Below are 72,089 nucleotides of genomic sequence, written 5' to 3'. Positions count from 1 at the left end.
TCGTCTTCAAGTTACTCGGCAGTTATCTCTAAAACTCTGACTTCATCTACAAGTCGCTCGGCGGCTACTTCTAAAAGCATCAGTATGATGCCCGAGTTATTCACCTACTGTCTCAAAGGAATCAACTTCACGAAAAAGCCGGGAAGAGGAATGATTCAAGAACTTCGAGTTATGAACGTCAAAGAGTAATCATTACAGAGAAACCAACATCAGTTCATTCATTAAAGGGAAGATAACATACTTACAAATCAACTCTTCGCGAGTTGATACTTCCCTACTCATACTACTCTACATTACTACTACATTATTCTAACTATACTACACTATACTAATATCTAAGAAGACCAGTGGCGTCTAGCCACTGGCCCTGCCCCTGCTGCCGCCACCGCCGCCCTTGGTGCTGCCCTTGCTGCTGCCGCCCTTGGTGCTGCCCCTGCTGCTGTCGCCGTCACCGTCCCTGCCGCTGTCGCCGCTGCCCCTGCCGCTGCCGCTGCCGTCGCCGTCGCCACCGTCGTCGTCGTCGTCGTCGTCCTTGTCCTCGCCGCCGCCGTCCGAGTCCTCCTCATCCGAGGAGTACTCCGACTCATCCGAGCCCTCGAGCCCGGAGCGCTCGACGGCCCGGATGTATGTCCAGACTTCCGCGGCTATCCCCTGGGAGTCGTCCGAGTCATCGGACGACGCCGGGGGAGAGACGGGAGCCGGAGATCCCTCGGACTCGGAGGAGAACTCCTCCTCCGAGTATTCCGAGTCACCGAAATCCTCCGATGGAGGAGTCGGTTCGCGCTTGCGCTTGTTACTCTTGCCCATTGCAGAAGCAGACAGGGAGAGAAGAGAAGGGAGCAGTAAAGAGCAGCGAGGAGATGTGAAAAAACCAGAGAGGCAACGACGTTATTTATAGAGGGAGATGGCAACCGCTCACCTTCAACCGCGGTCACTGAACAGTCGCAAAGCATTCAATAAGCACTTCCACCCGTCTGAAGACACGTCAGGCGGGTGACGCCGTTTCATGCAACTCTACACCCATTGGGACTCCAGTCAACAGCGCGGAGGATATGATTACACTCGCCGTCCCATTACATTACTACTCAGAAGCAGCCGGCTAAAACACTCAGCGTACCAAACCGTTCCTTGCCCACACCCATTGGGGGGGATGCCCAGGAATTATCAGTATACTTTTCAAAACGGTCACATCTGTACAGGGCACGCAGTGAATACCTCAAGACAAAAATGAGATATCAGTAAGGATCAGAGGAAAGCCAAATATAGCCAGCAAAGTACAAGATATGGCCGACAGAAGCGACATGAAGACTAGACAGAGAACGTCCATCAAACGTCCAATCAGTCGCAGAAGCAAATAAATGGCACTACCTAACAAGATATGGATGGATTGCAAACTCGGCTGCTAAAGACAAAATATACGCTGACCTCTGCAGCAAAATATTGATGACATAATGCTGACCTCTAAAGCATAATAGCTTCATGCCGATTTCTACAAGCGAAAGGGATAATTTTCAGCAAAGAGGCACAAAAGGAAGACCTTCGAATGGATTATCCTTAAAAATCCATTTGAAGGTCGGGGGCTACACCCATTGGGTGCACCTTCGGTGCACCCCATGGATTATCATTCCAAGCTGAGATAGTGCCGACTTCTAGGGTGTGGGGCAAGATTAAAAGGCCAGCCCTCAACTAAAATGCAGGAGCACAAATGGAGATAATTTCTAGGAAAGACCTTCGAGTGGATTATTTTCTAAAAAATCTACTCGAAGCTCGGGGGCTACACCCATTGGGTGCACCTTCGGTGCACCCAATGAAGTTCAGAATCCTACAAATTGGAATGCCGACCTCTAAGGCACAAGCACGAAACTAGGCTTTGGGTCAACGAGTGATCGGAGCAGGATAAGTCAACAGGAAGCCATCTTTTTTCAAATCACCTGCAAGTTGGACCTGGGATCTTCGGGTTGATTACCTCTAAATTAACCCAAAGATCGGGGGCTTGTGGGGGATAGATATCCCCCGGGTCCACTAAAAGAGTAAAAGACCTCACGAAAGGCCCAAGGGCCCAATAAATCGTAAGGTCATTCTTTCGTGGGCCTGGGGAGAAACAGCCAGCAAAGCAGAGTGACATGAGGCCGGATTGGTGCAAACCCGGACGGCCCACAGCGCCGAGCGAGTGATCGTAACAGAGATCCGACTATCCCGCGCTGGAGCCTCCATGCAACGAAGCCATGCGAGGATAAGTCGGCGAGGGTTACGTAGGGATAATCTTAAGAGGTTCACTATCTTTTAGCTACTTGTTGTTATCTTATCTACATGTACTGCCCCACGGTCGAGTATATAAGGCCTAGGGGGCACCCCTTCAGGGGGATCGACCTATCTTACTTAGCCACCCACATTAACTCTCTGTGTCCTCAATCCAGAGAGTCCTCTTGTAACCACGCTCACCAAGCATACTCACCAGGACGTAGGGTGTTACGCATCTCTAAGCGGCCCGAACCTGTAAATCTTGTCCACTGTCCCCCGTGCGATCGGCACGAACCATTTTGCTACAGTCGTCGACACCGTCCTACTCCTAAAAACACCTTGAGGGGCAACCCCGGGTGTGCGGTCGGACCCAAAACACCGACAGGTACCCCTAATTATGGTCCCCGACAGTAGCCCCCGAGCCTCGAAGGGAGTGTTAGCACTCGCTTGGAGGCTTTCGTCGCACTTTTTTGCAAGGGGACCAGCCTTTCTCGATTGCGTTTTGTTCCGGGGGGTGCGCACGTGCGCACCCGCCGGGTGTAGCCCCCGAGGCCTCGGAGGAGTGGTTTGACTCCTCCGAGGTCTTAATGCCTCGCACAATGCTTCAGCTGGTCTGGTCGTTCCCTCATGCGAGCTGGCCGTAGCCCGAGTGTATGGTCGGGTCCCAAGTTCTCGGGCTGGTATGTTGACGCTGTCAACGGTTTGGCCGGAGCCGGGTTTGCGAGAGCAGCTCCCGAGCCTCTGCACAGGGCGAGAGGGCGATCAGGGACAGACTCGACTTTTTTACATACGCCCCTGCGTCGCCTTTCCGCAAGGAGGAGGGGGGAGAGCGCCATGTTGCCCTCAGTGGGCGCCAAACATGGTGTCTCCGGTGAGCTGCAGGCGGGTGATCCGAGCGGACGTCCGTGCCCCATTCGTTAGGGGTCGGCTAGGGGCCCAGAGGCGCGCTCAAAAGTACCTGCGGGTGATCTGCCGGACCCGGTCCCCTGGCGACGGGGTCCGAGGGCTCGATGCCTCCCTCTGATGGGATTCCGTTACAAGATCGTTCCCGCTGGTCTCGGAAATGTCCTAGGGTACCTCGGGAGCGCAGCCCGAGCCTTGGTTATGTATCGAACGTACCCATGGTCATCCCTCGCTCTGTGTCTGAGGCGGCTGTGAACCCTTCTGGGGCCAGCCTTCGAACCCCTGATCAGTAGTGGGCGCAGAGCCCGAGTAGCCTGAGGCGGCCGTTGAACCCTTCCGAGGGGCCGGCCTTCGAACCTCTGACCAGTAGTGGGTGTGTGAGCCCACATGCTCTGAGGCGGCTGTTGAACCCTTCCGAGGGGCGAGCCTTCGAACCTCTGATCAGTAGGGAGGCTCGGAGCCTGGTTCCTTCATGGGGAAGGATCCTTTTCGGGGTATCCTCCTTTCTCGGTCCCTGTTGCAAGAGAGAGAAAGAGGAAAAAAGGAAAAGGATACGAAATCGAACGACGCGGCGTACCTTTTTTTTTGACGCGGTCATTATGGCGAAGGCGAAGCGTCGCTCGCTTCTCCTGCCAGAGGCGCCGCCTGTCCCGCCGCGGAGTTAATGCGACGGAGCGAGTGGTTCGCGGGGCGGCCGTTGCGCGTGCGCGAGCCGTTCGAGGAACGACTGTTTCGCTTCGTGTTTTTGAATCCCGTGGCCGGTCCGGGCGGAACGTTGAACCGGTCTCGCCTTGGCCTTTATATACTCGGGGGAGGGTCTGGCGATGGTTCTTTGCTCCGCTTCCTGCCTCCCTCTTAGCCTGAGAGACTTAGCCCGAGAAAAGGAAACCGCCCACCCTGTCCTTTGCGCCGCCACCCCTTCTGCTCGGTGATGGCCGACCGGGTGACCATCATCTCGCCGCGCGACCCATGGCCTTTCTCCACAGTGACGGCGGGTGATCTGGAGGATCTTGTTGCTGAGGGTTTACTTCGCCCTCTCTCTGATGAGAGGCGGCCGGAATGGATTCCCTCCGTGAGCGGAGCCGCTCCGTCCCCACCGCCGGGGTACATCGTGAGCTTCGTCTCCTTCCACGAGCGGGGATTTGGTGTGCCGGCGAGCCGCTTTATGCGGGCGATCCTGCACCACTACGGGGTGGAGTTGCACAACCTCAGCCCCAACTCCATCTCGCAGGCCACCATCTTCGTAGCGGTGTGCGAGGGGTACTTGGGGATTGCCCCCCACTGGGACTTGTGGGCTCATCTCTTTTTCACGGAGCTTTTCGCTTCGCCGACGGGGGAGAGAAAGGTCCGCGCGGCAGTGCGGGCCGGCGGCTTCATCCTTCAGCTGAGGCAGTCGCGGGCGTCGCTATATATTCCTGCCATCCTTGCGTCCTCGAACAAAGGGTGGCAGCGCCGGTGGTTCTACCTCCAGAATGACGGCGTGTTGCTCCCACCATTTTCCCAGCGAGTAGTCACCGTCGTCGCCGATGTTTGGCGCCACGGGACCCCGCACGAAAGACAGAAAAACCTCGAACCCCTTCTCAAGGCTTTGGAGGCGTTGCGGAAAGGGGGACTCACCACCGCGGGAGTGATTGCCGCCATCCACCGCCGGAGGGTGCTTCCCTTGGCGGAGCGACGGTTGCCGCTCTGGGAGATGACACCGGAGGCTGACTTGGAGGGCTCGCGGATGTCCTCGGATCCTCTTCCCTTCGATGTTCTCCACGGGCGGGTGGCCGTCGCGTTGGGGAAACCGGACCCCAGCGCCTTCTCCCAGCCTTTGATGCGCCCTGATCAAGGGTGCGTGACTCAGGTGAGTGTCCGCTCCTTCCTCCCTCTTGCATCGGGTTGCCCCTGGTTCTTACGGTCGGGATTTCCATCCGTCTTCAGGAGGTGGGGTGGCACAAGCCTTCCCCGCCACGGGTCCCGCAGGATGCGGTGGACCGAGCAGCGCGGCGGGTTGCCGCGGAGGAGAAGAAGAAAAAGAAGGACGCGGAGAAGACCCAGGCCCGCGAGCGGATGCGGGCTCAGGACGCCTTGGAAAAGCTCTGTCGTCGGCAGGAGAGGGAGGGGCTCCCGAGGGAGCCGTCGCCGGAAACACCTGATGACGACGACGATGATGAAGATGATGACGAGGAAGACGACATGGCTGCCCGCCTCGGCTTCAGCCCTGGCTTGAGGTTAGGCCAGGAGCCGTCAAGCCAGCCCCCGAGTGGGCTGATGCTGTCAGTCCCCGGAGTCAGGACGCCGAGGTCCCGGCCCGAAGAGGGGGGGCAGACCGAGAGGGTACCTGACCCCTCGGCTGGGGGAGTTGAGGCGACCCCGGGGAGCCAGGCCGAGGCGTCTGTTCCCCGAGAGCCGTCGCCCATGCCGGCAGCGCAGGAGAGCGACCCTCAGGTCGCCATGGCGGTGCCTGGGCAGTCCGCCTCCCGGGCGTCCAAAGCGCCCAAAGCAAGGGTGGTGCCGAAGCTGCCGGCGAAGCGGACCTCGGCGGCGGCTTCGGGGGTCGAGATCCGAGAGACCTCCCCTCAGGCACGGTTGATCATGGCCCGGAGCGGGTAAGTATCTTGGAACGTCTTCGTCCTGGCTTTTCATTCGTATGTCCCGACCGTGATTTTTCTTTCCTCCTTAGCAAGCGAAGCCATGGCCTGACCGATCTGCCTCCTCGAAAGGCCCTTAAGACGGCGTCGGCTTCCACAGCCGGCGCCACTCCGGGGCTTGCCGTTCAGCTGACCTTCTCGCAAGGCGCTCCACAGCAGGGGGCTCAGGCGGCACCAGTCACCGTGGAGCGAGTTCCCGAGGCCGGCTCTTCTGCCGAGGCGGCCATCGTGCTAGGGGAGGCGGCTAACGTGGACGTGGCCCCGGCCCCACCGGACGTGCCGACGGTGCTGGCACCTGTTGCTACTGAAGCCGCTGCCGTCCCAGTCGGGGAGCGACCTGTCGCTGCCGACGCTGAGACGGCCGAGGCGTCGGCGCTTGGTGCCTCGGAGGAGGGGGGCGTGGAGACGCGATCCGTCCCACCGAGCGGCAGCCTTGTCACTGTGCGGCGGAGCCCCGAGGGTCGGCGTCAGTTGCTCCGGTTCCGGACCCGCGGGGCCTCGGATCCCTTCTTCGTTCTCGACGATGAGCGGGAGGAGCAGTCCTGGGACGAGCTCCGTGAGTGTGCCGAAGCAACGGTGGGGTCGCTCCGGTCGTCGCTGGAGGTTTTCTGCAGGGACGTCCCCAAAATCCTCCAGGTAATGGTTTCAGGCATACCTTTTCTTTTTTGTGGCCAAGGCGTCTTTCGTGACGCCCCGCTTCCTTTCCTCAGGATCTGACGGATCTGAGTGCCGCCAAGTCGTCGTTCATCCGCCACAAGGTCGACGTCTGGGGCTCGCTGTGATCCCTGAGGACCTCGCTCGCTGGGGCTACTGCACGCCTCTCTCAGCAGGGCGCCGAGGCGGCGGACCTTCGGTTGCTCTGCACTGATCTGAGAGCCGAGGCGGCACGCGCGGAGGCGGCAACGGCGCGCGCAGAAGTGCAACGACAGCAGTCGGAGTTCGACCGGATCGTCGATGAGCGGGACCAATCTCGGGGCCGGGCTGCCGAGGCCGAAAGTCGGGTTGGAGCCCTTGCAGCCGACCTAGCCGTAGCCCAGGTCGCAGCCTCGGAGCTGCGTGCCCGAGCCGGTGGTACGCCTTGGCCATTTTCGGTTTTCGTTTCAGCTTGTTTCCTCTGCTTGTGTTTGAGATCTTTCGTTCTGGCTGTTCGCAGAGCTCGAGTCTGCCCTTGATGAGTCCGCCAAGGCACTTGCCGAGGCGCTTGCCGGGGCGGCCGAGCAGAGGGACGCCGACCACGCGGCCATGTCTGAGGCCGTCTCGGACTTCTGCCGGGTCCTTGGCTCTGGCGACGTCCCCTCAGAAAGCTCCCCTCAAAGTCGCCTGCAGGCCTTGGGCGATCATGTGCGCGGCAGACTCCGCGAGGCGCTTCACCACGGCTTCAGGCGGGCCTTCGCCGTGCTCGCTTCCCACTACGTCGTGGACCTGGAGCGGGTCAGCGAGGGGTATTGCCTTCCTGACGAAGATGAAGCCGCCCTGGCAGAAGTCCAGAAGCTCGATGCGGCCGCCGCGGGTCCGAGTGCAGTGCTGGCGACCACCTTCGAGGCAGAGATCCTCCCGCCTACACTGTCGTCCGAAGCCGGGATGGACTTTGCCGAGGCCAGGGTCGAAGCCGAAGGCGCGGCTCCTTCCCGTGGCGACGCCTAACTCTGTCAGAGCAGTTTCTGTAGGATGCACGTGTGTCTTTCTGCGGCCGCTGAGGCCTGAACACTTTATTACCGTTGCATAAAGTCGTGCTCCATTCCCTTTTCATTTTGCGTGTCCGGCCCCGCCTGTCCGTAGCAGGGTGGCTTCCCCAAGTAGGGGTCACTTTTTGTGGCGGGTGACGAGTGAGGTGTCCATAACCCAGAGGCGTAGGAGTCCCTCGGCTCAGTCGGCCTTGCCACTTACATGCACCCGTGTTCACTCCTTGGGGTCCTGCTTCCAACATAGCCGGGGGAACGCAAAAGCCTTTTCGATTGAAAATTTTGACGCAGAGGGTTCCCCCCTTTTTAGCCCCCGAGGGAGGGTCGGGCTCTGCCGAGGCAAGGCTGACCCTTCCTTGATGACTAAAACTTGCGTGGGGGCAAGGTAAGCGAACAACTTGAAAGCATCTTAAGGGTAGAGGTGACATAGCTGTTAGACGTTCGAAGTGTCGGTGCAGACCTCGCCTTGACTGTCGGCCAGTTCGTTTGTTCCGGGCTTCAGAACTTTGGCGATGAGAAGCGGCCCTTCCCAGGGGAGCGTGTAGCCCCCGGGTGTCTCCAACAAGGGCTCGGGGTGCGGTGGTGGAGCTCCTTCCCATCCCCCAGCAAGACGAACGACTTGGCGCGCCGCGCCAACCGCCGAGCTTTGGCTCGGTCGAGGGGTAGCTCTCCTCGGTGGAGATATTGCAGGTACGGGGTCTGCCAGCTTCGATTAGGCGTGACCCCGCTTCGCTCCTCCTCGACGCGCAATGCCTCGCCCTCGGGTGCCGAGGGTGCCTCGGGCCGAGCTGAGGGTGCCTCTGGCCGTGCCGATGATGCCTCGGACTGGGCCGAGGGTGCCTCGGGCTCGGGCGTGTCGTCGATTTTGACGGAGGGTTGATGCAGGTCTCGGGAGCAAGCTTCCGGGGGAAACGTTATTCTCCCTGAGGCGGTACAGAGGCAGGTCCCTTTTGCCGAGGTGCGGGATGAAAAGGCTGAGGGCCGCAAGACATCCCATGACTCTCTGTACGCCTTTCAAGTCCGTGATGGGCCCCATGCTGGTGATGGCTGCGATCTTCTCCGGGTTGGCTTCGATGCCCCGCTTGGAGACGATGAACCCCAAGAGCATGCCTCGGGGCACCCCGAAGACACACTTTTCGAGATTGAGCTTGACGCCTTTCGCCTTGAGACATCGGAATGTCACTTCAAGGTCGGAAAGGAGGTCGGAGGCTTTCCTTGTCTTGACTACGATGTCATCGACGTAGGCCTCGACCGTGCGGCCAATGTGTTCGCCGAACACATGGTTCATGCACCGCTGGTACGTCGCGCCCGCATTCCTCAAGCCGAACGGCATGGTGACATAGCAGTACATGTCGAAGGGTGTGATGAAAGAAGTCGCGAGCTGGTCGGACTCTTTCATCCTGATTTGGTGATACCCTGAGTAGGCATCGAGGAAAGACAAGGCTTCGCACCCAGCAGTGGAATCCACGATTTGATCGATGCGAGGCAGAGGGTAGGGAACCTTCGGACATGCTTTGTCCAGACCAGTGTAGTCTACACACATCCGCCATTTCCCCCCTTTCTTTCTCACAAGCACAGGGTTGGCAAGCCATTCGGGATGGAATACCTCTTTGATGAACCCTGCCGCCACTAGCTTGTGGATCTCCTCGCCTATAGCTCTGCGCTTTTCTTCGTCGAATCGGCGCAGAGGCTGCTTGACGGGTCGGGCTCCGGCTCGGATGTCCAGCGAGTGCTTGGCGACATCCCTCGGTATGCCGGGCATGTCCGAGGGACTCCACGCGAAGACGTCGGCGTTCGCGTGGAGAAAGTCGACGAGTACTGCTTCCTATTTGGGATCGAGCCCGGAGCCAATTCGAACTTGCTTGCAGGCGTCGCTGCTGGGGTCGAGGGGGACGGACTTGACCTTCTCCGCTGGCTCGAAGTTGCCGGCATGACGCTTCACGTCTGGCACCTCCTTAGAGAGGCTCTCCAGGTCGGCGATGAGGGCCTCGGACTCGGCGAGGGCCTCGGCGTACTCCACGCACTCCACGTCGCATTTGAACGCGTGTTTGTACGTGGGGCCGACGGTGGTGACCCCGTTGGGGCCCGGCATCTTGAGCTTGAGGTAGGTGTAGTTGGGGACGGCCATGAACTTCGCGTAGCATGGCCTCCCCAGTACCGCGTGGTAGGTTCCTCTGAACCCGACCACCTCGAACGTCAGGGTCTCCCTTCGGAAGTTGGAAGGTGTTCCGAAGCAGACGGGAAGATCGAGTTGTCCGAGGGGCTGGACGTGCTTCCCAGGAATGATCCCATGGAAAGGCGCAGCGCCCGCCCGGACCGAGGGCAGATCGATACGCAGAAGCCCGAGGGTCTCGGCGTAGATGATGTTGAGGCTGCTGCCTCCGTCCAATAGGACCTTGGTGAGCCTGACGTCGCCGATGACGGGGTCGACGACGAGCGGGTATTTCCCCGGGCTCGGCACGTGGTCGGGGTGGTCGGCTTGGTCGAAGGTGATGGGCTTGTCGGACCAGTCTAGGTAGACTGGCGCCGCCACCTTCACCGAACAGACCTCCCGACGCTCTTGCTTGCGGTGCCGAGCCGAGGCGTTCGCCGCTTGCCCACCGTAGATCATGAAGCAGTCGCGGACCTCGGGGAACTCTCCTGCCTGGTGATCTTCCTTCTTGTCGTCGTCGCGGGCCCTGCCACCCTCCGCGGGTGGCCCGGCCTTGTGGAAGTGGCGTCGAAGCATGACGCACTCCTCAAGGGTGTGCTTGATGGGCCCCTGGTGGTAGGGGCATGGCTCCTTGAGCATCTTGTCGAAGAGGTTGGCACCTCCGGGGGGTTTCCGAGGGTTCTTGTACTCGGCGGCGGCGACAAGGTCCGCGTCGGCGGCGTCGTGTTTCGCTTGCGACTTCTTCTTGCCCTTCTTCTTGGCGCCGCGCTGAGTTGACGCCTCGGGGGCATCTTCCGATGGGCGGCCCTAGGGCTGCTTGTCCTTCCGGTAGATATCCTCGACCGCCTCCTGGCCGGAGGCGAACTTGGTGGCGATGTCCATCAGCTCGCTCGCCCTGGTGGGGGTCTTGCGACCCAGCTTGCTCACCAGGTCGCGGCAGGTGGTGCCGGCGAGGAACGCGCCGATGACATCCGAGTCGGTGATGTTGGGCAGCTCGGTGCGCTGCTTCGAGAATCGTCGGATGTAGTCCCGAAGAGACTCTCCCGGCTGCTGTCGGCAGCTTCGGAGGTCCCAGGAATTCCCGGGGCGCACGTACGTGCCCTGGAAATTGTCGGCGAAAGCTTGGACCAGGTCATCCCAATCGGAGATCTGCCCCGGAGGTAGGTGCTCCAACCAGGCGCGAGCGGTGTCGGAGAGGAACAGGGGGAGGTTGCGGATGATGAGGTTGTCATCGTCCATTCCACCCAGTTGGCAGGCCAGACAGTAGTCCGCGAGCCACAGTTCCGGTCTCGTCTCCCCCGAGTACTTTGTGATAGTAGTCGGGGGTCGGAACCGGGTCGGGAACGGCGCCCGTCGTATGGCCCGGCTGAAGGCCTGCGGACCCGGTGGTTTGGGCGAGGGACTCCGATCCTCCCCGCTGTCGTAGCGTCCCCCACGCCTGGGGTGGTAGCCTCGGCGCACCCTCTCGTCGGGGTGGGCCCGACGGTCGCGGTGATGGTGCTCGTTGCCGAGGCATCCCGGGGCCACAAGCGCTGTGTTGCACGTGCGCCCGGTGTAGACCGAGGCTTCCCGCATGAATCAGGAAGTCGCGGCATGATGTTCCGAGGGGTGCCCCTGCCTTCGGGAGGCGGAGCTCTCGGCCCGCCGGACCGCGGCGCCTTCCAGGAGATTCTTGAGCTCTCCCTGGATTCGCCGCCCCTTGGTGGTTGATGGCTCTAGCATCGCACGAAGAAGCATTGCTGCTGCAGCCAGGTTCTGGCCGACCCCACTGGATGCGGGTGGCGGCCTGACCCTGACATCATCGGCGATGCGGTGCTGGAAGCCCTAGGGTAGATGACGTATTTCTCTGGCCGGAGGTTGGCCCGCCCATGCCTCCCCGACGTCTCGGCGGATTGGCTCAAGCGCTCCTGCTCCCTCGTCGAGCCTGGCCTACACCCCGCGGATTTGCTCGAGCTGTGGGTCGTGACCCCCCGCCGGAACGGGGACCACAGCTAGCTCCCGTGGGATGTCAACGCGAGGCACCGGCCTAGGGAGATGACCGTCCTCCGGCATGCCGAGATGGTTGCCTTCGGAGGGACCCCCTAGATCGACGTGGAAACATTTGCGGCTTGGGTCGTAGTCCTCGTCGCCGAGGCTGCGGCTACCGTCGGAACAGTCAGAAAGGTAGTAGTCGCATGCGGTCATAAAGTCCCGCATGGCACTGGGGTTGCCAAGTCCAGAGAAATCCCAGCAGAAGTCGGGCGCGTCGTCTTCCTCGGACCTAGAGGGCCCGTAGGTCGAGACGTCCGTCAGCCGGTCCCAGGGTGACCGCACACGATACCCTAGAGGGTTTGGACTCGCCTCTACGAGAGCGTCCGCCAAAGCGAGGTCGCTTGGCGGTTCGAGGCTGAATCTGAAAGGAGTGAGATCGGAATCGGTTGGTACCTCTTGGTCGACGGGCAGAGATGAAGTCACGTCGGGGACTGACCGCACCGTCGTCTCAGGTACGAGGGTGACGTCCAGCAAGCCTTTCGTGAGCGCGCTGGCGTCGTCCGTTTGCCCAGAATCGGCGCGTTGTGGGGAGACGGCGCTCGTCGTCGTCTCAAACGCGAGGTCGATGCCCGACGCGCCCCCCGTTAGGGCGCTGGCGCCGTCGACTCGCTCGACAGCCGACGAGGCGCTGCCTCCTGCTTGGCCTTGGTTGCCCCGCCTCCTCCTCCGTCGGCGGGGGAGAGGACGGGGTGAGCTCGAATGTTGTTCTTCCACCACGCGGGGAAGACGTCGTCGATTCCGCCGCCGGCGGGCGGGCTGTCGGCCGCCATTGTCGCTGTCGCACGGCGGTGGAAGGAGTATCATGTCGTAGCTGCCGTCGAGGGACACGAACTCAAGACTCCCGAAACGGAGCACCGTCCCGGGTTGGAGAGGTTGCTGGAGACTGCCCATCTGGAGCTTGACGGGAAGCTGTTCGTCAACACGCAGTAGGCCCCTACCTGGCGCGCCAACTGTCGGCGTTTCGAGACCGGGGGGTCCCTAAGCCGACGAGTGAAATGTCGTCGCGTGCCCCAGCCCAGATGGGTCGGCGCGAGGCCAAGCGCGAAGGGGGGAAGTGAGGTGGCCGGAGATGGGCGAGAGAGAGGTAGAAATCCCGCGGCCTTCGTGTTCGTCCCGCGCCTAGGTCGGGTGCGCTTGCAGTAGGGGGTTACAAGCGTCCACACGGGAGAGGGAGCGAGCGGCCTTGCGCGAGCGCCTGTCTCGTCCTCGTCCCCGTGCGGCCAACCTTCTCTAAGAGGGCCCTGGTCCTTCCTTTTATAGGCGTAAGGAGAGGATCCAGGTGTACAATGGGGGTGTAGCAGAGTGCTACGTGTCTAGCGGGGGAGAGCTAGCACCCTAAGTACACGCCATCGTGGTGGCCGGAGAGATTTTGGTGCCCAGTTTGTGTGATGTCGTGGCCGTCGGAGGAGCGCTGGAGCCTGGCGGAGGGACAGCTGTCGGGGCTGTCGAGTCCTTGCTGACGTCCTCTTGCTTTTGTAAGGGGGCCGAGAGCCGCCATCGTCAGGGAGCGTGCGGGGCGCCATCGTTGCCCATCTGGCGGAGCGAGCCAGATGGGACGCCGGTCTTGTTCCCCGTAGCCTGAGTCAGCTTGGGGTAGGGTAATGATGGCGCCTCCCATTGACGTGGCCGGCCCGCGCCCTAGGTTGGGCGATGCGAAGGCTCCTCCGAGGTCGAGGTCGAGTCCGTCTTCCGTGGCCGAGGTTGAGTCCGAGCCCCTAGGTCGGGTGAGGCAGAGGCCGTTGGCTGAGGCTAGGGCGGAGTACGAGTCCTGGGGTCGGGCGAAGCGGAGTTCGTCGTCTTCTGGGGCTGAGCCCAAGTCCGAGCCCTGGGTCGGGCGGAGCGGAATTCATCGTCTTCTGGGGCTGAGCCCAAGTCCGAGCCCTGGGTCGGGCGGAACGGAGTTCACCGTCTTCCGGGGCTTAGCCCGAGTCCGAGCCCTGGGTCGGGCGGAGCGGAGTTCGCCGTCTTCCGGGACCTAGCCCGAGTCCGAGCCCTGGGTCGGGCAGAGCGGAGTTCGCCGTCTTCCGGGGCCTAGCCCGAGTCCGAGCCCTGGGTCGGGCGGAGCGGAGTTCGCCGTCTTCCGGGGCTTAGCCCGAGTCAGAGCCCTGGATCGGGCGAAGCGGAGCTTCCTATGGTGCCTGCGGCCGGGCCTGACTGCCTGTCAGCCTCACTCTGTCAAGTGGCACCACAGTCGGAGCGGCGCAGGCGGCGCTGTCTTTCTGTCAGACCGGTTAGTGGAGCGGCGAAGTGACGGCGGTTACTTCGGCTCTGTCGGCTGAGGGGCGCTCGTCAGGATAAAGGTGTCAGGCCACCTTTGCATTAAATGCTCCTGCGATTTGGTCGGTCGGTGCGGCGATTTGGTCAGGGTTGCTTCTTGGCGAAGACAGGGCCTCGGGCGAGCCGAAAATATGTTCGCCGCTGGAGGGGGGCCTCAGGCGAGGCGGAGATCCTCCGGGGTCGGCTGTCCTTGTCCGAGGCTAGGCTCAGGCGAGGCGTGATCGAGTCCCTCGAATGGACTGATCCCTGACTTAATCGCACCCATCAGGCCTTTGCAGCTTTATGCTGATGGGGGTTACCAGCTGAGAATTAGGAGCCTCGAATGGACTGATCCCCGACACATCTCTAAGATTGGAAATTGAATCATCACCATTTGAATCAACCTTAGGAATTAATCTAGCATTCTCATTTTTAAGGTTGGCAATAATATCATGGCAAGTGCTTAGCTCACTAGATAATTTTTCACATTTTTCTACTTCTAGAGCATAAGCATTTTTAACCTTAACATGCTTCTTGTTTTCCTTAATTAGGAAGTCCTCTTAGGAATCCAAGAGTTCATCCTTCTCATGAATAGCACTAATTAATTCATTTAATTTTTCCTTTTGTTGCATGTTTAGTTTGGCAAAAAGGGTGCGCAAATTATCCTCCTCATCACTAGAATTATCTTCATCACTAGAGGATGCATATTTAGTGGAGGATCTTGATTTTACCTTCTTCCTTTTGCCGTCCTTAGCCATGAGGCACTTGTGGCCGACGTTGGGGAAGAGGAGTCCCTTGGTGACGGCGATGTTGGCGGCATCCTCGTCAGAGGAGGAGTCGGTGGAGCTCTCGTCGGAGTCCCATTCGCGGCAAACATGGGCATCGCCGCCCTTCTTCTTGTAGTATCTCTTCTTTTCTCTCCTCTTTCCCTTCTTGTCGTCGCCCCTGTCACTATCACTAGATAATGGACATTTAGCAATGAAATAACCGGGCTTACCACACTTGTAGCACACCTTCTTGGAACGGGGCTTGTAATCTTTCCCTTTCCTTTGTTTGAGGATTTGACGGAAGCTCTTGATCATAAGCGCCATCTCCTCATTGTCGAGCTTGGAGGCGTCGATGGGGATTCTACTTGGAGTAGAATCTTCCTTCTTCTCCTCCGTTGCTTTGAATGCAACGGGTTGTGCTTCAGGCGTGGAGGAGTCACCTTGCTCGATGATCTTTTTGGAGCCTTTGATCATTATCTCAAAGCTCACAAATTTACCTATGACCTCCTCGGGAGACATTAGCGTGTATCTAGGATTACCTCGAATTAATTGAACTTGCGTAGGGTTAAGGAAAACGAGAGGTCTTAGAATAACCTTGACCATCTCATGGTCATCCCATTTGGTGCTCCCGAGGTTGCGCACTTGGTTCACCAAGGTCTTCAAGCGGTTGTACATGGCTTGTGGGTCCTCGCCTTGGTTGAGTCGGAACCGACCGAGCTCCCCCTTGATCATCTCCCGCTTGGTGATTTTAGTCACCTCATCTCCTTCGTGCGCGGTCTTGAGCACGTCCCAAATCTCCTTTGCACTTTTTAATCCTTGCACCTTGTTATACTCCTCTCGACTTAAAGAGGCGAGGAGTATAGTGGTGGCTTGAGAGTTGAAGTGTCGGATTTGGGCAACCTCGTCCGAATCATAGTCTTCATCCCCCGGTGATGGTACCTGCACTCCAATCTCAACAACATCCCAAATGCTAGTGTGGAGTGAGGTTAGATGATGCCTCATTTTATCACTCCACATATTATAATCTTCACCATCAAACATAGGTGGTTTGCCTAATGGGACAGAAAGTAATGGAGTACGGTTGGAAATGCGAGGGTAGAGTAGGGGGATCTTACTAAACTTCTTGCGCTCATGGCGCTTAGAAGTTACGGACGGTGTGTCGGAGTCGGAGGTGGATGGCGACGAAGAGTCAGTCTCGTAGTAGACCACCTTCTTCATCATCTTCTTCTTGTCACCGCTCTGACGTGACTTGTCGTGTGAAGGGGATCCCTTCACCTTATTGGCAGACTCCCCGGATGGAGCCTTCCCATGGCTTGTGGCGGGCTTCTCGCCGGTCCCGATCTCCCTCTTGGCGGATGCTCCCGACATCACTTCGAGCGGTTAGGATCTAATGAAGCACCGGGCTTTGATACCAATTGAAAGTCACCTAGAGGGGGTGAATAGGGCGAATCTGAAATTTATAAACTTAAGCACAACTATAAGCCGGGTTAGCGTTAGAAATATGAACGAGTCCGAGAGAGAGGGTGAAAAACAAATCGCAAGCAAATAAAAAGTGAGACACAAGGATTTATTTTACCGAGGTTTGGTTCTTGCAAACCTACTCCCCGTTGAGGTGGTCACAAAGACCGAGTCTCTTTCAACCCTTTCCCTCTCTCAAACGGTCACTTAGACCGAGTGAGCTTCTCTTCTCAATCAAACGGGACTCAAAGTCCCCGCAAGGACCACCACACAATTGGTGTCTCTTGCCTCGGTTACAATTGAGTTGATCACGAGAAAGAATGAGAAAAAGAAGCAATCCAAGCGCAAGAGCTCAAATGAACACAAGTCACTCTCTCACAAGTCACTATTTGATTTGGAATGAACTAAGGACTTGGGAGAGGATTTGATCGTTTTGGTGTGTCTTGTATTGAATGCTATAGCTCTTGTAAGGTGTAGGAAGTTGGAAAACTTGGATGCAATGAATGGTGGATGGTTGGGGGGTATTTATAGCCCCAACCACCAAAAGTGGCCGTTGGGAGGCTGTCTATCGCATGGCGCACCAGACAGTCCGGTGCGCCACCGGACACTGTCCGGTGCGCCAGCCACGTCAGCTGGCCGTTGGGTTCTGACCGTTGGAGCTCTGACTGGTGGGGCTTCTGGGCTGTCCGGTGGTGCACCGGACAGGTCCTGTAGACTGTCTGGTGCCCCTTCTGCGCGTGCTCTGACTCTGGCACGCACTGTAGCGCATTTAATGTGGTTGCAGACGACCGTTGGCGCGAAGTAGCTGTTGCTCCGCTGGCACACCGGACAGTCCGGTGAATTATAGTGGAGTGGCCTCCCATTTTCCCGAAGGTAGCGAGTTCAGCGACGAGTTCCCTGGTGCACCGGACACTGTCCGGTGGCACACCGGACAGTCTGGTGCGCCAGACCAGGGTGCCTTTGGGATGTCTTTAGCTCTCTTTATTTGAACCCATCTTTGGTCTTTTTATTGGCTTGTTGTGAACCTTTGGCACCTGTAAAACTTATAGACTAGAGAAAACTAGTTAGTCCAATTATTTGTGTTGGACAATTCAACCACCAATATCAATTTAGGAAAAGGTGTAAGCCTATTTCCCTTTCAATAATTAGTTAAAAGGGACATGGATGTAATTTTGTCCGGGCTGCGTCCCGCGCCTATAAATAGATGAACAGTACCCCCGTACTGTTCACGTTGAATTGTAATCACTCTTGCATCACTCTCGCATTTCACCTTCTGCCAAAACGAAGGTATTATTCATTCATACTTATAAAATGAGAATATAAACAATCTAATAATTCATAGTGATTATTTGTATGCTTTTGTGTTTCGTGTATATTTATTTATATTTGTTCACTGAGACGATGAAGGTACACCCTTCAAAGACCTTCATCCGAAGATCATTATATCCCAAAGGGAGGTAATGCTTCGAAGGACGAAGGTCTTTAATCGTTAACAGTTGTGTTGCCTTGTTCTTGATTTGTAGCATTTGAGAACAAGTGACCAATAGACAGTGAAGTTGGCTAGAGTTGATCAAAAACTATGAATAAAGATACATTATCACCTAGGCAAAGCAAACGTGGTTGCAGATGCTCTGAGTAGCAAGAGTCAAGTCAATATATTGGCCGCTCACCCGATGCCATACGAGCTAGCAAAGGAATTCGATAGGCTGAGTCTCGGATTTCTGAACAACACTCAAGGAGTGACAGTCGATTTGGAATCCACTCTAGAGCAAGAGATCAGGAAGGGCCAGAAAGACGATGAGAAGATCAATGAGATCCGGCAGGTAATCATAGATGGGAAAAGCCCAGATTTCTATGAAGACACAGAAGGAGTGGTGTGGTTTAAGGATAGGCTGTGTGTTCCCGACATCAAATTGATCCGTGAACTGATTTTCAAGGAAGCTCATGAGACAGCGTATACACCCTGGTAGCGAGAAGATGTACCAAGACCTGAAGAAAAGATTCTAGTGGTACAGTATGAAAAGGGAGATAACAGAGTATGTTGCTAGATGCGACAGTTGTCAGAGAATCAAGGCAGAACATTAGAGGCCCGCAGGTTTGTTGCAGCCATTGCAGATTCCATAGTGGGAATGGGATGAGATTGGGATGGATTTTATAGTTGGTTTGCCTCGCACTCGTGCTGGTTATGACTCTATCTGGGTAGTAGTGGACCGTTTAACAAAGGTGGCTCATTTCATACCAGTCAAGACTACCTATAACAGTGCAGTGTTGGCAGAACTATATATGTCTCGAATTGTATGCTTGCATGGCGTTCCAAAGAAGATAGTATCAAACAGAGGTACCTAGTTCACTTCTCATTTTTGGCAGCAGTTACATGAAGCTTTGGGCACCCATTTGAATTTCAGTTCAGCTTATCACCCGCAGACAAATGGTCAGACAGAGAGAACCAACCAGATTCTTGAGGATATGATGAGAGCCTATGCATTGCAAGACAAGTTAGGTTGGGACAAGAGGCTACCGTATGTAGAATTCTCCTACAACAACAGCTATCAGGCCAGTCTGAAGATTTCACCATTCTTGATGTCGGGAAAACGGGCGGCAAAAGCGCCATCTCCATGTCAACACAGACAAGTTTTAATTTATATATAATAGAGCATATAATAGAGGTATTGCAGGCTCATACTTCCATAATTCTTATATTTGCATAAAAATTATGTTAATTACATCTTCATGGAGAAAACCCCTGATTAAGAGTTCCAACATGAGTACATAAAAGAAAGATTACATCATATGGCTAGCCCATTACAAACTACAAAAGAAAACAAAAGTCTTTGCCTCATGTAGTCGTAGAGAGTTGCATGTGTTTGTATAAATTTGGCAAGTTTGATGTGACTTCATTGTTTACGAGCTAACAAATACCTCTTGCATGGTTATTTGCTAGCTTGGTCAGCTCCTTGCCGAATCATAATATGCATGTATTTTAATTCACGCATATATTTTTATGAGTATCTTGTCATTTGTTGAAGCTATGACATAGCGCTGAATTTCAATAACTTAGCATGCAACCTTTTTTCTAATTATTTGAGTATATATGGCTTTTGGGACACTACATATACTTTAACATGGACAAACTAGAGAGAATTCATCTCTTAATATTTGCATCTTTAGCTGATAGTGCATTGTATTACCTATGCACATGATTTATTTTGAAGACTGGATTTAATAGTCTTTATTGAATAATGCAGGACCATAAATCGATATATTTTACAATTTATGAATACTTAGTGTGTGATGTAGCATTTTATTTGGATTGAGATGTTTGTCTTATTATAACACCATACTAAATTGTGGCATGCGCTATTAATTTATTTTCTATCCATGAGCATCAACTCAACGAACAAAACTTGGTTTCATCATTTTTCTTGCGCTTTAGTATTTATGCATAACGTAAATGAATGCATTGTATGTATGCTGGCTTGCTTTAGTCTAGTCGAAGTGCAAATGTTTAATAATTCCTGGATTTCTTATTGCCTTATTTTTTATTTAGGATGGAACATAGTACATGTGAGTGCTTGGAATCTCTGCATGATTTCCTGATATTTATTTGTTTGTAACTCTTTACTATTAGCGACATGCGAATGGATATATGTTATAGTAAGAGCAAGAGGTATTTTATTTCACATGTTTATTTCTATGGTATGGCAAACTATGCTACAATATCGAACTTCATTATGGTGTATGAAATCGAGCATTGTCGTGTAAACTAGTCACTATCTATTTTATTTTGCAATCAGGCATACGTGGATACTTGCATGCTTGTGCATACATGTTTGTTTTTATATGCATGGGACCAAGTAATATTTTTTATGTGACTAAATCCATACTTAATTCTAAAGTATTTGAATAAGCATAGGATTTAGAGTCTAGGCTTACCTTTGTTTAATTATACAAAGCTTTAGACACACACTAATTAATTTGGAATGAGGTCCATGCAAATAGCACCGTAGATTAGGCATGAACAATACAAGTCATTGCAATCTCTACTACCTCCCCCACGACGTCGATGGCGCGCGCGTTGAGGGCGTGGGGGAGGAGGTATTGCAACAACACCATCAACGCTCTCCTACCCCTCTGCTTCGCGATCCCCACCATTGTTGCCGCTCACCTTCCATCGACGATGCTGCATCACCTCGGCAACCTCTGCCCACCTACAAGAACAAATGGGGAGGAGACCAGTTGAGTTGCAGATACAACCACTGATCCCTCTGCCGACATTTGCTGCTCTCAACCACTGATCCCCTACATCTCTCCCCCCTTAAGGTGCGTTTTGTATTTTTAAGTCTCTTCAATTATATGTTTGATGATCCGATGACGGTCGTATGGTTTGGTTTTACTAAGATACCAGTTTTGGTATGTTGATGCAAGGTTGGGTAGCAATTTTGCCATCTTCAGTCTTTTTCCTCCCATTGGATCATCGTCTTCAGTCTTTTTGTTTAGGCACTTTGTAGTCTTACACGCCTGTACACTAGAAATACATGATGCTGATACTACACATATATAATGAACTAGAGTCTACATTATTGTTAACTGCAAATTATTTTTTAACTGAGGTAATGGAAACCTATTTGTTTTAGGGGAAGTTGTTCACATATTCATGCCACTTGTATATGTACTTCTGATTAGATAGTTTTGAATCAAATCATGGACCCCATGAATGTATCATAGATCAGGGAAAGTACATCAGCTCAGTTCTGTTGAGAAGGATAAGACAAGTTGACTTTAGTTGTCTTACTACTCAAATACTTAAATTTTTTCCTTGGTTATATGAACTTTATTCTGGTAGTGTATTGAAGTTCTTTTATGTTAGGATGCTTGAAGTCTCACATGCTACTGGTAGTGTATTGAAGTTCTTTTATGTAACATTGGGCAGCATTGACATGTCAGTCAACGTATTAGTGCTTGCGTTTCTCTTCTTCTAGGCATGATTTTCTCTGTTAGCTTCAATCCTTTTGGGAGTACTATCTGTTTAAGAAGGCTTTTCTTACATTTAACTATGCAGATTTAAACCATTCTCTGCTGATATGAATCTGTTGTGATTGCCTTGGCTTTGAAAATGGCATATGGTAGTCTGATTTGGAATGGCATATGGTAGTCTGATTTAAAATGTATACTCTGATTTGGAATTCGGAAAATGAACAAAAACTTTGTTCAGTCACAATGTGGTTGCTTCATCTAATACATTGTTATTTATATAATAGCTCTTTTTGTATTTAATAATTGTTCTTGTTCTTTTCATGTAGTACAACAGATCAAATTAAAGTTACACTCCAAGCCAAAAACCCATCCACAATCATCCTCGGCGCCTCGTGCCGTGTTCGCTGCTTGTGACGATCAAGAACAATTCAATCGCTTAGCTGACGGTGAGTTGGAGAAACTGTTATGTAATCCAAACTAGTTCTGTATTGGTTAATCATGCTTTCAAGTAGTGTCTTGCAACATATACTCGGTTCAAATTCTTTATGAAAACTTAAAACATATAGATGTAACCAAACTGAACTGTTAAACATTGAATTAGTGTTTGGAAACATATACTCTGTTGAAGTGTAAGGTATTCATCTATTTTAGTTCTTCGAACCAGAGTGCTTTATAAACCTTAAAACATACATCTGTAACCAAACTGAAACTATTAAATAAGGGGACTAATTCAGCAGCCATTCCAAATCTTACCTTTGCAACTTTTGGCTCACCAAATGCTTACCTTTGGAAGACCACTAGTGTAACACCCCCGGTGTTACTGTCACTAAAACTTGAGCATAACATCATGAGAATTAGCATATCATGTGTTTGTCACACCTAGAGTGCATTCACTAGGTAAAAATTTCAAATATGTTGTACTGATGTGACTTGATGTGTAGTTAACGCTAGTGTAGGGTACTTAACCCTAAATCTGGGCTTATGGATATAAGGGGAGCCCAAGCATGGGAAAACATCAAAAGCTATGAGAAATGATCCCAAGATACCCTCTTGGAAGGACTTGAGTGGCATCAAAACCCTAGAGTACTAAAAACCCCGAAAAGATCCCTGGAAAACCCTAAACTGAAATCCTAGGAGGTTAAGTGCAAACTTTGTACACTTTTGGGCTAAAGTGCAAAAACAAAGGTAATATAACACCACAAACTATGTGCTTCTCACATTTAAGGATTTGCAAGTTAAAAAGTGGGATTTGGACCTAATTGCAAAAAGTACCTTTTGAACCCCATATGCTCAAGTCAGAATTCAGTGCAATTGGAGCAACTTTGGAGCTTTATATCTTCTAATCCATGAAGATTCTGTTCTGGCTTAATACATCAAGATTATAGAGCTATTATAGGAGTACAACTTTGCTTAAGTGAATAAGCCTTGGTGTTGTACAAAATTAGGAGCTAAATAGGTTTGAAGTCTGGCTGTCAGACCACCCTGAAACTTAATCGGGACTGACAGTGAGTTCTGGCGAACTTTGGACTTGATTCTAGCTCAAGGGAAGAAGCAAATGAGCAAGATCTTTACAGCAGAATTGTAGCTGGTTTTAGGGCTACAATTTTGTTACAGAGAGATTAACACATTCTCACACAAAAATCTGAGATTAGGGCGCTGCAAACCGTGTTGTCAGGTGCTCTGAATGACTCCCTGATGGTACAATAACAGAAATATCCCTGGGTTCAGTCACCCTCGCCGCCGGTGATCCGCGCGCCCGGATTCGCGCCGGTTGCCGTGATTCGTGCCTGGCACGCAGTGGATATCCACGGGGAGGTAAAAGATCTTGCAGGGGAGCAGATGTGGTCGCGGGGGAGGCTTATCACCACGCTTGTAGCTGTTGCGACGTGGCAGGACCACCGATATTGCCGTGGAAACTCCGGTGACCTCGGTTGTGCCACGTCGTGGCTAGTTACTGTGCGGTAGTAACCGTAGCACACTTAAGAGTACAACCTTTGAACCATTGCGCTGGTGAACGCCACGAATCCTTTGCGCCAGTGCACTTCTCCCTCTCCGGCTGCCGTGCGTCTCCTCCAAATTAGCCGCCACCGCTCATGAATCCTATAAATTGAGTGTGCCATCAGCTCCGCTAGGTAGTTGTGCATCCAGTGTGTGAGCTCTTATCATTCCCTACAGCTCCCCAATTTGAGACTTCCCCCAAATCGGTCGAGAACACCGCGTGTGTGAGCTCGTCATGGTCAGCGCTCCACAGGTCCGATCATGTTCTCCTCGCTCTTGTTCTAGCATTCCTGTGTGCTCTTGAAGCTCATCGGCCCAACCAATTGCACTGAATCGGAGTAGATCGACGGGAACACTTTGAATTGTCCCCGGATTGCACGGTCACCGTGGACAGCGTAATTAGGCGTTAGAGTCTTGCAATTGAGTGAGGGGAAATGGTCGTCATGGGTTGAATTTGGTGTCAAGAAAAGGGAAGGGCTGGTCGTTGTCTATTCCGGCCAGTACGAGCTCGCCGGAGCTCGGCCTGTCACCGTCCACCGTCGGGGATCTCGAGTTGTAAAGAATAGAAAGGGGAGGGGTCTTACTCGAGATGTCAGTGAGACAAAGATACAGTAGGGAGGAGCCTTTACGAGTTGTTCGAACAACCAGGGATTTCTGTGCAAAAACGCCAGCGCGGGCGCGCGCGGACGCGTTTTGCTTATCGTGGGCTGGATCGGGCTGAATTGAGCCCAGTATTGTTGATGCTTTCACTTTTTCTTTTTCTGCCAGACTTAGGAAATCCATAGAAAATTCTAGGAAAATACTAAAAATATGAGACCAATTTTGTTGGACTACTAAATTTCTATAGTATTTAATAAAAATAATTCTAGGATTTTTAGTCCAAACCAGGAATTATTCAGTATGTAAAAGGGCTAAAACCTATACTCCTGGAATTTTAGAAATTAATTAATAACTCCAAAAAGCACCAAACGTTTTGGATAAGCTTAAAATGATATTTAGAAACCTTGGGTGAAATTTGGCTTGATTTGGGCATTGTTTGATCCCTAAACCTAAAACCCTAGTCTTCTAGGTAATGTCTGCCCTCTGAAATGAAGAACTGACTCCAAAAACCCTAGATTCCTGGAGTACCATGAAGGAAAGTTGTATTCAAGATACAACTTAATAAAATTTTTCTATTATTGCATTTTCATAAGCATTACATGAACATCCTTGAGGACCTTTTAACTAGTCACATGCTTCATCATGGGTAAGCTTTGCCTCGGGCAGACTAATACCAGAATAGAACAACACGCAATGGGAGTGGAGAGATGGCGAGAGTAGCGTGTACCCTCCGTGGCAAGAGGCTGGATGATGGTGTATGTGTGCTCTCGGTTGGCGTGAACCCGATCTGGTCTTAAGAACCCCGGTGGCGAGTTGACATATGCAAGGGTTAAGTGCTACATATGTCATGTGATTGGAGATCCCCAGCTAGGTATTAATCAATTCGGATCGCCGTTACTTGTCGGACATGAAGACTTGGTCACTGACCTACACGTAGTATTCCAGTGAACTTAAAGGAATGATAAAATATGGCTAGTATAGGCCAAGTGCTTGAACTAGGGTAGAAAGAACTCTAGTGACAGGTAATGACTTAACTTGCTAATAAAACTGGATTTTTAAGGATCCACTATTAGTAAGCATTTTTGCAAACAGAGTCTTGATTCTTGATTAAGCCTTACCTTGATTCCCTCAAGCCAGCATATCCGTGAGAGTCTTTTATTTTGACGGGTAAGACTTGCGAAAGTACACTTCGTACTCAGGGTTTTCGAACCCTTGTTGTTGTAGGTGAGGAAGCAGCAAACTTTTGTTGCTTTTGCTCTAAGGTGGTGCCAAAAGAAGAATCTCAAGAGTGAAGCCTTAGGAGGATGTTGTCCTCCTTTTGAAAAACATTATACTTCTATGCGGGAGAGGTTTTTGCCTCCCGAGTTTGTAATAATAATACTTATGCACTCATATACCGTTGGTCTGTAATAATAACACTCTTTCTATATTTTAATGTAAATTAAGTTACTGTAATTGCTTCTGCTTATTCGTTCCTTCGATGTGTTGTAATATCTGCGTGACAGGTGAAACGCTCTTGGGAAAGATAAAGGATACATATACCGAACTTGTCGAGTGATTATGTACATCTACAGGATTGTCTGAGGTCCATTGGACAAGTACAACTGTAGGTGGGCCTAATAACTTTGGAGGTTCCGTCACAACCAGTTCCTAGAGCCATATCCAAATCCAAAGACCCAGTAGACACAACTGGTACATCTCTATGGCCTTGTGAACGCCGAAGCCACATTATTGCCCCTTCCCAAATGCATACGTAATCTGATCAGTAGCCTGGTGTAAAGCCAAGTCTTTCTTTGACATGTTCTCCTCCCCAGAGTCTGTTTCACTTGACATCTTTTTTGCTTCATAGGCAAGAGAAGAATCAGTAACTGATCCAGTAGGCAGTGACAAAAGAGTATAACAGAAGCAAAGGAGGTAACTGATCTAGTAGCCTAATTTGTCTATGACCTTTTGATGCAAACTCTCGGCAATGAAATGTGGAGCCACAGATCCCTTGCTCATAGCTCTGCATAAATACTGAAGTATCAGAAAAATAGGACTCACATTTAAAAAAATTACAACTATCATATTCCATCGAGTACCATTACTATTTTTATTTATCTCTTTAAGGAGAACAATTATTTGGCATGCATCTGTGGGTGGCATTTGAAAGAGGCTTACCTTTCTACCGTTCTGCATTTGCATTATGCTAACGAATTATTTTCTTATCATTGATGCTCCTACATATTTCAAAGTGTTGGCTTTTACAACTGCTCAATATCTTCTTTTTGGTGCATATTTTACTTAAATGAGTTCCCTACTTGCAATCATAGACATTAGCTTTGGTTTACCAAAATCCTCTTTATGAATATGTTCTCATGTGTGCTCTGTGTTAGCTCCAGCTTGGTGGTAGTTCTGTCTTCTGTGAGGTGTGAATTAACCAAATATTTGTTCACTTCCCAATTTGCTATTTTTTTGTTACCATGTCATGAGTGGTATTTTTAGGGCACTCTTGGTGCTATACCTATACAGCATTGCCTTTATTAGATCTATGTTGTGTGTTTTTCATCTGTTTGCAGGCTGCAACATTTCTATTCACGGTTTTTGTTCTACTATTCTATAATCCAATAAGGATTTGCGGGCAAATATTTAGTCTTTCTTGTCTTGTCTATTAATTTAGAGCCTTATGAAAAAAGCATTAGTTTTTGGTTTGTCCCACCATCCCACCTAATGAAGTGATAGGATTCTTTTCAATAAAATCCAATGTAGTCATAGGTTTTTTCATTCCCATAGCTTCTTCTTTAGAGGTTAGATTTGATGGGTGTTGTTGAAATCTTGCTACTGGTATGGCATCTGCACTGCAGTACATTAGGGTATCATACTACACTGATAAACATGTTCTCAGGTGTGCTTTGTTGGACTATGCAGAGCCAACTTTGTGGTAGTTCTGTGAAGTGTGAATTAGCAAAATATTTGTTGTTAACTTTAAAACTTTGTGTTTATTAGTTACAACGTCATGATTGATACTTTTTGGGGCATTCTTGGTGCTATAGAACCATGCCTTTGTTAGGTTTTTGTTGTGTGTTTTCCCTCTGGTTGCAGGCTTGCAGCCTTTCTCTTCATTGTTTTTGTTCCACTATTATTAATCGTTTCTGTTAAAATCTTGCTATCAGTGTAGCATCTGTACATTACATTAGGGTATCATTTTACATGGACAGAAATCTCATGTGTAGACCATGTAGTGTTTTGCCCTCTTGGTTAAGTCTGTTTAGAAAGATGCATAGCTGTGTGTTTTCTAATCTGGTAGTCAATTGCTATGTCATCTGTTGAGTGAAATGCTCCCTAGGGATATATCTAGACTATTTATTTCTTTTTGTTCTATTGATTCTTTATATAGAGTATATATATAAATGTTGTCTTTTATCATTTTGTTTACCCATGAATCTCATTTGGTTTATTCATTATATTTGTGATATGCTATTTAATCCTTTTCATATGTGTGTATCTTTATAATGATGCTTCTGATCGAAATATAAGATCAATGGCACCATCAACACTTAACCAAAATAGGACGGTTGCAGTCAAATCGTGGAGCCCTTTAGAGTCTCCGTTAGTACACATTTGAGAAGTCACACCTATATACGTGGATAATCTAATCTAAAGTTTGTGTTTCATGTACTTTCGTGTTATTTAATGACGTTGAAGTAACTGGCTTACCAAGACTAAAGAGTGTCGTAGCGAGAATAGTTGTTAAGTTCCGTAGACATCATGACAGCCAACACTACATTTTACAAGACATCACCGTGAGTGACTTCATCAACATTAAAATAAAATCAACATATAACCATGTAATTCTTTGACTCCTATGATCTGCATTCTGAAATGTCTAGGGATAAAAAATTGAAGCAATTTCATACTACGATAATGTCCAACGCTTTGACGCCTTACTATAGCAAGGATCTACATATACATTGTATGGAGTGGCGTTCTGTGTAAACTGGGGGCGTATCAATTTCGGAATATTGCACATATTCTAGAATTGACATTGGCAACACATACTGTTGTCGAACCATTCAACCTATCAATTCAGTTCCCTCCATACCCAAAACATCATATGCCATTTTCTGAGGTGGTCGAACAACGTCATAAGATGTTTGTAGGTAACGATCCGTCTTTATTTATGAATTATACCGATTTAACCCTATAAAATATTCATATTTTACCTAATTAATCACATGAGAATGGCCCAGATGTTATTGGAATAGTTATTCATTTGGAGCCATTACAGCACATCGGTGGAAGGCCGTACAGAGAGGTCGTACTAATGGATTCCAGGTCACTGATTCATATCCCCACGACGATTATATCCCACCAATCAATAAACTCATGAGTTAACCCTAAAACCTAACAAATGTTCAATGTTTTAAAACAAGAGAATGGAGCTAACACAAAAAGTTGACATCAACTTTTTCCTGTAACAGTATATATATCATAGGTTTTGTGTTTGAGACAACTTGTGCCTTGGCGTTAAAACAAGAGAGTGGTATTGATCATCATCATTGATGTTTATATAGCATAGGTTCTATGTTTGAGACAACTTATGCTTGGCCCTCATCTGAGGAGGCGGAGTTACTAGCTCGTCGATCCGAGGTGACTGTTGGGGGTCTTCTTCCCCGCCGAAGGTCCTCAAGGCAAAAACACCTTCAGCAGGATAATACAAAGGCATACACGACATGATGAAACAGATGGAAGCCGAAGCTATGACTGAAGACGCTTCGACTTAGTATTATGATGAAGCCAAAGGTCGTCACCGACTCAAGGGAAAAAGACTGTTTAGTCCTTGATCACTCGCATTATGATTGCTTGTAAATATCGAGGACATAAATGTAATTGTGTCCGGGCTGTGTCCCGCGCATATAAATAGATGAATAGTACCCCCGTACTGTTCACGCTGATTGTAATCTCTCTCTCGCGTCATCTTTGCATTCCCACCTTTTGACGAACCGAAGGTACCATTGTTTTATAAATATCACTAATGTTAATTCTTACATGTGGATATGAATATAAATAAAATGTGAGGATCTGATCATTATCTTCCATTCTTTAATGTTCTTTCACGTTCTTGTTTATATTTATATTCATATCCATACTTACACACTGAGATGATGAAGGTACGTCCTTCATGACCTTTGTCTGAATATCGTTATATCCGAAAGGAAATAATGCTTCGAAGGACGAAGGTCTTTAGCCCATTAACAATTGTGTTGCCTTGTTCTTGATCTATAGCATTTGAGAATAAGTGACCAACATTGGTGCCCACCGCCGGTGAACTCACTTCCATAACTGTGACGATGGCTCTGCAAAGCAACCAACCTTCGGTTACGAAGCTAGTGCTCCCGATCACAGGTGGCTCAACTTCTGAACCAGATAACGAGAGGTAGAAGAAAGAAGCACAGAGAAGGGTACATCATGTTGGGCTACAAGGACCCTTCATCAAGTCCAAATGGTCTCACATTCCAATCACTTTCTCTTAGGAAGACCTTCAGCTTAAGGATTATCCTCACAACGATGCAATGGTCATATCGTGTGTTATCAAGGAATTTTTGGTTCACAATGTCTTGGTGGACACAGGTAGTGCAGCGGATATCATCTTTGCAAAGGCTTTTAGGCAAATGCAAGAGCCAGATGACAAGATACATGATGCAACGCACCCTCTCTGTGGTTTCGGAGGAAAACAGATTGTGGCACTTGGCAAGATAACAATGCCGGTCACCTTCGGCTACGTTCACAACACAAGGACATAGCATGTTGTATTTGATATTGTTGATATGGAGTATCCATACAATGCAATTATTGGCCGAGGGACGCTCAATGCCTTTGAAGTTATACTCCACTGTTGGGGACTTGTTCTCAAATGCTATGTGTTAAGAACAAGGCAACACAAATGTTAATGGTCAAAGACCTTCGTCCTTCGAAGCATTATTTCATTTAGGATATAATGATCTTCAGACAAAGGTTATGAAGGGCATACCCTCATAAACACAACATGTAATAATAAGGGCAGGGACATATGAAACATGGAGAAGAACATGAATAATAATATTAAATCATTAGACTATTCATATTCTCATTATATAACCATGAACAAACATTAATGATATTGAATTACATTTGTACCTTCGGCTTGGCAGAAGGTAAAAATCCAGGAGTGATGTACAAGTGAGTACAAGTCAACGTGAACAATACGGTATCATCTATTTATAGGCACAGGACGCAGCCTGGGTAAAATTACTTCCATGTCCTTGACACTTACTACTGACTAAGGAGTAATCTGTCGAGGACTGGACCGTATATTCCCCTTTAGGTCGGTTCCATTCTCCATCGCTGCCCTTGCGCTAAGCCAAAGCTTCTTCATTCGTAGCTTCGGAACTGGTTCATCCTTCTCCTAGACCGCGCCTTTCATATCATGTACACCTTCATCTCAAGGCCGAAGGTTCCTGTGACAATATATTATACTTGGAAAGCATGTTAATCGTGTTTTTGAGGAGCTTCGGAACACGAAGGCCCCCAACAGTAGCTCCTCGCAGTATTAGTTTGTTCTTGTAACAACGAATTGAGACTGCGATGTGAACGAAGGCCTTAAGCCGAAGGTCCAAAAAACACCTTCCCTTCGCTAGAATAGCCAAAGTCAATGACAAATGGGGCCCACCAAGTTGCAATGCACTAGGCGTATAAATAGAAACCCACAACAACGGCATTTGCTACGCCATTTCTGTTGCTTGCACTGTTTTTGTCAAATTTTAATTCTCTTGCTGTCAGCTCTTGCTTGATTTTCGAGCTTCATGAAATACTGAAGTTTTGAAGAAATGTCTGAGGAGAAGAAGGTGTCTGAGGTGACAAAGGTGGCCGAGGAGAAGAAGGTTGTGGACCCTTTTATTGCTGGGTTTTATGAATCTATGTCAAAAACAAATACAGAGAAGACCACAAAGGAGATAATGGCGGATTTATCTGAAGATTCTGATGACAGTGATGACTTTGATGTGGAAAGTGGAGATGAAGATTCCGAAGATCGGCCTTGGCGACCAAGCCATACCATCTTCAGAAAGTCGACTATTAAGCAAAATCATGTTGACGCCATGAAGGGAAGATACTTTCGTGACATGTCTATTGTGAGGGTTGGAGGAGACAGCACCGCCCTTGCTCCTGAGGAAAATGAGGTGGTTGTTTACAAAAGCTTTTTGAAGGCGGGTCTTCGGTTCCCATTAAGCAGATTTTTGGTTGAAGTGCTAAAGATATTTTAGATCTTTCTTCATCAACTTACTCCCAAAGCTATAATTAGAATGGGCTTGTTTGTTTGGGCTATGAGAAGCCAAGGGCTAGAACTGAGCACGAAGTGTTTTTGCAGTATGCATGAACTGTTGTACGAGACGAAGGCCACTGTCAAAGAGCAGTATCACAACAACTTTGGTTGTTATGAATTCATTGCTCGCTCTAATGCAAGCTACCCGGTTCCAACATTTCGGAAAAGGTGGCCCGAGGCCTGGATGGAGGAATGGTTTTATGTTAAGAATAATCTGATTGAGAGGGAGGACATTAAAGAAATTATCTAGCGCCCCATCTGGTCTCGCTTCGGCCTTCGAAGGCCGAGGGTGGCGATTGAAAGTGATGCCGAAATGTGTCGAAAGGCTTTCAGCAATGTCTGTGCATACATTGGCACGAGAGACATAATCCAAGAGCACATAGCCTATAGAGTGTGGCCACTTGTGGATAACTAGGAGATGCCGAAGGAGACTGCTGCCGGGTCCATCGAAGGTGGATTAGTTCGATTGAAATATACCTTCAGATTCAGGGACCGGTTTGACGAGCCAAATGACGATTGGCTGAAAAGTATTGAGGCTATTAGCGACGAGTTACTTGGGGCATATACCAGAGCCGAAGATGATGCTTTATCCTTAGCATTCGGGGGTCGGGGCAAGAAAAGATTGAACAGGGTTTTTGATGCAATTGGCTTCATATACCCTGATTACTGCTACCCCTTGCAAAGGCAAGGAAAAAAGAGAAAAACTGCCGCTTCGGCCACCACTGTTGTGCCGAAGGGCAAGAAAATAAAGGTTTTGACCCATCGGCCACGATATATTGAAACGGCCGTAGTGCCTGAATTTGGTGAAGGGACCTCCTCCGCTGCCAAAGTGAAACAAGCTGCTCCCGCCACTCGGAGCGCTGAAGGATCTATTGTAGTGCCGAAGGTGCCTATAGTAGGGTCAGCCGAAGCCAAAGATGATGCGGCCAGAGAGCCAAAGTTGGAAAAAACAGTGATGCTGCCAAAAATTCTAAGTCCTCCGGCAGAGGCAGAATTGCCGAAGGTGACAAAGGCTCCCGCCACAACTCCCTAGAGGAGGAGAATGGCCAGCGTGCTAGACGCTGTCGTGGAGACAACAAGAGCACTGACTCCTGCTCCTGTGAAGAAAGTTGTCGAAGCTGTTATAGCTCATACAGAAACCGAAGCTGGGCCCTTAGTGCCTTCTGAGACGAAGCTTGCTGCAACTGAGTATACGGTCGAAGAAGAATCTCCAGATATTAGCGTAGCTCTGGAGAAAAATGTGGCCGAAGAAGCCAAATCCCCTGCTCCCGAAGCACAGTCCGAAAATCTTGATTATATTATTCGACATGCTAGGGGAAAAAGATTATCCGAAGAAGTTTTTGAAGCCAAACACTATGCCCAGGAACTGAAGTACCCGAAGTGGGCCTTAGTGTTTAACGGTACGGATGAAGATGATTTCCTGTACTGCCTCCCGGACAACAAAGAGTTATCCGTCTGCCGGGAGATGGCTAGAAGTATGGGTTTTTCGAAGCTCGTAGCTGGCCTCTACGCCATGACGAAGGCTAACCTCGCGGACAGCCTCACATACAATAGTCTGAAGGTACAAAAGTGAATTTTGAGGCTTATGGACTTGGGAATGAAGTCTTTTATTCTCGTGCTAATCCTTTATTCTTTCTTGCAGGGCTTAATCCTTAGCAACGCCCTAAGGGCGCAAAAGAATGCCGAAGACGAGAGCTGCACTATAGCTCTCAGCAACCTTCGATCAGAGGTCATTAGGCTGAGAAACAAGGCCACGAAGAAAGACAAAATTCTACTTTCATTGGCGGATAAAGCAAAAGAAGATGAAGCAAAATTTAATACTCAATCCGATGCTTATAAAGCCAAAATTGAAGATCTTCGTAAAAAACTTGTCGAAGCCAATGAAAATTGTGCTCTCGCAAAAGCTAGCCAAGAAATTAGTGAGTGGTGGAAGACCAAGATAGAGAAAAATGTTGAGGAGCTTCGCGAATCCAAGTAAAGATGTTTTGAAAAATCCTTGGATTGTGTGAAGAAATTGAAAACTAGCTTTTCCAAAGTGGGTGTGTTGGGGGTCTACTTCGTCGCCAAAGGTCTCTTAAGAAGAAACACCTTCGGAAGATTGATACAAAGCCGAAGCTATCAATCAGAGAGCTTCGTAGCGTACTTCCAGATGCACCAACTTAAAGATGAAATGACCAATCGGCCCATGATAACTTGTATTGTGATTGTAATCATTTGTAAAGGGCATGAATGTAATTTCTCACAGGCTGCGTCCTGTGCCTATAAATAGATGAACAGTACCCCTATACTGTTCACGCTATCTGGTATTCGCTCGAACGCCACGTTTGGATTTTTTGCCTTCTGTCAAGCCGAAGGTACAAATGTAATTAAATATTATCTTTATCTATTCAAGATTATATAATGAAGGCATGCGAAATATGTTATATGATTATTCATATTATCTTTCATGTTTCATATGCTCTATCTTCCATTAACGTATATCGTGATGATGAAGGTATGTCTTTCATGACCTTCGTCCGAAGATCGTTATATCCTAAGGGAAATAATGCTTCGAAGGACGAAGGACATTAACATTTAATATTTTGTGTTGCCTTGTTCTTAACTCATAGCATTTGAGAACAAGTCCCCAACAGGGTGGTTATTCTTCTGAGGAGAATTTTATCCGAGGCGACCCCGAGGGCGTTATTGAGTGGATAAGCTGGGAAGCCAAAGCTTTCAAAGAAATCCTGAGCGATCGTGGGGGTATTTGTGCTTTCTATGACGCTCGGGGAATTGTGGCTATTCTGGAGAAGGCTGGATGCGATCATGTTAAAGCTACAACCCAGACCGAAGCCACCTTCTCTATAAACGACACAAAAGACCCTTCAGCCGAAGCTACTTTGGTGGGCGGAAAATTTTATTCTGATGTCTGGGTGAATGGTGGCCGAGAATTGGCCAACGAAATTATAAAGAAGAATGAAAAAGACACCCATGAAGCCCGAGAAGAAGCTAGGCGAGCTGAAGAAGCTGCTGAACGCGAGAGGAGCATAGGTATTGGTTTTGAATTTTAGCTTCGATACTTACTTTGTGGCGTCGAACTAATAGTTTACCTACTACAGCTGAACTGTCACCGCTGCCAGAGCCATACAACCCCCTAGCTGATCCGGACATAAAGGAAGCACTAGATGTAATAAGCGTTGCTAACTCTATTGTCGACGAAGTCGTCGACAAGCTATTGAACGAAGCCGCGGAAACAATTCTTAGGGAAGATTAGACTTTATTGTAATAATACTTTGTAATATTTGATGTATGGAACAATTAATTAGACATGTAAATTACTGTAATATATTTCTTTACGATGCATGAAATTTACGCACGTACCATTTTTGAGCCTTCGGCGAAAAAACGCCTTCCCTTCTTTTCATGCTTCGTAAAGAAAGAAACCCCTCCTTTGGTAAGTCCGATAAAAACGTATTTCATGAAGTTCGCTTCGTTTCTCAGCACATTTTCTTTTACCAAAGTATTGCCAAAGATTTGCTTCGTATTCAATCTTTTTTGCTGTTGATGCGATATGATGTATGATGTAATGTTATGCAGAATGATATGATGATATGATGCTAAATGATGGTGATGCCGAAGACACACACACACGCACCCACACTGGAATACACAAGACTCTACATCCCCTTAGGAACGTCTTTTGAGTCTTTAAGCTCTGCATCCCCTTAGGAACGACTTTTGAGCTTCTTCACCTTCTATTTCAGTGGCATTTAAGCTCTGCATCCCCTTAGGAATGACTTTTGAGCTTCTTCACCTTATATTTCAATGGTATTTGGCTCTGCGTTCCTTTAGGAACGACTTTTGAGAAGCAAACTTACGCTGTGCTCCCTTAGGAACGACTTTTGAGCTTCAGAACCTTATATTTCGGTGGTATTTGGCTCTGCATTCCTTTAGGAATGACTTTTGAGCAGAAAACTTACGTTGCGCTCCTTTAGGAACGACTTTTGAGCTTCAGAATTTACTCTGCTTTCTTAGAAACGTCTTTCGAGCTTCGGAAGTCTGTGAGGAAGATATATTTTACTCATTGATGTAGGCGCAATTATTACAAGAAATCGAAATTAAGTCCTTCATTACATGTTTCTCATACAAAAAATAAAATGGCATAAAAGACAAAGGTACATCAAAAGTAGGATATTCCTCAGTATATATGCTTCGATTTTGGCACAGTGCTGTTGACTGTACGAGCTTCAGACTCCTCCCGGAAGTCGCACTGCTGTTGGGCGTGCTGGTGCCCTTCTGGCTGCTGGCTTCGGGTGTGAGTAGGCGGCAATGGTGGTGGTAATGGGAGCTGGGCCCAGGAAGCTTGTGAATGACTTGCCGAAGCGACAGAAGCCACAGGTTGATTACCTACGTATTCTGGTACAAAGGGAGAGTAGAATGAAGCAGAATGTAAGACCTGCTTCGGCTGATTCTGCCGCGCCTCTGCTTTGGCAATCTCCTTTTGCTTCTGAATGGTGACCTGACATGTTCTTGTAGTGTGGCCCTTGTCTTCACCATAGAATAAGCAATAGAGCATTCTGGGCTGATCCCCATACCTTCCTCCGAAGCCCCTGCCGCCTCTGCCCCTTGGGGCTGGTGGCCTGAAAGAGCTTTGTTGTTGTCCTGAGGATTGGGAGCTGTGTTGTGGCCTTTGAAGCTGGCTTCCTCTGTCATCACTCTGGCTGGAGGTATGGATTGATCTGACATGCCTAGGGTGGATTCTTCCTCCGAAGCCCCTAGTCATTTTAGAAAACCTGTAGGCTTCTTCCCTTCTTTGGCGGAAATCATTATCAGCCCGGATGTATTCATCCATCTTCTGAAGAAGCTTCTCCAGGGTCTGAGGGGGTTTCCTGGCAAAGTATTGAGCCGTAGGTCCTGGCCGAAGCCCTTTTATCATGGCCTCAATGACAATTTCATTGGGCAGTGTGGGCACTTGTGCTCTTAGACGCAAGAACCTTCGGACATACGCTTGAAGGTATTCCTCGTGGTCTTGCGTGCATTGGAACGAAGCCTGAGCAGTGACCGGCTTCGTCTGAAATCCTTGGAAACTGGTGATCAGCATATCCTTCAACTTCTGCCATGATGTGATTGTTCCTGGCCGAAGAGAAGAGTACAAAGTTTGTGCGACATTTTTGACTGCCATGACGAAGGATTTCGCCATGACTATAGTGTTGCCTCGATATGAAGATAAGGTTGCTTCGTAGCTCATTAGAAACTGCTTCGGGTCTGAGTGCCTATCATACATAGGGAGCTGGGGTGGCTTGTATGATGGGGGCGATGGGGTAGCCTGTAGTTCTGCTGAAGGAGGAGAAGCATCATCAAAAGCAAAATTTCCATGATGGAAATCATCATACCATTCATCATCATTGTAGGAATTGTCTTGATGAAGCTTTATGTGTTGAGGTCTTCGGTCTTGGTGAGATGACGAATTTCCTCAACGGCCTCATCAATCTTCTTCTGAAGATCGGCAAGACGAAGCATCTTCTCCTTCTTCCTCTGGACATGTTGATGAATGGCTTTGAGGTCCCTGATTTCTTGGTCCAACTCCTCCTCCTGAGGTGTTGGACTTGCATCCTTCCTTTTTTGGCTTCTAGCTTCGCGTAGTGTTTCTTGGTTGACGTCCAGTGGCTGCAATGCATCCCCCAGCGCTGAAGATTTCTTCAGCGGCATGACGAAGGTCACAACTTGTCGAAGGTGGTCAAATGAGTTCGAGCCCCACGGTGGGCGCCAATGTTGGGGACTTGTTCTCGAATGCTGAGTTAAGAACAAGGCAACACAAATGTTAATGGTTAAAGACCTTCGTCCTTCGAAGCATGATTTCCTTTAGGATATAATGATCTTCAGACGAAGGTTATGAAGGGCATACCCTCATAAACACAACATGTAATAATAAGGGCAGGGACATAAGAAACATGGAGAAGAACATGAATAATAATATTAAATCATTAGACTATTCATATTCTCATTATATAACCATGAACAAACATTAATGATATTGAATTACATTTGTACCTTCGGCTTGGCAGAAGGTAAAAATCTAGGAGTGATGTACAAGTGAGTACAAGTCGGCGTGAATAGTACGATATTACTATTCATCTATTTATAGGCATAGGACGCAGCCTGGGTAAAATTACATCCATGTCCTTGACACTTACTACTGACTAAGGAGTAATCTGTCGAGGACTAGACAATATATTCCCCTTTAGGTTGGTTCCATTTTCCATCGCTGCCCTTGCGCTAAGCCGAAGCTTCTTCATTCGTAGCTTCGGAACTGGTTCATCCTTCTCCCAGACTGCGCCTTTCATATCATGTACACCTTCATCTCAAGGCTGAAAGTTCCTGTGACAATATATTATACTTGGAAAGAATGTTAATCGTGTTTTTGTGGACCTTCGGAAGACGAAGGCCCCCAACATCCACCCAGCATACCTTTGCATGAAGATACCATCGGAGCAAGGACCCATTGCTGTGCATGGGAGTCAAGAAGCTTCTAGGAGAGCCGAAGGAAGTTGGACAGATTCGAAGGCTATTCATAACATAGATGAAACCGAAGCTTATCAGCAGTAGAAGCATAAAAGATAAAAAGATGCTTCGGCAGATCAGCCAAAGCCTATGCTTTTGTGTGAAGACATAGCAGAGCAAAAATTGGTGTTGGGGTCTTAGTTATCTGATGAGCAGGAAAAAACTTTGCTAAGGTTATTGTTTAACAACAAAGATGTTTTTGCTTGGATAGCCAATGATCTCTATGGTGTTAATAGGGACATCATCGAGCACTCACTCAATGTAGACTCTTCCTTCAGACCAAGGAAGCAGAGACTTCAGAAAATGTCTGATGACAAGGCCGAAGGTGCATGAAATTAAGTGAAAATACTTCTAAGTGCTGGTGTTATTAGAGAAGTAACATACCCAGAGTGGCTGGCCAATACAGTTATGGTAAAGAAAGCAAGCAGAAAATGGAGGATGTGTATTGAGTTTATAGATCTCAACAAGGCATGTCCGAAGGATGAATTTCCATTGCCAAGAATAGATTCCCTTGTATATGCAGCAGCTACTTCGAAACTCATGATCTTATTGGATTACTACTCGGGCTATCACCAAATCTGGATGAAAAAGGAGGATGAGCCGAAGACAAGCTTCATAACTCACCTATTGCTACCTTCGGATGCCTGAGGGGCTCAAGAATGTTGGAGGAAGCTTCAACAGAATGACTGCCAAAGTTCTCCATTCTCAAATTGGCATAAATGTGCCGACATATGTTGATGAAATTATAGTAAAAAGCACATAGCAAGCAAATCATGTCACTGATTTGCAAAAAAACGTTTGCCAATTTTAGACAAGCTGGTGAAAGTCGCCTAGAGGGGGGTGAATAGGGCGAATCTGAAATTTACAAACTTAATCACAACTACAAGCCGGGTTAGCGTTAGAAATATAATCGAGTCCGCGAGAGAGGGTGCAAAACAAATCGCAAGCAAATAAAGAGTGTGACACGTGGATTTGTTTTACCGAGGTTCGGTTCTTGCAAACCTACTCCCCGTTGAGGTGGTCGCAAAGACCGGGTCTCTTTCAACCCTTTCCCTCTCTCAAACGGTCCCTCGGACCGAGTGAACTTCTCTTCTCAATCACTTGGAACACAAAGTTCCCACAAGGATCACCACACGATTGGTGTCTCTTGCCTCAATTACAAGTGAGTTTAATCTCAAGAAAGAATGAGAAAGAAAGCAATCCAAGCGCAAGAGCTCAAAAGAACACAACAAATCTCTCTCACTTAACACTAAAGCTTTTGTGGAATTGGGAGAGGATTTGATCACTTGGGTGTGTCTTGTATTGAATGCCTAGCTCTTGTAAGTGGTTGAAAGGTGGAAAACTTGGATGACTTGAATGTGGGGTGGTTGGGGGTATTTATAGCCCCAACCACCAAACTAGCCGTTTGGTGGAGGCTGTTGTCGCATGGCGCACCGGACAGTCCGGTGCGCCACCGGACACTGTCCGGTGCGCCAGCCACGTCACCAGGCCGTTGGGTTCCGACCGTTGGAGCTCTGACGTGTTGGCCCGCCTGGCTGTCAGGTGGTGCACCGGACAAGTCCTGTAGACTGTCCGATGTGCCACCCGCGCGTGCTCTGCTCCTCTGCGCGCGCTGGCGCGCATTTAATGTTGCAGCAGGTAACCGTTGGCGCGGAATAGCCGTTGCTCCGCTAGCTCACCGGACATGTCCGGTGAATTATAGCGGAGCGAATTCCCGAAGCTGGCGAGTTCAGAGTCGCTCTCCTCTGGAGCACCGGACAGTCCGGTGAATTATAGCGAAGCGCCTCTGAAAATTCCCGAAGGAGCGAAGTTTGGCTTGGAGTCCCCTGGTGCACCGGACACTGTCCGGTGGTGCACCGGGCAGTCCGGTGCGCCAGACCAGGGCAGCCTTCGGTTGTCCCTTGCTCTTTTGGTTGAACCCATTTCTTGGTCTTTTTATTGGCTAAGTATGAACCTTTGGCACCTGTATAACTTATAGACTAGAGCAAACTAGTTAGTCCAATTATTTGTGTTGGGCAATTCAACCACCAAAATCACTTAGGAAATAGGTGTAAGCCTAATTCCCTTTCAATCTCCCCCTTTTTGGTGATTGATGCCAACACAAACCAAAGCAAGTATAGAAGTGCATAATTGAACTAGTTTGCATAATGTAAGTGCAAAGGTTACTTGGAATTGAGCTAATATGAATACTTATAAGATATGCATGGATTGTTTCTTTGATTTTTGACATTTTGGACCACGCTTGCACCACATGTTTTGTTTTTTGCAAATTCTTTTGTAAATCCTTTTCAAAGTTCTTTTGCAAATAGTCAAAGGTATATGAATAAGATTTTGCGAAGCATTTTCAAGATTTGAAATTTTCTCCCCCTGTTTCAAATGCTTTTCCCTTTGACTAAACAAAACTCCCCCTCAATAAATTTCTCCTCTTAGTGTTCAAGAGGGTTTTAAGATACTGATTTTGAAAATACTACTCTCTCCTCCTTTTGAACACAATGGGATACCAATTTGAAAAATCATACCAATTGAAAAACTCTTTTTAAAATTAGGTGGTGGTGTGGTCCTTTTGCTTTGGGCTCATGCTCTCTCCCCCTTTGGCATAAATCACCAAAAACGGAATCATTAGAGCCCTTTTATAACTACTTTCTCCCCTTTGGAAAATAGAACATATGATTGAAGATTATACCAAAGCCGGAGAGTTGCTTGGAGCGACGGGGAAGGATGAGTTACGGAGTGGAAGCCTTTGTCTTTGCCGAAGATTCCATTCCCTTTCAATATACCTATGACTTGGTTTGAAATGTACTTGAAAACACATTAGTCATAGCATATATAAAAGAGATATGATCAAAGGTATATTTAAGAGCTATGCATGCAAGACATCAAAAGAAATTCCTAGAATCAACAATATTTTGCTCATGCCTAAGTTTGTTAAAAGTTTGTTCATCAAGTGGCTTGGTAAAGATATCGGCTAATTGATCTTTAGTGTTAATATATGCAATCTCGATATCTCTCTTTTGTTGGTGATCCCTTAGAAAGTGATACCGAATGGCTATGTGTTTAGTGCGGCTATGTTCAACGGGATTATCCGCCATGCGGATTGCACTCTCATTATCACATAGAAGAGAAACTTTGGTTAATTTGTAACCATAGTCCCTAAGAGTTTGCCTCATCCAAAGTACTTGCGCGCAACAATGGCCTGCGGCAATGTACTCGGCTTTGGCGGTAGAAAGAGCTACGAAATTTTGCTTCTTTGAAGCCCAAGACACCAAGGATCTTGTCAAGAACTGGCAAGTCCCCGATGTGCTCTTTCTATTAATCTTACACCCCGCCCAATCGGCATCCGAATAACCAATTAAATCAAATGTGGATCCCCGAGGGTACCAAAGCCCAAACTTAGGAGTATAAACTAAATATCTCAAGATTCGTTTTACGGCCGCAAGGTGAGCTTCCTTAGGGTCGGCTTGGAATCTTGCACACATGCATACGGAAAGCATAATATCCGGTCGAGATGCACATAAATAGAGTAAAGAACCTATCATCGACCGGTATACCTTTTGATCGACGGATTTACCTTCCGTGTCGAGGTCGAGTTGCCCATTGGTTCCCATGGGTGTCTTGATGTGTTTGGCATCCTTCATCCCAAACTTGCTTAGAATATCTCGAGTACACTTCGTTTGGCTTAGGAAGGTGCCCTCTTGGAGTTGCTTCACTTGAAATCCTAAGAAGTAGTTCAACTCCCCCATCATAGACATCTCGAATTTTTGTGTCATGATCCTACTAAACTCTTCACATGTAGATTCGTTAGTAGACCCAAATATAATATCATCAACATAAATTTGGCATACAAACAAATCATTTTCAAGTGTTTTGGTAAAGAGTGTATGATCGACTTTTCCGACCTTGAAGCCATTAGTGATAAGGAAATCTCTAAGGCATTCATACCATGCTATTGGGGCTTGCTTGAGCCCATAAAGCGCCTTAGAGAGTTTATAAACATGGTTAGGGTACTCACTATCTTCAAAGCCGGGAGGTTGCTCAACATAGACCTCTTCCTTGATTGGTCCGTTGAGGAAGGCACTCTTCACGTACATTTGATAAAGCTTGAAGCCATGGTAAGTAGCATAGGCTAATAATATACGAATTGACTCAAGCCTAGCTACGGGTGCATAGGTTTCACCGAAATCCAAACCTTCGACTTGGGAGTATCCCTTGGCCACAAGTCGGGCTTTGTTCCTTGTCACCACACCATGCTCGTCTTGCTTGTTGCGGAACACCCATTTGGTTCCTACAACATTTTGATTAGGACGTGGAACCAAATGCCATACCTCATTCCTAGTGAAGTTGTTGAGCTCCTCTTGCATCGCCACCACCCAATCCGAATCTTGAAGTGCTTCCTCTACCCTGTGTGGCTCAATAGAGGAAACAAAAGAGTAATGCTCACAAAAATGTGCAACACGAGATCTAGTGGTTACCCCCTTATGGATGTCGCCGAGGATGGTGTCGACTGAGTGATCTCGTTGGATTGCTTGGTGGACTCTTGGGTGTGGCGGCCTTGGTTCTTCATCCTCCTTGTCTTGATCATTTGCATCACCCCCTTGATCATTGCCATCATCTTGAGGTGGCTCATTTGATTGATCTTCTCCTTCATCAACTTGAGCCTCAACCTCATTTTGAGTTGGTGGAGATGCTTGCGTGGAGGAGGATGGTTGATCTTGTGCATTTGGAGGCTCTTCGGATTCCTTAGGACACACATCCCCAACGGACATGTTCCTTAGCGTGACGCACGGAGCCTCTTCATCATCTAGCTCATCAAGATCAACTTGCTCTACTTGAGAGCCGTTAGTCTCATCAAACACAATGTCACAAGAAACTTCAACTAGTCCAGAGGACTTGTTAAAGACTCTATATGCCCTTGTGTTTGAGTCATATCCTAGTAAAAATCCTTCTACAGCCTTAGGAGCAAATTTAGATTTTCTACCTCTTTTAACAAGAATAAAGCATTTGCTACTAAAGACTCTAAAATATGAAACATTGGGCTTTTTACCGGTTAGGAGTTCGTATGATGTCTTCTTGAGGATTCGGTGTAGATATAACCGGTTGATGGCGTAGCAGGTGGTGTTGACAGCCTCGGCCCAAAACCGATCTAAAGTCTTGTACTCATCAAGCATGGTTCTTGCCATGTCCAATAGAGTTCTATTTTTGCTCTCCACTACACCATTTTGTTGTGGCATGTAGGGAGAAGAGAACTCATGCTTGATGCCCTCCTCCTCAAGGAAGCCTTCGATTTGTGAGTTCTTGAACTCCGTCCCATTGTCGCTTCTAATTTTCTTGATCCTTAAGCCGAACTCATTTTGAGCCCTTCTCAAGAATCCCTTTAATGTCTCTTGGGTATGGGATTTTTCCTGCAAAAAGAATACCCAAGTGAAGCGAGAATAATCATCCACAATAACTAGACAGTACTTACTCTCGCCGATGCTTATGTAAGCTATCGGGCCGAATAGGTCCATGTGTAGGAGCTCCAGTGGCCTGTCAGTCGTCATGATGTTCTTATGTGGATGATGAGCACCAACTTGCTTCCCTGCTTGGCATGCGCTACAAACCCTGTCTTTCTCAAAATGAACATTTGTTAATCCTAAAATGTGCTCTCCCTTTAGAAGCTTATGAAGATTCTTCATCCCAACATGGGCTAGTCAGCGGTGCCAGAGCCATCCCATGTTAGTCTTAGCAATTAAGCAAGTGTCGAGTTCAGCTCTATCAAAATCTACCAAGTATAGCTGACCCTCTAACACTCCCTTAAATGCTATTGAATCATCACTTCTTCTAAAGACAGTGACACCTATATCAGTAAAAAGACAGTTGTAGCCCATTTGACATAATTGAGAAACGAAAAGCAAATTGTAATCTAAAGAATCTACAAGAAAAACATTGGAAATGGAATGGTCAGGTGATATAGCAATTTTACCCAATCCTTTGACCAAACCTTGGTTTCCATCCCCGAATGTGATCGCTCATTGGGGATCTTGGTTTTTCTCATAGGAGGAGAACATCTTCTTCTCCCGTGTCATGTGGTTTGTGCACCCGCTATCGATGATCCAACTTGAGCCCCCGGATGCATAAACCTACAAAACATGTTTAGTTCTTGACTTTAGGTACCCAAATGGTTTTGGGTCCTTTGGCATTAGATACAAGAACTTTGGGTACCCAAACACAAGCCTTTGACCCCTTGTGCTTGCCCCCAACATATTTGGCAACTACCTTGCCGGATTTGTTAGTTAACACATATGAAGCATCAAAAGTTTTAAATGAAATGCTATGGTCATTTGATGCACTAGGAGTTTTCTTCTTAGGCAACTTAGCATGGGTTGGTTGCCTAGAGCTAGATGTCTCACCCTTATAAATAAAAGCATGGTTAGGGCCAGAGTGAGACTTCCTAGAGTGAATTCTCCTAATTTTGCTCTCAAGGTAACCGGCAGGGTACAAAATGTAACCCTCGTTATCCTGAGGCACGGGAGCCTTGCCCTTTACAAAATTAGACAATCTTTTAGGAGGGGCATTAAGTTTGACATTGTCTCCCTTTTGGAAGCCAATGCCATCCTTGATGCCAGGGCGTCTCCCACTATAAAGCATACTACGAGCAAATTTAAAATTTTCATTTTCGAGTTCATGCTCGGCAATTTTAGCATCTAGTTTAGCTATATGATCATTTTGTTGTTTAATTAAAGCCATGTGATCATGTATAGCATTAATATCAATATCTCTACATCTAGTGCAAATAGAAGTATGTTCAATGGTAGATGTAGGGGGTTTGCAAGATTTTAATTCTACAACCTTAGCATGCAATATATCATTTTTACTTCTAAGGTCGGAAATGGTAGCATTGCAAACATCAAAATCTTTAGCCTTAGCAAGCAATTTTTCATTTTGATCTCTAAGGCTAGCAAGAGAAATGTTCAATTCTTCAATCTTAGCAAACAAATCATCATTATCATTTCTAGGATTGGGAATATTACATACATTTGAATCAACCTTAGCTAACAAATTAGCATTTTCATTTCTAAGGTTGTCAATAGTCTCATGGCAAGTGCTTAGCTCACTAGATAATTTTTCACACTTTTCTACTTCTAGAGCATAAGCATTTTTTACCTTAACATGTTTTTTGTTTTCTTTAATAAGGAAGTCCTCTTGGGAGTCCAAGAGATCATCCTTCTCATGTATAGCGCTAATCAATTCATTTAATTTTTCCTTTTGTTGCATGTTTAGGTTGGCAAAAAGTGTACGCAAATTATCTTCCTCATCACTAGCATTATCATCGCTAGAAGACTCGTATCTAGTGGAGGATTTGGATTTAACCTTCTTCTTTTTGCTGTCCTTTGCCATGAGGCACTTGTGGCCGACGTTGGGGAAGAGAAGACCCTTGTTGATGGCGATGTTGGCGGCGTCCTCGTCGGAGGAGGAGTCGGAGGAGCTCTCGTCCGAGTCCCACTCGCGTCATACATGGACGTCGCCACCCTTCTTCTTGTAGTATTTCTTCTTCTCCTTTCTTCTTCCCTTCTTGTCGTCGCCCCTGTCACTGTCACTAGAAATAGGACATTTTGCTATAAAGTGACCGGGCTTACCACACTTGTAGCAAACCTTCTTGGAGCAGGGCTTGTAATCTTTCCCCTTCCTTTGCTTGAGGATTTGGCGGAAGCTCTTGATGACGAGCGCCATTTCCTTGTTGTCGAGCTTTGAGGCGTCGATTGGTTGTCTACTTGGTGTAGACTCCTCCTTCTTCTCCTCCGTCGCCTTAAATGCGACCGGTTGTGCTTCGGATGTGGAGGGATCATCTAGCTCATTGATTTTCTTTGAGCCCTTGATCATATACTCAAAGCTCACAAAATTCCCGATTACTTCCTCGGGAGTCATTAGTGTATATCTAGGATTACCACAAATTAATTGAACTTGAGTAGGGTTAAGGAAAATAAGTGATATAAGAATAACCTTAACCATCTCGTGGTCATCCCACTTTTTGCTCCCAAGGTTGCGCACTTGGTTCACCAAGGTTTTGAGCCGGTTGTACATGTCTTGTGGCTCTTCTCCTTTGTGAAGCCGGAAGCGACCGAGCTCCCCCTCGATCGTCTCCCGCTTGGTGATCTTGGTTAGTTCATCTCCCTCGTGCACGGTTTTGAGCACGTCCCAAACTTCCTTGGCGCTCTTTAATCCTTGCACCTTGTTATACTCCTCTCGACTTAGAGAGGCGAGGAGTATAGTTGTGGCTTGGGAGTTGAAGTGCTCAATTTGGGCCACCTCGTCCTCATCATAATCCTCATCCTCTACGGATGGTACCTGTGCTCCAAACTCAACAACATTCCATATACTCTTGTGGAGTGAGGTTAGGTGAAATTTCATCAAATCACTCCACCTAGCATAATCTTCACCGTCAAAGGTTGGCGGTTTGCCTAATGGAACGGAAAGTAATGGAGTATGTTTAGGATTGCGAGGGTAGCGTAGGGGGATCTTACTAAACTTCTTGCGCTCATAGCGCTTAGAAGTTACGGAGGGCGCGTCGGAGCCGGAGGTGGAAGGTGATGACGTATCGGTCTCGTAGTAGACCACCTTCCTCATCTTCTTTTTCTTGTCGCCACTCCGATGCGACTTGTGGGAAGAGGCTTTCTTCTCCTTCCCCTTCCCCTTTTTGCGAGACTCTTCCGATGAAGCTTTCCCGTGGCTTGTAGTGGGCTTGTCGCCGGTCTCCATCTCCTTCTTGGCGTGATCTCCAAACATCACTTCGAGCGGTTAAGCTCTAATGAAGAACCTGCTTTGATACCAATTGAAAGTCGTCTAGAGGGGGGGTGAATAGGGCGAAACTGAAATTCACAAAATTAATCACAACTACAAGTCGGGTTAGCGTTAGAAATGGAAACGAGTCTGAGAGAGAGGGCGTAAAACAAATCGCAAGCGAATAAAGAGTGTGACACGCAGATTTGTTTTACCGAGGTTCGGTTCTTGCAAACCTACTCCCCGTTGAGGTGGTCACAAAGACCAGGTCTCTTTCAATGTAGCCTTCCCGTGGCTTGTAGTGGGCTTGTCGCCGGTCTCCATCTCCTTCTTGGCGTGATCTCCCGACATCACTTCGAGCGGTTAGGCTCTAATGAAGCACCGGGCTTTGATACCAATTGAAAGTCGCCTAGAGGGGGGGTGAATAGGGCGAATCTGAAATTTACAAACTTAATCACAACTACAAGCCGGGTTAGCGTTAGAAATATAATCGAGTCCACGAGAGAGGGTGCAAAACAAATCGCAAGCAAATAAAGAGTGTGACACGCGGATTTGTTTTACCGAGGTTCGGTTCTTGCAAACCTACTCCCCGTTGAGGTGGTCACAAAGACCGGGTCTCTTTCAACCCTTTCCCTCTCTCAAACGGTCCCTCGGACCGAGTGAGCTTCTCTTCTCAATCACTTGGAACACAAAGTTCCCACAAGGATCACCACACGATTGGTGTCTCTTGCCTCAATTACAAGTGAGTTTGATCTCAAGAAAGAATGAGAAAGAAAGCAATCCAAGCGCAAGAGCTCAAAAGAACACAACAAATCTCTCTCACTTAACACTAAAGCTTTTGTGGAATTGGGAGAGGATTTGATCACTTGGGTGTGTCTTGTATTGAATGCCTAGCTCTTGTAAGTGGTTGAAAGGTGGAAAACTTGGATGACTTGAATGTGGGGTGGTTGGGGGTATTTATAGCCCCAACCACCAAACTAGTCGTTTGGTGGAGGCTGCTGTCGCATGGCGCACCGGACAGTCCGGTGCGCCACCGGACACTGTCCGGTGCGCCAGCCACGTCACCTGGCCGTTGGGTTCCGACCGTTGGAGCTCTGACGTGTGGGCCCGCCTGGCTGTCCGGTGGTGCACCGGACAAGTCCTGTAGACTGTCCGGTGAGCCACCCGCGCGTGCTCTGCTCCTCTGCGCACGCTGGCGCGCATTTAATGTTGCAGCAGGTGACCGTTGGCGCGGAATAGACGTTGCTCCGCTGGCTCACCGGACAGTCCTGTGTGCACCGGACATGTCCGGTGAATTATAGCGGAGCGAATTCCCGAAGCTGGCGAGTGCAGAGTCGCTCTCCTCTGGAGCACCGGACACTGTCCGGTGGTGCACCGGATAGTCCGGTGAATTATAGCGAAGTGCCTCTGAAAATTCCCAAAGGTGCGAAGTTTGGCTTGGAGTCCCCTGGTGCACCGGACACTGTCCGGTGGCACACCGGACAGTCCGGTGTGCCAGACCAGGGCTGCCTTCAGTTGTCCCTTGCTCTTTTGGTTGAACCCATTTCTTGGTCTTTTTATTGGCTAAGTATGAACCTTTGGCACCTGTATAACTTATAGACTAGAGCAAACTAGTTAGTCCAATTATTTGTGTTGGGCAATTCAACCACCAAAATCAATTAGGAAATAGGTGTAAGCCTAATTCCCTTTCAGCTGGTATGAAGTTGAATCCAGAAAAATGTATCTTCGAAGTGAAGAAGGGCAAGTTTCTTGGTTGCCTGGTATCGACAAAGGACATCGAACCTAACCCGAGCAAAATTGAAGCCATCTTTCGGATGGAGCCGCCAAATTCAAAAAAAGGGGCTCAACGGTTACCAAGAAGGCTAGCATCATTAAACAGATTCATTTCAAGATCAGCAGAAAGGATTCTACCTTTCTTTGAAATATTGAAATCAGTCGAAGTCTTCCAATGGGGTCCAGCTCAGCAGAAAGCCTTCGAGGAGCTGAAGCGGTACTTGATAGATCTAACAACTATAACCCCACCTTCATCAGAGACCCCATTTCTTTTGTATGTGGCTGCTTCCCATGCTGTGGTTAGTGTGGCACTTGTACAGGAGAAACAAGATGGCCAAATAAAAAAAGAAAGCACCGGTATACTTCGTATCCGAAGTACTCAGTCCATCAAAGAAAAATTACATAGAATTGGAGAAGGTAGTGTATGCTGTATTGATGGCCTCCAGGAAGCTTCGGCATTACTTCCAAGCAGATCATATAATAGTGCCTTCATCACAACCCTTAAAGGACATAATGAGGAACAAAGAAGCAACATGAAGGGTCGGAAAATGGGCCGTAGAACTCAATGAATTCACCATTGATTATGTTAATAGATCTTCAATACAATCTCAGGCGTTAGCAGAATTCATTGCTGATTGGACGCCAGGGGCCCAGGATGAACAAACAATAAAAGATGCCGAAGCTTGGACGGTATTTTGCGATGGGTCGTGGGGGACCTTTGGTGTAGGGGCAGCTGCTGTCCTGGTTGCACCTTCCAAAGTTATAACATGTTATGCAATAAAATTGGACTTCAGCTGTACAAATAATATTGTCGAGTACGAAGCTCTTCTCTTGGAGCTTCGGAAGCTAAAGGCAATGGGAATACGAAGGGCAATCCTCAAGACCGATTCACAAGTTATCTCGGGTCATGTGGACAAAAGCTGTAAGGCAAGAGACCCGAAGCTTGAAAAGTATCTAGATGCAGTCCGAAGGATATCCCGACGGGAGAGAATGAGCATGCAGACATATTAGCTAAATCAGCGGCACAGGGGCTCCCTTTACCTTCGGAAGTATTTTTTGAAACAATAAAAGCACCTTCGGTCGAGCTCATGGAAAGAGCAGTGCTCACAATTTCACCTGTACATAGTGAAGATTGGAGGACTGAAATTGTATCCTTCCTCCAGGGCAACTGTTTTCAGATGACGAAGCTTACAACATAAGAATGGAGGCAAGGACAAGGCCATATGTAATAATAGAAGGGGAATTGTACAAGCACGAATTTGCTCTCCATTGCTAAAATGCTTGTCTAGAGCCAAAGGACAAGAACTAATGAAGGAGATACATGTAGGAATATGCGGAGCCCACATTGGGTCTAGACGTCTGCTAGGGAAAGTTTTCGGACAAGGTTTCTACTGGCCGAAGACAGCTTCGAATGCAACAGAATTGGTACAGAAATGTGAAAATTGCCAAAGATGCGCCAGAGATCAGAAGCAACCTTCGTCTTTGATTCAACTAATACAACCAACTTGGCCATTGCAAAGATGGGATTTGGATCTGTTAGGACCACTCATACCGGCACAGGGCAACTTAAAATATGTTGTAGTAGCAGTGGAATATTTTTCTAAGTGGATTTAAGCAAAGCCTTTGGCTACAATAACTTCGGCCACAGTACAAAAATTCTTCTAGCAAAACATTGTTTGTCGCTTCAGAGTACCGAAATTTATCACCATTGATAATGGAACTCAGTTCGATGCTGAGACTTTCAAAGCTTTTTGTAGCCAAATTGGTACAAAAATACACTTTGCATCAGTGAGGCATCCTGAGTCAAATGGGTTGGTAGAAAGGGCAAACGGAATCATAACGACAGGAATAATGAAGTCAATTTTCAATCAGCCTAAAGGAAAGTGGCCAGACGAATTAATAAATGTGGTTTGGAGCCACAACACTTCTGTATCAAGGTCAACAGGGTTTACTCCGTTCAAGCTTCTGTTCAGCGATGAAGCAATAACATCGAAAGAAGCAAGAACGAGTTCAATAAGAACCCGAGCTTCAATAGAAGATGAAAGTGACTGCCAAGTAATAAAAGATACCATAGAAGGGACCAGGCTTCAAGCAATAGAGCACATCAACAAATACCAGGCCGAAACAATAAAATGACGTAATAGAAAAGTTAGATTGAAAATTATCAAGCTAGGTCATTTAGTGCTTCGAAGAGTGGCTAACCCCGATATAGTAGGGAAGCTTTAGCTCAAATGGGAAGGCCCTTTATTGGTGGTATCTTCGTCAAGACCCGGTTCTTACAGACTGAAGGATATGAACGGCAACGACATACCCAGGTCTTGGAATGCGGATGAGCTTCGACGATATTATGTGTAATTTATGTAAATTTTTTATTTTTTCCCTATGGCACCCTTTTCCTTTCAAAGAACGGGGAAAGGTTTTTAATGGGGCCACAGGATGTAATTTTCAATTTTTCTTGTTTAGCCCTATGTAATACAAGGGCCAAATTCCCCCAAGAATGTAACATGTAACAAAAGAATCCGCACCATCGAGTGCAAAAAGACAGGGAAAATCTCAAAAGTCGTCCCTAAGGGGATGCAGAGCTAAAATATCACCGAAGAAAAACGGTGAAGAAGTTACAAAGCCGTTCTTAAGGGAGCGCAGAGTAAGTTCCGAAGCTCAAAAAGTCGTTCCTAAGGGAGCGCAGAGTAAGTTCCGAAGCTCAAAAGTCGTTCCTAAGGGGATGCAAAGCCAAATACCACCTAAATCAGAGGTGAAGAGGCTCAAAAGTCATTCCTAAGGGGATGCAGAGCTTAAGCTCAAAAGTCGTTCCTAAGGGGATGCAGAGCTAAAATGCCACCTAAGTAAAAGGTGAAGAGACTCTAAAGTCGTTCCTAAGGGGATGCAGAGTCTGGGTGTGGTTTTGTGTGTGTTTGTGACATACATTTGCATGTCGCATCACATCATTTTTGCATTCATATAAGCATTCATTAGACATCCGTAGGATCATCATCATCATCATGACATGAAGCACAGGCGTTAACAGAAAAGAAAAAAGATGCCTCTCTATGGAGACAAAATGCTTCGTTGAATACGAAGATGCTTCGTCTCAGAGAAAACTTCATTGTGTATGGAGGTGCTTCGTCTTTAATGAAAATGCTTCGATGTGAATGAAAAGAAGGTAAGGTGTTTGTCGCCTTCGGCTCAAAAATTGAAAGTGTTGGTTTCGCCCACAACAAAGCAATTCATACATAGACGAAGAGGTAAGATTATATTACAAGGTATGGATAAATATGTACAATATTTTGCTCAAATGTCGATTACAATCTTTCGCCAAACAGAAGTCTAAGTTTTTCTATAGATAAACACAAGATGGGAATTTAAAGTCTTCAAAATCTTTGGAACATGCTTCAGACTAACGATCTTCAACACCACTATCCTATAGATAGATAAAGTTATAAGGCGACCGACAATATAATAAAGGTAAACTAAGGTAAAAAGATAAAGATAAAAGCTTCATACCGAATTAAGCAGTTTCTGAGCTTCGTCTCCAGCTAGCTCACGCCCGCCCTTTGCCCAAATTTTAGTGATGAACCTGTTGCCGATGCTTCCAAATTTTTTGTATTTTGGTCCTTAAACAGAAGTAAAATCACGTATAGACCTTAAAAAATTTTAATCTCAGATTTGGACCCTTAGCTCGGCGCCATAACCTATGGCGCCGAGGTAACACATGTCGGCGCCATAGAGTGTGGCGCCGAGCAATGACGTGGCGAAGCCGATGTGGCAGGCCGCGTGACACCTAGCTCGGCGCCACAGATCTTGGCGCCGAGCTAGGATGAAATCGCGCGGCTACCTCCTCACCGCTGTTTTCTGCCCACTCTCTCTGTTTTCTCTCCGTTGCCGTTATCGCCGCACCGCCCGAGCCGCGCCGCCGCTGCCTCGCCGCCCCTCTGCCGGAGCCGCTCCCTCGCCGGCTGCTCCCTCGCCGCCACGCCGAGGCGGCTCCCAGGCACGGCTGCTCCCTCACCGCCCCTTTGCCGGCACGGCCGAGCCGCCGTAGCGCCGCCACGCCCGAGCTCTCCCTCGCCGCGCCGCTCTAGCGCCGCCACGCCCGAGCTCTCCCTCGCTGCGCCGCTCTAGCGCCGCCATGCCCGAGCCGCCCGTCCTCCCCGAGCCGCACGCCCTCTACTCAAGGTATTTTATTTACTAATTTTAAAATATTTTATATGTATTTTTTGTGTTAATGTTTAGTTTGTTTTTAGTTATTTATAATTAGTTCTCATGTCATGTGCCATTTATTTGATATATGTATTTATTGGTTAGTAATGAGTTAGGTTTAGGTTATTTATTAGTTATTAGTTAGTCGTTAGTGAGTAGTTATTTATTTTGTAGCCTAGTGTAAGGTTTGTGTAGTGTTTATTATCATTGTTTAGCATTTATTTTGTAGCATTTATATGTTCAGCCATCGCGCTGAAGGTTTATTTGCAGGTTTTAGAAACCTGACCATATAGGGGAGGTGCTGCCCAATTTTTTTACTATATAGTGTTAGTCACATACCATATTAAATGGATATTGAGTTAGTAATCCATTTTTGCAACAGATGGACACCCTAGTGACACTATACCATGGAGGAAGCGTGGGGATAGATGCGTATGGGAGTGTTACTTTTGATGGTATGAAGATCGTGACCATGTTGTTCGATGAAAGACCATCTGATTGTATCTCTTTTCCTTTACCTCTGGCTCTGGCCAATGGGACAAAGGACCATACAACCACTTTCTGAAACGACACTTACGCCACCCGTATGGCTGCAGGAGAAAAAATTAGTAATTTATTGTAAATAATAACTAGTTCATACATTTAGCGTATCAATGGGCTCACATAATCAATGTTCGGACAACAAAACTGCTTCTCATAGTCTTCGTCGATGACAGCACGGTCTCCACAATCGCATCGAGGCGGTGAGTCCATCCGTCTTTCTGTTGCTACCTCCTTCTCCGCATCCGTCATTGGTGGAGGATTCGGGGGAGGAGGTACCCAACGCTTAAAACGCTCATGACTGGTCCTTCCACTCAACCAATTAACGAAAAGAAGATATCGATGGTCAAATTTATCAGGACCGTCGATCCACTGGAAAAAGAAACACCTCTGATGTCCCTAAAATAATGGAAAGAAGCACTATTACACATCTACAAAATAATGAATGCAAACAAAATTAAGTGACAAGTCATAAGCTACGTACGTCCAAACCGCCACAAAGGTAGTAGCAGCGAGCAGCCGTGTCTGGATGTTGTGATTGATGTACCCAAGCCAGTCTGCCACAGTCACAGTTAGGCACGTGGAGTTCAGGAGGAACAGGAGCATCCTTACTAGATACGTCCGGATATAACTCCCGAGGATGACCTCTCTTCTGCCACAACGCCTCTCGGTACATGTCTTTCATCTAATAAACGATTATAATTATCACTTGTACCTAATATGCTTCATAATAAGTTTACACAAACTAATAATCGAAATGATAATATAATAGGTTTATACAAACTATTAAAATATGAAACTATGAGCAACTATGAAACTAACAACCCAATATACAAAACGAATCAGTTGGGCACCATACCTTGGTCTACGAAGTGAACCAACTCAAATCTTTGAATCCAGCAAATTTTGACGAAGTTTGGAAATGAGAGGAAATGCGCTGCTCTCGGCCAGCCGCGCGGGCATTTTTATAGGAATTCGTAGCTCGGCGCCAAGATCTGTGGCGCCGAGCTACGAGGCCGCGTCGCCAAACACGTCGGTGCCAAGTCAGCCCTAGGCGCAAGTAGCCGTTGCTGCCACGTCAGAGCTCGGCACCATAGGATGTGGCGCCGAGCTGTGTTACCTCGGCGCCACAGCCTATGGCGCCGAGCATCGGGTCCAAACCTACAAATAAAATTTCTGGGGGTCCAAACGTAAATTTGTGTCACAAAAGGGGCTAAAAAACAAAAAATTCGGCCGATGCTTTGGGCTTCAGCGGGAATATCAACCAAATCTGATGTTGAAAGGCTAAAGGTTGGCTTGTTAACCGTTTTCGCATGAGTGCATCCGGCCTTCAAAAACGCAGCAGTTGTGCCACAAGAGGCTAACAGAGCACAGAAATCCCTGTGCCCAGCTATAACCTCATCGAGAGCTTCAAACTTCGTTTTCAATATGCTCGAAAGCCTTCGGGATATCTTCAGGCGAAGGAACAATTTCTTTAGAGGTAGCCCCAACTGAGTTGAATATTCCTTTCAGTCGGTTCACACAGCGGGTGGCGAAGTCCGTGCACTTGTTTCGAAGGTCTTTCATAGACTCACGAAGCTTCGTATTTTTCTCAGCTTCGGCTTCAACCCTTGATTGCAGTTCTTTTATTTCTTGGTCAAAGCGCTCTGATTTTTTGTTCAAAATTGTTCAAGAATTGTCATGTTCCTCGTTTAATTTGGTGTTTTGAGATTGTGCTTCCGCGAGGGAGCCTTCGACCGCTTGCAGCAGGAAATCCTTCTTCTCTAGAGAAGCTTCAAGATCTTTTATCGTACTTTCCAATCCTTCAATTATAATTTCGTTTTTCCTATCTTCGTTGTCCTGCTGCATTTTTAACGCTTTGCTTAGCAGCATACTCTGCAACAAAGAATTATAGTCAGAACATTTAATTCACCACAAAGATAATAACAATAACCTAGTCACAGGTCTCACCTTGAAGTTGAAATAAAATAAGCTACTGACAATATGTTGCCGTCGGTAGCAGCTGATATTAGTTTCTAGCTTCGGGAAGCCGACACTCTTTGATAAAGTGTCGAGTATCTTCACCCCGGCGCAGTCACGGATACATCCCAAGATCTCCTCATCAACTCCGACGAAGACCAAAGCTCCCGGTTGATATCCGCATGACATGGCAAATTCTTTTAGCTCAAATTTTTCTTCTTCCGAAAGCTCCTGACCGCCCAGGTGCCGAAGGTTGATATCTTCTTCGCTCGAAGGACCAGAATCAATTCCCCTTTCTTTATCTGGCACCGTGGCCATGTCCTCCTCTGTAGTAACATCTTTAACTACATCTGATATAATCCTGTCAATATCCAACATTGTAGCTTCGGCTTCACCGGCGTCCTTGGCTTCGGTAGCAGCAACTGCTTTAGCTTCGGTACCCGTAGCAGTCACGGTCTTAGCTGCCGAAGCTGAAGGCAGTGTTTGTTCAATGGCTTGCATCACATTTACTATTCGTCATTTCTTTGGCTCTTTCACTTTCTCCTCTGCAGCCGAAGGTTGTCCTTTCTTCTGTAAAAATTGTGTCAGTTCTGATCCCAGTGGACTTAGCAGCTTGAAGGGTGGGGAGTCAGTAATTACCTTCAGAATTTCTGCTACTTCGGCAGCTGGGGGCGTCGAAGGAGCTTCTTCCCCTGCCTTCGGATCAGAAGAAGGCACTATGTTAAGCTTTCGCTTCTTAGAAATTGCTATCTTTGGCTCTTGAGCTGTTCTTGGTTTCTTCAAAGCCTTTTCATCTTCCTTTATCAATCAGGCAGCTTGCCTACTCAGAATGCTAACTATTCCTTTTCTTTTTATCCCTTCGGCTCCTTCGTCGAGCTTCTCATAGTCAGGATAATCGAAGTTTAAGGCATCCATAACGCGGTTCAGCCTTCGTTTTGGCTGGGTGCCGAAGGCGGCGGTCATCAATTGATCTTCTTTCTTGGTGTAATTACCAAGTATCTCGTTGCACATGGTCTCAATCATCTCCAACCATTCGTTGCAAGGTTTCTTGAATTGTTTCTCAAATTTAAAGCAATAGGGAAGTCGTACAAGCTCATGATTTTTCCCCTCTTCTTTCTTCTTCGGCATCCCCCAACCGCTGGAAGTTGGAAATGTCTTGTTGGCCAAATATTCTCGTACTAGGTCCCTAGTACTAATTTCGGCAGCTACCACTCTAAACTCAACTTCGGCTACGTGGCATCGGGAGCCAAGTTGCATATGGCACAAGGGCCTGGTCATTTCGAAGCTTAATTTCATGGGCTTCATGACCATAGTCATCAGCTTCTCCCTTCTCTTCTTGTCTGCTTTTACATAAAACCATTCATTTGTCCACCCGGTTGGCCATTTGGTGCGATAGCCAATCACTGGAGCCTTTGTATCTTTTCTATATGCAAAGTTGTAGCAGCCGAAGTTCTTATGAAGACCATTTGCCCTGGCCTTCGTCTAATAGTGCAGTTCATGTACCCGGCAAAAAGCTTCGGCATTAGCGTTTATACCCTGGCTTCAGAGAGCCCATATAAAAACACTGAGCCTAACAATAGCATTGGGTGTCAATTGATGAAGGTGTATCTCAAAGTTCTTTAAAATTTCCCTAATCATGTCATTTAAGGGAACCGAAGTCTTGCCCTCAAGAAGCTCTTGAGAACGACAACTTTGTCCTCTTTTGGTTCTGGAACAATTTCCTCCTTAGCAAACCGGACAAGCTTGCTCTCAGCCTCCCCGAAATAACCAAGTTTTCTCATCATAACCATGTCATCCTCCGTTATAGTAGATTTTCCAAACTCAATGTGGCTAGGCTTTGTTGGGCTCAGAATACTGTTATCTTCTTCACTATCATTGTCACTTTCGCCTCCAGCTACAATCTGTTCAGCTTCGGTATTGGGGGCACCTTCGGCGGTAACTTCCTCTGACACAACTAGACCCGATCGCTTCATCACTTCTAAAATTGGTGCTGTTTCGGCTATTTCGGTCTCTTCTCCTTCACGAGACACCCTAGCAGTGGACCTTACCATGGCCAGTTGTGTTCTGGTTCTTTAAGCCGAAGCTGATCTCAGGTGACGAAGCACTTGCTTGAGAATGCAACGCAGGAAGCTTTGGCTATGGTTAAAAATTTTAACAGCACAATGGCGCGATAGCAATGAATGACGCGGTAACTTCTCACCAACCCGTCTGTTTATATAGTTCTCCAGGGGGAGAAGGCGAACTGCCATACCGTTTACACTGACTGAGCGGTGGACCAACCGACGATCGGAATACTTTAATCATTTCCGACGATCGTTTTTCGGACCTTCAGCATTTCGAAGCCTTTGTGTTTTTCATGGATCGAGCTTGTTACGTAAAACGATCTAGCACCACGAAGGGGATACTGTTGGGGGTCTTCTTCCCCGTCGAAGGTCCTCAAGGCAAAAACACCTTTGGCAAGATAATACAAAGGCATACGCGACATGATGAAACAGATGGAAGCCGAAGCTATGACTGAAGAAGCTTTGACTTAGTATTATGATGAAGCCGAAGGTCGTCACCGACTCAAGGGAAAAAGACTGTTTAGTCCTTGATCACTCGCATTATGATTGCATGTAAATGTCGGGGACATAAATGTAATTGTGTCCGTGCTGCGTCCCGCGCCTACAAATAGATGTACAGTACCCCGGTACTGTTCACGCTGATTGTAATCTCTCTCTCGCGTCATCTTTGCGTTCCCACCTTCTGGCGAACTGAAGGTACCATTGTTTTATAAATATCATTAATGTTAATTCTTACATGTGGATATGAATATAAATAAAATATGAGGATCTGATCATTATCTTCCATTCTTTAATGTTCTTTCACGTTCTTGTTTATATTTATATTCATATCCATACTTACATACTGAGATGATGAAGGTACGTCATTCATGACCTTCGTCTGAATATCATTATATCTGAAAGGAAATAATGCTTCGAAGGACGAAGGTCTTTAACCATTAACAATTGTGTTGCCTTGTTCTTGATCTATAGCATTTGAGAACAAGTGACCAACAGTGATGCCGATGCCGGATGATAAATTGCATGGTGTGATAGTGGCGGCGGTGTGCTCGGGTGACTCCAGGCAAGAGCGCAAGACAAGAGAAGATAAGTCAGGGATGACAGCCTGATGTTCGGAGGCCGGGATGTGTTCCACGTGGAAGCTAGGCCTGAGGCCGGGCTAATACCCCATGGCGCTGCCATCCAAACAGGCTGGAGCTATGCCCGGGGAAATTCTCGCGTGGGCTGCTGGCACAAGGAAAAGTGGGAAATCCACGCGAGGAAGTGGGCTACCAAACTGGGCCTCAATGTAACTTTAAGTCATTCCAAAGTCTAGGTAACATTTAAGTCATTTTATCCTAAAGTAAGTCATTTAGGAACATTAATTCATTTTATGCAAGATGGCTCGACTCGACTCTTGGGTGGGGAGCGGCTCGGTGAACCGGCTAGGTGGGCGTGGGGGCGGCTCAGTCAGCTGGCTGGGCAAGCTGGCTCGGTTGGCTTTGCTGGGCGGGCGCTAGGGATCCATGCAGGGGCGCACTTGTCGAGCGGGCAGGTGGACGCCAGTTGGTCCAGGTGATGGACCATTGGGTCCATCAGCTAGGGTGATGAATAGATCTGCTCTCTCTATATATATGACGCGTCAAAATATATTACTTTTTTATGCTGACAGAGGACACATCTAGATATTCTTCAAAAGTGCCAAGTTCTATATTATATTAAATGCTCCAAATTATGGTTGGTTATATAATAAAAATCAGACGAATCGATAATATTGCTTACCATGAGGCACGTTTGGTTGCCGTGGAACAGATACACAAACTTGGCCAAAGCTATGCTGAGAAAGTAATTGTTAGGCCTTGTTTCATTATTCCCATTACACCGGATTTTAACCTATCCAATCCCACTAAATCCACATGGATTGAGAGCTAACCGAACAAGTCCTTAGGTGGTTGTAGCTTAGAATTTTGATTCTGTGTGGACCGTTGGGAAGGGTGGGTCAGATAACATGTTATTTTAAAGGTTACTGACAAGAAATATAACATGTTAGCATGATTTTTAAGGTGATCACTTAAAAAACAACTTACATCAATATAATCTTCAGCGTGTGTAACTATCACTACAGGAAACTAGTTAAAGAACATGGGTGAAAAACCGTCGAACTTAATGTAATAGGCCGTCAAACTTACCATAAGAACGTGGGTTTACCGACGAATATAGCCGACGACGATTTTTGGACGAACTTAGAGATTTAAGTTCGACGGCCCCAACGAACTTAACATTAAGAACGTGGGTACCGTCGAACTTAACATAAAAAACGTGGATACCGTCGAACTTAACATTAAGAACGTGGGTTTTTAAGTTCGATGGGGGCCGTCGAATTTTTCCCATAAGTTCGACGGCACCCACGTTCTTACATTTAAGTTCGACGGGGACAGCTGGTCGTCGAACTTATGGGTCCTACGTGGGTCGGCGAGGGCTGCCCATTAAGTTCGACGGTACCCACGTTCTTAACGTTAAGAACGTGGGTATCACCCACGTTCTTAACGCTTTTCTAGAAAAAAAATAAAAAATACAGAAATGAAAAATTAGACACACAGAATATCACATACAATACAGATTTCAAACACATAGATATATAAGTTCAAATACATAAGTTCACACAAGTCTAAATACATAAGTTCAGGTGAGGTACTAGCCCATCGCTGCTGCTAGAAAATACAAGATAGTAAAAAAAATGTATCTAGAAAAAAGCCAAAACTATGTACAATTTAGAACGAATAAAATCTCCATGGTCAAAATTGGCCAGCTCAAATATCACACTAAAATCTCCATGGTCTAAAATCTCCATGATTAACTGTAGTCTGAGGTTGTCTCTGCCTGTAATAATTTTTCTGGCACTCACCTGGTCAATCATTAAGCTACTAATTCCATTCACAGAAGCAGCGCCTTCATCTAATTCATGTAAGAATTTCCGACTACCAAGATAACCCCATGCCTCACCATTAAAAACAGCGAACACAAGCTGTATAAGAATTAGGGAAAATGTCAGGAAGATGTTTCTTCAGAAACCAATCACACGTAAATTCAGAGAGTGATATGAAGAACCATATTAAATGTACCACCCCATGTGTAAGCTAGGGTATAAGATAATGAGAACATTAACAAAGATACCAGTAGCTTGAACCTTACAACAAGTATAAAAGAGGTAAAGATAAAATGGTGGATATGATCTGCTGCATACCTGCTCTAAGTAAGATAGAAAAGAATATCTAGCATAATATTATGGAAGCGACTAACAAACAAAATTTCAGTAGTCATATCATACCTGTTTCTTAAGCTTGCTTAGACCATGAATGTGAGAAAGAGCATCAATAGCAATGAGCAAAGCAATCAATCCCTGTGAAACTCAAAATTATCCCTGGCAAATAAATAATATGAATAGGACAATCACATACAGTTAGCAAACTAGCAACTTACAGATATGGGAGAATCTGAACCAAGACTACGGTCCCGAAAAATGATGCAGAGTCTTGAGACGCAATAGCCAATATTAAAGGTTTTAGATGCTCTGTAGATCCGTTTTTAAGTGGTGGTAATGAAGTCCATACACTGCCCTTCAAGTATGAGTATTCAAAAAATGATATAACATATAAAAACTAAATATCGAGGTATGACACTCTATAGGTGCATATAGTAGCTTCAGACAGACAATTTTGAACTTTACTGTATTAGCGTATAGTGTACATGATTATGCAACTTGCAAACTATCTCTAAGGAGAAAAAACACACCTGTGTCCACCTAAGGGCAAGCATGATTGTTCTTTGAGGCAGGATGCTGAATCATGTGTTTGAGCTTTGGTTGTCTGAAGTTCATGTCGATTAGAAAAATAGTAGTCCCAATTGATCAAAGGTCATGCTTCTGTTGTCAATAAGAGTATGCGACATAATAAGGACTAAAAAGGAATCCAAACCTGCATAACAAGGTCGAATTCAGCAACATTTGATTTATATCCATTGCCAGTCTTCTCAATTTTTTTTCTGAAATCTTTTATTGATAGTCCTCATCAATATATAAATTTGGTACAAGAGAATAGACAAACAGAACTTTGAAAATAAAAAGGTATGCAACAAAAATGAAGGAAAACTACCTTTTGAAGAGTGTTTGTACTCTCTTCTGAAAGTAGAAATACATGAAAATTATATTTGTTCCACATGATACCTGATCCCTACATGATAATAGAGTAACTGAGGCACATTCAACACAAAATTTAACTTTTACATTGCAAAAAAGCAGCAAGTTTGACTCTTGAGAGGGTGGCATCAGTGTAACGAAGCCTGTTTTACTTACAACAGGATTCCAATCATGGCTGTGATTTGAGTAGAGTGCAAAATCATCTTTTGGAAATTTTCTATCAGGAGACAGCTCTATATACATGAAAAAATACAGTACATCCTTAGGGATCATCATGCAAAAAATGCAAATAACACAAGAAAACAGAGATGCTAGTTCAGAATAGTGACCTTGTAAGTCATTGTTGACACCATTTGACTCAACAAATACACCAGCCACCTTCTGGTGAAGTTCTGGATCATTGGATACCCTGGATAATAGCACCAAATATTATTGATTTGTTAACATCTCTTAACATCCCAAAGGTTATATGACTTTTCAAGGAAAAAAAGCTTAACTTCCTTCGGTTAGTACCAAGGCAAAAGGGCAAACTTCAACACCTCACATTTCACAAGCACATATAAACTCAAAAATATGTGAATAATTGCTGTTGTGCTTCCATGTACCTCAGAAAGAAATCTGACATCTGATCTAAGGAAAGGAGAATAGTAGATGGTTGAACCAATTGATCACTGCCTTTTCTAAGTCTTACAATTGGTGCAATGACCTTCTCACTTCCAGGATCTAACAGCATAAAAGTCATTTTAATAACCAGTTATTCTTAATGGCATGGGGAGGTTAGCTTTAGTAATGGCAGAAGATGGAAGACTAGATACATGTAGAGTGCAGACTCACTAGAACAGCCAATTTCACCAGAAAGATTCAACAGCCTCACACAAGGGAAGCTTTCAACGTTTAGGTACATTGCCTTCACAAGGTCTAGAACTGATTCCAATGTGGCACCATCTCCTATAAAATGAAATTGCAATAGCAACATCCAGTTACAGTAGAATTGGCGTGCAGAGAAATATGAAGAGCTAACGAGCAGCCATATGCCCAAACAAGTCACTCTTACCTCCCAGATACTGAGAATTAGGTAAAATAAACCAAAATCATAACTAGAGTCTGCCCTATGAGAACACACAAACATAACTGTACAGAACACACAAACAAAACTGTCTGTGTTGAATTTATTGTCAAAATAACAGAAAAAAGAATTTATATAACACATACCGCTCACTCTTGGAAGAGACCTATAGTAAGTCAATGCACCTAATTCAGGCACATTATACAATCGTACAGAACCATCATCACACGCAAGAGCCAGTCGCTGGAAATCATTCACATGATATGAAGATATTGTGTTGGTAGAACCATCTTCATCCTCAGAGTTGTCACCATCATCAATGTTACTTAAGTCAGAATTGTTGTAGTCATTTTGGTCTGGATGGCCATTGACAGCAAACTCTGAGCTATTATTTTCAGTATTTTTAGCATCAACTGAAGGCTCCATTGCCATTTGCCAGATTGGAATTCCAACAGTATCTAGAACAATCTACAAAAGAGAACAACAAACTAACTATAATTATATCCATGAACCTAAAATTGATATCACATTGCAACGAAACGAGAAAAGATATAAGGAGACCGATGAAGTTCAAATGGTGAAACCTAATATGAAATCTAAGTGCCATCACTAGTGATTCAATACACCCGATAGGTTATGGACTATTATTGCACTATACAAACATAATTACAACCTGCTCATACACCAATTACCAGCTTTATGCATATCCCAGCATCTAAGAGTTCGGAATTGACAATTCCACGAGAAAATCGAGTGTAAGCATGCGAAGAGAGACACCTTTTGCTGCAGGTAGAATAGATCACATTCACAAACCGACCCATCAACGCTGGACGAGAGCAGTCGGCCGGTCACTTCACCTCCTCTCTGCCCCCACACCAGTGATGTGACCCTCGACTCATTGTTCCCCTGTATAGTCTGCACCCAAGCAAACACCCAATCAGGCCAGAGACAATCCTTAGACTCCTCACAGAACACAGCAGGGCTATGGGAAGCATACGAGTTGGTTGTGCCATCCGACGGAGCCCGGGGAGATGAGCCAGAGCTCGAGTGAGCCGTCTTCACGCGCGGCGGCGACCTGGGAGGCGCAAGGAGAGGCGGCGAGCGCGACCATAGGGGAGGGGCGACGGCGCTTTTTCGTTGCGGCGGCACGATGGGCGGGAATGAGGCAGCAGGTGAGAGAGAGAGTCGCGCGTGGGTGGGTTAGGGGATTTAGGTTTTTTTATTAAGTTCGACGGTGTCCATATGGCCCACGAACTTAACTTAAGAACGTGGGTACCCACGTTCCTAACTCGTTAAGTTCGACGGTTTTAGCCAGGGCGCACGAATTTAAATTAAGAACGTCGGTACCCACGTTCTTAACATAACCCATGAACATAACTCAAGTAAGAACGTCGGTACCCACGTTCTTAATTTTACCCACGAACATTTATCAGTTTCTTGTAGTGTATATCTTTCATAAATCTAAAGGCACCAATCTTTGATGGTGGATATGGGCAGTTTAATTTGCTTGCACCCTCAAAAACATCCATCAACATTGGTACGGAGGACAGGTCTGAGTGCCAAGTTGATGGACAAACAACACCATTTATTGCTCTATTCCAAATAGAAGTCGCGTCTCTGCTTGCACCTTTATACTTCCGATATAGTTTGAATATTAACTTCTCTCTAGCGTAGCTAGTCATAAAGCAAACATGTGTACCAAGAAATAATTTATCCTCATTTGGTAAGAGATTTGTCACGTCAAGAGTGTCCCAAAGGCTACGCCAATATCTTATATACGAATCCAGATACGATGGACGACTTGTATTGGCACTGCAAAGGATTGTTTCTAGGAGACTAAGAAATTCATCCACATCTTTTCCCATTGAACCATTTCCTGCTTTCTTTGGCTTTTTAACATGTAAAACGTGGTCTTCAATAAATTTGAAACCATCTAGTGTAAAGGCACCATTCCAACTACAGCCCTTAGCAAATGCTGTTGTAAGGCACTTCGTCCATGATGACAGGAATTCACACCCTATTAGTGTCATCTGTAGGGAAACTTGTCCATCTGGAAGGACAACCCTTTCTGTGAAGTTGTTGCTGCTATGGGAGACATAATTTGCTTGGCTAATAGCCCTGAAATAAATGTACACAACATAAAAAACAACATCAATATAAATTGAACAATATCAATATAAATTGAACAATATCAATCATGCTGCTAATGAAACAAGCTACTGACAGATTATGGTTGCTAATTTATGGCAATCCGAGAGCAAAGGACTTACGGCGATGGAATGATGGTAAAATATAATAAGACATCTCCGTCAGCATCTTCGTGGATGGGCCAAACATACATCAGGCACATACAAGAAAGAAAAAAAGAGGCTAACATCATTGATTGATGCCAATGATAAAAAGGCCGAATCAGTTGCCTTGGCTGATAGCGAAATAAATATGAAGCATTATCTAAAAGAAAAGACTTGCCCTTTTATTAAGAGAACTGGAGATTAAATGGTTTCAAAGAGCGAAGGTTAAAAACCTATTACAAGGTGACGATAATACTCGCTTTTTCCATCTACTTGCCAATGGTAAACATCGCAAAAACCTCAACTTCAAATTAGAACAGGAAGAGGGAGTTGTCGCGGGAGATGATAATTTAAAGGCATATATCACAAACTACTATAAAGGGTTGTTTGGACCACCACAGAATACCAATATAACCTTGGTGGAAGATTATATTGAAGATATCTTACTAACCTCTACATTTACGGAGGATGAGGTCAAAGAAGCTATTTTCCAAAAGGAACACAACAAAGCTCTAGGTCCCGATGGATTCTCTGTTGAATTCTATCAAGTATTCTGGGAAATTTTAAAAGAAGATTTGATGGCTCTCTTTGATGATTTTCATGAAGATAAACTTCCCCTTTTTAGTCTAAATTTTTGGGTAATTACTCTTCTACCCAAAACTAAAGAGGCAATAAAAATCCAACAATACAGGCCAATATGTCTGTTAAATGTTAGTTTTAAAATTTTTATTAAAGTTGCCACCAATAGAATAAACAAGGTTACAGAAATGGTTGTGAGACCCTCATAGACCGCCTTCATGCCTGGAAGGAATATAATGGAAGGAGTGGTTATATTACACGAGACCATTCATGAATTACACACAAAAAATTGAATGGGGTAATTTTCAAAATTGGTTTTGAAAAGGCCTATGACAAAGTTAATTGGTCATTCCTTCAACAAACCTTGAGAATGAAAGGGTTCTCTCCAAAATGGTGCAAATGGGTAGAGAACTTCATTACAGAGGTAGTGTTGCAATCAAAGTCAATGATGACATTGGCCATTATTTCCAGACAAAGAAAGGGTTGCGTCAAGGAGACCCTATGTCACCTATTTTGTTCAACGCAGTTGTAGATATGTTGGCACTCTTAATTAAAAGAGGTAAATATGATGGTCAATTTAGTGGGGTCATTCCTCATATGGTAGATGAGGGTTTATCAATTTTGCAATAAGTGTTTTTGAAGAACTTTCTGGCCTAAAGATAAATTTCCATAAAAGCGAAATTATTTGCTATGGCGCCGTAAAAGCTTTTGAAAACCAGTATACTGAACTGTTTAGGTGCAATTAAGGTGAATATCCTTTTAAATATTTGGGTATACCGATGCATCATAGGAAACTCCAAAATAGTGATTGGAAGGTCATAGAAGTAAGGTTCGAGAAATAATTAGCCTCCTGAAAAGCAAAGCACCTTTCTTATGGAGGTAGATTAGTCCTTTTAAACTCGTGCTTAGTAGTCTTCCCATGTTTATGATGTCTGCTTTTGAGATCCCTATAGATGTTTTAAAAAAACTAGATCAATATAGATCTAGATTTTTTTGGCAAGGAAACAAAGATAAGAAAACTATAGACTTGCTAAATGGAACATCCCTTGCCGACCCAAAGTTCAAGGAGGTCTACTACTTCTTAAGACACTACTATAGGCGTCCACAAATTATTTTGGTGCACGGTTCTGCCGAGGGCTCCTCGCCATCAACACCGATTCGGGGATCCGAGGCCGCCATCAATGCGCACCTCCTCCCCATGACGTCGCATGGAAGGTTGACACGACGCCGATCCGCCCCACCTACTGCCCGTCAAGGAAGGTTGTCGTGGATCCCCCCACCCTCCTCCCCCTCTGCTCCGCGATTACAGGGATCCGAGGCTGCCATCAACGCGCACCAGCTCCCCACGACGTCGCATGGAAGGTTGTCGTGACGCCAATCCGCCCCACCCACCGCTCGTCAAGGAAGGTAATCGTGATCCCCCACCGTCCTCCCCCTCTACTTCACGATTACGGGGATCCGAGGCCGCCATCAACGCGCATCTAGCTCCCCCACGATGTCGCATGGAAGGTTGCCGCGGATCCCCCCACCCTCCTCCCCCTCTACTCCGCAATTACAGGGATCCGAGGCCACCATCAACGCTCACCTCCCCCACGACGTCGATGGCACGTGCATTGAGGGCGTGGGGATGAGGTATTGCAACAAAGCCATCAATGCTCTCCTACCCCTATGCTCCACGATCCCCGCCATTGTTGCCGCTCACCTTCCATCGACGACGCTGCATCGACCTCAACAACCTCTGCCTACCTACAAGAACAAATGGGGAGGCGACCAGTTGAGTTGCAGATATAACCACTGGTCCCTCTGCCGACATTTGCTGCTCTCAACCACTGGTCCCCTACATCTCTCCCCCCTTAAGGTGCATTTTATATTTTTAGGTCTCTTCAATTATATGTTTGATGATCTGATGACGGTCGTATGGTTTGGTTTTACTAAGAATACCAGTTTTGGTAGATTGATGCAAGGTTGGGTATCATTTCTGTGGCTAGGTTGGGTAGCAATTTTGTGATCTTCAATCTTTTTCCTCCCATTGGATAAGCATCTTCAGTCTTTTTGTTTAGGCACTTTGTAGTCTTACACGCCTCTACACTAGAAATACATGATGCTGATACTACACATATAGAATGTACTAGAGTCTACATTATTGTTAACTGCAAATTATTTTTTAACTGAGGTAATGGAACCTATTTGTTTTAGGGGAAGTTGTTCACATATTCGTGCCACTTGTATATGTACTTCTGATTTAGATAGTTTTGAATCAAATCATGGACCCCATGGATAGTGTCGCTAGCTGTGTAACTAATGAGTCTAGGCATCCATTCCCAAGCAACTGATCTGTATCACAAATCAGGGATACCAGTTTTGATAGATTGATGCAAGGTTGGGTAGCATTTCTGTGGCAAGGTTGGTTAGCAATTTTGTGATCTTCAGTCTTTTTCCTCCCATTGGATCGGCATCTTCAGTCTTTTTGTTTAGGCACTTTGTAGTCTTACACGCCTATACACTAAAATACATGATGCTGATACTACACATATAGATTGAACTAGAGTCTACATTATTGTTAACTGCAAATTATTTTTTAACTGAGGTAATGGAAACCTATTTGTTTTAGGCGAAGTTGTTCACATATTCATGCCACTTGTATATGTACTTCTGATTAGATAGTTTTGAATCAAATCATGGACCCCATGAATGTATCACAGATAAGGGAAAGTACATTAGCTCAGTTCTGTTGAGAAGGATAAGACAAGTTGACTTTAGTTGTCTAACTTCTTAAATGACCTTTATTCTGGTAGTGTATTGAAGTTCTTTTATGTTTGGATGCTTGAGGTCTCACATGCTACTGGCAGTGTATTGAAGTTCTTTTATGTAACATTGGGCAGCATTGACATGTCGGTCAGCATATTAGTGCTTGTGTTTCTCTTCTTCGGGGCATGATTTTCTCTGTTAGCTTCAATGCTTTTGGGAGTACTACCTGTTACATTTAACTATGCAGATTTAAACCATTCTCTGCTGATTTGAATCTGTTGTGATTGCATTGGCTTTGAAAATGGCATATGGTAGTCTGATTTGGAATGGCATATGGTAGTCTTATTTAAAATGTATACTCTGATTTGGAATTCGGAAAATGAACAAAAACTTTTGTTCAGTCACAACGTGGTTGCTTCATATGATGCATTGTTATTTATATAATAGCTCTTTTTGTATTTAATAATTGTTCTTGTTCTTTTTGAACCCGAGTGCTTCATAAACCTTAAAACATACATCTATAACCAAACTGAAACTGTTAAACAAGGGAACTAATTCAGCAGCCATTCCAAATCTTACCTTTGCAGTGGACTCAATAGTATCTTCGGCCCTGAAACCGAAAGACTCGGAATCCAATGAACGCCAGCCGGGCTGCAAGGGATGAGGCTCCAAGGTCATCCTCACCCTACAGCGGGGTACCCGGTGCTCCTCGAACAACTGCACTGCGTACTAGGGAGGCGTAGCATAACCGGCTCCCTGCAGTACCTCCCACAAAATGCGGGAAAAGCCTTCTTGTGCAAGCCCATCTGTGTGGGAATGTGCGTTCCCTCCTTCCGTGGATACGTGAGAAGTCATATGTGCAAGGGCAAGTGTAAGCGAAAGAAAAAAAGAAAAAGAATCCCAAAAATAAAAGGAAGCTAGTGCTTGGCTTTTCCCATGGTTAAGTTGAGATCTTTGATGTAGACTTAATTTATAATTACATGTGTCTCTTCGATTATGTAGCCTTTCATTGACATTTTTCTAAGAAGCTAGAAAACTAATGCATGCATGCTCGTCCTAAGCGACCTCACATTAAGTACATAGGGGTATAGTAATTCCCCACCTATATCATAGCAGCCTGTAGGGCATATCCAAATAGCCACCTAGCTACCCATCTAGTATCCTAAGGCTTCACGTCCTAGGTCTATCCTTATGGTCCTAACAGCTATCCAACTTGGTTTCTAAACAAGTTTTACTTTTAAAAAGGTTGGTAATAATGATTTATTGGTTCCTCTGTGGTGGTACAAGCTCCAATACCAGCTGTGACGGAACCGCCCGAATTATTCTAACTTAAGTGCCTAAGTCCCACCTTAGAGGCTAGACCACACTTAAATAGGAATAAAACGTCGGTCCCTCGGATCTAGTCCGACAAGGCCACGAACAGGATCAAGTACCACGTACTCACTCGAAGGTGAGGCATAGAGCAAATACAATAAAGCATAAAACCATACATTAAAGAAGTGCTTATGGTTATTACAACATCATCGGAGTTTTTGAAAAGTAGCGATCATTGTTCGGGATGCAGTGGAAATTAACTAACAATAAATAAGGGAGGATGGGGAAGCCTGGCCCATCACTCCTCCTGCTCCTCTCCTGCTGAGGTAGGGTCCCACTCGACTGTCCAACCCGGTGGCAAGGTAGACGGTCAAGTCATCCAGCAACCATCTCCTCTAGAGAACCTGTAAAAAATTATGCAACAAGCAAGGGTGAGTATACTAATACTTAGCTAGACTTACCCGGTGTGAGGAGTCTACTCCTCTACCTCTAGACATGCAGCTGTTTGGCTGAGGGGTTTGGTTTGCCAAAAGTACTAGCTGAGTCTAAAATCAAGTTTAGCTTTCAAGTTTTAGTATGCTCCTTTTTAAACTAAATGTGTACCTAGCAATTCATACATGATATCAAACATTTTATCAATCAACATCTTTTGCCAGTCATCTCATTTCCACTTATTACTCAATGTAGCAGCATGGAACAAGCAGTCTCATTAGCTACGAGAAGCAGACGATTCGAATCGAGTTTTTAAACCTTGCAAGGTAAACCTAAACACATGGCGTGGCGAGGCACTCCGTCCCCACACATATCAACCGTCCCCATCGATTCCCCGTCAACAGAACAGGGCTCACCGCCTTGGCGTACAATGCCTCACAGACCCTGACTGCCGTCGTGTAGTGACCGCACTTGTACCCACCATAACCGGAATGGGAGACCACGTCTCAAGTCGCGTGAGGGGTAAAGTCTGCTGCTAGGTTCACTCAGGTACTAGGCTTACCGATTTACCATATTTCTCGGCATGTGCTTTGTACGTTCAAACGCTTGACACACAGTACCACACTTTAATCCTTATTCCCATTTGTGATCTTGTAGACAACACATCCCCATGGATCGTTGTCCACGGACTATCATCATTACGATATAAAAATGGATACAACCAATTCCTGACCTCACGCGAGTGCTAGGAAAATCACTCGACTTCTACCAAGATCCCTACTTAGTAAAGCAGCTACTCGACCTAGCATACTAGTATCCATCTCAACAGGAATCCTGAGTTCATGCAACTAGGGTTTCAGTCAACTCCTATACTTAAGTACACAATACAAGCCTACAAACATTTAAGTGCAGTAAATTAGCATATATATAGAATGGTTATGCATAAAACCGGGGCTTGCCTTCCAAAGCTGGGGTAGGCAGATCCTCGATGGCAGGCTCTGGTGCTGGCTCCTAGACTACCTCCTGAGCAACTCCTTGCTCCGAAACGAGGATGTACTCTCCGTCAGCGAGATTACAATCTATCGAATGCAATGAATAAGATACATGCATATTATTGACATGTCAATTTGTAAATGCTACGCAGGGTGAAATAATATTAAAATAGTGGGCAAACTAGGGTTTCTTTATCGGATGGTGCTCCTAGTGTCTTGTACACAACTATTTTTGGGTCTTTAGTAAACTTAAGGATTTTAAACATGTCCTTTATGTTTTATTGGACTCTTAGAGGTTTAGTTGAATAATATTAGCTTCTCCCACAATTCCCCTTTTTCTTTCTATTTAGGCTTATTTTTGAGTGCTCTTGAACTACCATGGTGGTTTAGAATTTTCCAAAAAAATGTTGCCATAATTACAGTGGTTAAGCATTGGTCTCTGTAGTTCTAAAAATTGGAGGTTAGAATTAATTCAGATAAACCTTGTGCAAAAATAACAAAAGTGAAGGGTAGATAGTCACTTTGTACTACATCTCTGATTTAGGTGAGGGTTCTGGACTAAAATTTATTTTTTCCAAAATCTATGGGAGATAATAGGTCTCCGTGCTAGAAATCACAGAAAGTGACTTAATGGTTATTTAGTTGTGATTTTCTAAAGTTTAAGGTCAAAAAGGCACTTATAACTAACTTGTCATTTGAAAAATGTCAAACAACAGAACTTATATTTTTTCTAGATTTATACTAGCATGTTATTAGTTATCCCAAGGATTTGGGTGGTTTCTCCTTAGGGTTATTTTTCTAGGATTTTTCTAAGTTTTTATTGTTTTTATGAAATAAAATGTGGTGCATTTCTTTTGTACTAACAGAGGGTTCAACAAAATTTTCTGGTGAACTATATTACTTAAGTAAGCTAGGAAAAATGTGGTTGCCCTCTGGTTCTTATTTTAAATCTCCTTTTTCATTTTCTCAATGTTTTGGTAAATGCAAGTTTAAATGGTTAATCCCTCCTTAATCTGGTGCACTGAGGAGTTTAACATTTTTAAACAGGATATTTAGTAGTTAAGTACTTTTCCAATTTTTCTTAACCTCAGCCCAAAAGTATTTCTATTTTTCCTCTATGTATTTAGTTTTGGGCAGTATACTTAATTAAATAAAAACTCTAAAAGTCTTGCAGTACCTAGGGTGTTTGTTATTTTTCCTAAGTAGTTCATAATATTTAGGACCTAGCAAAATTGGTTGGATAAAATTCGAGTTATGAATTTTGCAAGTTCTGTATTCATTTAAAAGAATAAAACTTAAAAGGTTTAAGGAAAACAGGTTTGCACCGAGGACCCTAGGGTTTCTTCTAACTATTTCTTTCAACGGTGCCCCTGCAGAACTATTCCCCTGAGTCACTGACCTTGCAAAACCCCCTGGCTTTTCTTTCTTTCAACTCGGGCTCCTTCCCCATTGCAACAGTAACCGCGGAGAGGAAAAAGGGTGGCGCGGCTTACCGGCGGCGAGGAAGGTCCGGTGAAGGGGTGGGTGACGTCCGGGAGGTCCTGGCGGTCACGTCGAGGTGCGGATCATCGACGGTGATGGCCGGAATAGGGCTGACCGCGTGCGCAGGCGGTCGGGCTCGTCGGCGGCG

General features: G+C 46.2%; 1 protein-coding gene and 1 long non-coding RNA gene across 2 annotated transcripts; both read right to left on the bottom strand.

Moving 5' to 3' along the window:
• Nucleotides 1-60,410: 60,410 nt before the first annotated feature.
• Nucleotides 60,411-60,895, bottom strand: LOC103635077 (uncharacterized). Its single transcript, XR_002264208.2, has 3 exons — nt 60,817-60,895; nt 60,635-60,708; nt 60,411-60,454 (listed from the first exon to the last, which is right to left on the bottom strand). It is a non-coding gene; the product is annotated as an uncharacterized lncRNA (long non-coding RNA).
• Nucleotides 60,896-61,042: 147 nt separating this feature from the next.
• LOC118473201 (uncharacterized) lies at nt 61,043-64,444 on the bottom strand. The gene is made up of 9 exons (XM_035961968.1): nt 64,374-64,444; nt 63,528-64,221; nt 62,881-63,018; nt 62,250-62,571; nt 61,872-61,985; nt 61,643-61,760; nt 61,367-61,446; nt 61,194-61,270; nt 61,043-61,090 (listed from the first exon to the last, which is right to left on the bottom strand). The coding sequence occupies exons 1-9, from the start codon at nt 64,442-64,444 to the stop codon at nt 61,043-61,045; spliced, it is 1,662 nt and encodes a 553-aa protein (XP_035817861.1).
• Between the last annotated feature and the right edge of the window lie 7,645 nt (nt 64,445-72,089).

This window comes from Zea mays, chromosome 8 (genome assembly GCF_902167145.1).
Source record: "Zea mays cultivar B73 chromosome 8, Zm-B73-REFERENCE-NAM-5.0, whole genome shotgun sequence".
Lineage (NCBI taxonomy): Eukaryota > Viridiplantae > Streptophyta > Magnoliopsida > Poales > Poaceae > Zea > Zea mays.
This window is presented reverse-complemented; position numbering and strand designations above follow the sequence as displayed.

Excerpts from the sequence above, each read along its gene's own strand:
- LOC118473201 (XM_035961968.1), bottom strand. The coding sequence starts at position 64,444 with ATGTATGTTTGGCCCATCCACGAAGATGCTGACGGAGATGTCTTATTA. Across the intron at positions 63,019-63,527 it reads ACTACAAGAAACTGATAAAT|ACTATACAGGGGAACAATGA; the intron begins GTTCGTGGGTAA and ends GCTTGGGTGCAG. Across the intron at positions 61,447-61,642 it reads ATGTCAGATTTCTTTCTGAG|GGTATCCAATGATCCAGAAC; the intron begins GTACATGGAAGC and ends GCTATTATCCAG.